At 46.9% G+C, this 72,089-nt stretch overlaps 1 protein-coding gene across 1 annotated transcript; it reads right to left on the reverse strand.

Annotated features, from left to right (window-relative positions):
* Nucleotides 1-30,895: 30,895 nt before the first annotated feature.
* On the reverse strand, nucleotides 30,896-47,469 carry LOC119452580 (uncharacterized). The gene is made up of 3 exons (XM_037714633.2): nucleotides 47,409-47,469; nucleotides 34,282-36,184; nucleotides 30,896-31,964 (listed from the first exon to the last, which is right to left on the reverse strand). The coding sequence occupies exons 2-3, from the start codon at nucleotides 36,177-36,179 to the stop codon at nucleotides 31,631-31,633; spliced, it is 2,232 nt and encodes a 743-aa protein (XP_037570561.2). The 5' UTR covers nucleotides 36,180-36,184; nucleotides 47,409-47,469; the 3' UTR covers nucleotides 30,896-31,630.
* Between the last annotated feature and the right edge of the window lie 24,620 nt (nucleotides 47,470-72,089).

Consider the following 72,089-nt stretch of genomic DNA (forward strand, 5'->3'; position numbering starts at 1 on the left):
TGCCTTGAACGCTAATTTATCCCAAATTTGTTGACATCGCTCGCCCTGTCACTGACCTTCATAAGAATTTCGACCGTATCTTTTGGTCGGAGCTTCTACGTCGTAACCGATCATCACGCCCTCTGCTGGCTCTCCTCTTTGAAGGAACCAACTGGACGACTCGCACGTTGGGCAATGCGTCTACAAGAATATACATTTTCTATTATGTAGAAGTCAGGGCGCCTGCATAAATACGCTGACTGCCTGTCCCGCAATCCAGTGGATCAACCGGACGATACCGATACCGACTCGGACATCAGTATGCTGTCCCTTTCCAGCTTTCTCCATATTGGCGACGAGCAACGCCAAGATCGTGTTCGTCGAACACTTATCGAACGCTTAAGCTCCTCGCCCAATGACCCGTCCCTACGGATGTTCACCTGGTGCGATGGAACTTTATACCGTCGTAGCGTTCGTCCTGATGGCCCGGAGCTCCTCTTTCCTCTTCGCTATGTAGGTGTTGAGGTCTTTGCTCTGCAGTTCCTGTATTAGGTCATCCTCCTCCCCAGGATAAGAATGAATGAGTTTCTGCATGTGCTTACTTGTGATTGATTTGGTTTGTTCGGGGTCTATAAGATGACTGAGTGGAAACCACGGAGCAAGAAACCTTTAGGAGTGGAAACTCCGCCAGCTGCGGCGACCAGGAAATGTCAAGCCCGCGCAGCCACTATCTTGCTGGCGGCACCTGGCGGCCGAGAAAGAAATTATTGGCGTCTTGGTTGCCAAGGCAACCGCTCACGTGTGTTACTCCCGTTCGCGGCCGCGCACGTTGCTCCCGTTCAGCCACGCGCCTCCACAAGTTCTACTGAGGGCACTCACGCGTCCCACCTGCGTCCCATCTTAGGCTAGCAAATTCCGAACAAGGGTACACTGCATGTATCAGCGCTGTAAGTATTACGGCCCTCGAACAGACACCGACAAGAACTGTTGCTGTTTCACTTAAAAAGCCCACAAAAACAACGTTAAGGCGTGCACGCTGAAGTGAACGCCCGCGTCGTCTGCTTTGAGCGGGAGACACGGACACCGCCGAAGAGAACGCGCCCGAGCAGCACCACCGGGCTGCTGCTCTTTTTTTTTTTCGCTGCTGCGTGCATGACCTGCCGCAAGGCGCCGCCGCTGCATGCGCTCCCTTCGGCGCATACTAATGTGACGTTATCTGGTCGCACGCGAGCGCCCGCGCTGACGGGAGTTTCACTCCTAAATAATCCTCCTCCGTGGTCGAAACCAAGAGTTCTTGTTAGCTAATTGACCATTGAGGCGGTCGCGCATTTGGTGCCAGTGTTCTCGGCTCAACGTTTGCGTGTATTTCTCGACTTCTTTGTCGATTTGAGCTATCCTACTCCGAATTCTCTCTTATCTGAAAGACCTCTGAGGACGTGGCCGTACGTTAGTCAGCATTGTATAAGCCTCACCAATTCTAAGCTCACTAAGGCCATTAATATCCAAGGCAATGCCTGATAATTTCTCAAATAGTCCTGCTAAGCTAGCCTCGCACGAGAGGGGGCGGGTGTTGAACGTTGCCAGGTTCAGTGCCCAGAATTGCCCTCACGAGTTCAAGTGTATCCGAGAGCTGGAAGAACGCCAAAGTTATACGAATCCATAGGAAGGGAGACATCAGAGAATTGAGGAATTGTAGGCCCATTAGCTTGCTTTCAGTATTGTATGAAATATTCACAAAGATTATTTCCAATAGAATCAGGGCAACACTTGACTTCATTCAACCAAGAGAACAGGCTGGCTTCAGGAAGGGATATTTTATGATGGATCTTATCTATGTCATCCATAAGGTAATCGAGAAATCTGCGGAGTACAATCAACATCTCTATATGGCTTTCATAGATTACGGAAAGGAATTTGTTTCAGTAGGGACACGAGCAGTTATAGAGAATTTGCGTAATGAGGGACCACAGTAGGCATACGTAAATATCTTGGCAAATATCTACAAAGATTCCACAGCAACCTTAGTTCTCCACAAGAAAACTATACAGTTGCCTATCAAGAACGGAGTCAGGCAAAGAGACAATCTCTCCAATGCTATTCACTGCCTGCTTAGAAGTACTCCTCTTACATTTGGAACGCTTAGGAGTGAAGATCAACGGCGAATATCTCAGCAACCTGCTGTTTGCAGATGACATTGTCCTATCAGCAACAACTGAGACGAATTACAACAAATGATTGAGGACCTTAACTGAGAGTTGAAGGTCAATATGGAGAAGACAAAGGTGATGTTCAATAGCCTCACAAGGGAACAAGAATTCAGGATCGCCAGTCAGCCTTTATATACTCAAAAGGAGTATGCTTATCTAGCTCAATTACTGACAGGGGATCCTGATTAGAGCACTGCACGGGCCGAATTTTTCAGCCCCGACCCGGCCCGGGCCCGTTTTTACGTTAGGGTGCCCGCCCGAGCCCGACCAAAAGTTTTATGACGAGACCCGGGCCCGGGCCCGGAAATAATCTACGTTACCTGCCCGGCCAGGCCCGCAACCCTTTACCTTAGGCCCGAGCCCGGCCCGATCCCGGCTCGAAACCGACCCGAACCCGGCCCGAGACCGAAAAAGATCATCGAGCGACATTAAGACACTAGAAAAAATAAAGAAGAGAATGAAAGGAATTTATTCTTGAGGCATAAATACATGTCATATGCAATTATGAACACCATTTGAGCGGTCTGAACACAAATACCAGCGCGCGAAGTAGTACGAATGATGGATACCTATACTGCTGAGCAGTATCGCCAGCAGTTTCCAACGGCGCGTCTTTGATGTGGCCCAATACACTTCTATCGCAGCGTCGCCACAGTATTTTTCCACGTCGGGCGCCTGACTGCAAAGCATGCGGCGCCCCAGTCGCTCGTCCCATTCAACCGTATTCTAGTACACTATATCCGAAGCGCAGCCATGAGCGGTCGTGAGCGCAGCGCATGGATTGAGTAAATGAAGTAGGAAAGCTTCTGGTTCCTCCATGGTGCAGCGTAATGCGCTGCTGCTAGGGTTGAGAGCATGCGTGTAATCATGGATGGACGCAGTGCCATATTTCAGCCGAGTGGCGAATTATCTTACCAGTCATCGTTTTAGCAATTCGCCTTTCAAGAATCATCAAGTCACGACCGCGCTAGCACCGCGCTGAAAGCATTAATTACCTTGATTTAGATAAGGTATACAATGGCATCCTTTCGTGTGAGGCAACTTCGATCTTTCTGGACTTTTATGTTCTGTTCAAACAACGCATTGAGGGCTAGTATGGTCCACCACAAAATTTACGTACACAACCCTTGTATGTTAAACATCGCATACTACAAGCTGACCAAGTCTATTATCTACGGCTGTTGCAATACATTCATCGAAACCGCTTGTACTCTGTAACTGACAGGATCATAAATTACAACTTTCGTAAGGTAAAATTACGAGTTCCGCGAACACGCACGAAATATGGTAGACAAAAGCTAAATTTTCAAGTACCCACAGCCCTCAACAAGTTTCCCTTTACTGATGATTTCTTTTTATCTGAAAATGTGTTTAAGAAAAACGCGAAACGACGTTTGATTGAAGGCCAAATTGAAATGTAAAAAAAAAATGTAATCCACCGTTTTCTTATATGTACGTTTTTTTTTCTATCTATCTTTGTTGCGGACAAGTAGTGCAGTCGCATATTTCTTGTCTTAATTCGCCAGTCATGTATGCATTGTGTTTGTACGTGTATGACTTTGTATGCTTGAGTATTACCTTGCACATGATTGTCTTTTTCCCTAATTAAGTTTCACTGTGCGCACTGTAGCATTGTTTTTGACATATTTGTGGCACCTTAGATGTAAATTTTCTTTTTTTTCTTTTTTTTTTTTTACTGCCAACTGTATGGGTACCAGGGCCTCGTCAGGCCTTACCGCCTTTTGTCCCGGTCCCCTCTTTTCTTAGAAAAGAAGAATAAACTTCACTTCACAAAATACGACGGAAGAAGAAATGGGAAGTACACAGGAGTAGCACTGTTAGCTTCCAGCTGAGCCAGGGCACTAGATTTTTCAGCGAGGATACCCCGCTGCACGTTACATGCACACCACCGAAAAGTCCGAGCCCGGCCCGGGCCCGCGTCAAATTACCCGAGCCCAGCCCGGGTCCGGGTCAAAAAGAACATGCCGTGCCCGAGCCCGGCCCAAGCCGGTGAAAAAACTGTCCTACCCGGCCCGGGCTTTCTGGTAAGCACGAGCCCGTGCAGTGCTCTAATCCTGATCATGAGACGCACATTTGCAGACGAATAAAATTGGGTTGGAGTGCATGCGGCCGGCATTTCGAAATCCTGACTGGGAGCTTGCCACTGTCGTTGAAAAGAAAAGTGCACAATCATTGCATTCTATCCGTGCTAATATATGGGGCCGAAACTTTGAGGATGACAAGGAAGTTCGAGAACAAGGTATGGACCACAGAAAGAGCGATGAAACGAGAAATGTTACGCCTATCATTAGGAGACAGGAAGAAAGCGGTGTGAATCAGAGAGCTAACGGGGATAGCTGATATTCTAGTTCACATTGGGAGGAAAAAATGGAGCTGGGCAGGCCATGTGATGCGTATGATGGATAACCGGTGAACCATTACAGTTACAGAATGGATACCAAGAGAAGGTAAGCGCAATGGAGGACGGCAGAAAACTATATGGGGTTTGATGAAGTTAGGAAATTTGCCGGCACAAGTTGGAATCAGCTAGCGCACGACAGGGGTAATTGGAGCACGCAGGGAGTGTCCTTCGTATGGCAGTGCACATAAGTAAATGCTGACGACGATAATCAAGATGATATTTTCTCTGCAATATATCTCGAAGTTTGTTAGCTCCAACCTGACTCCAGCTTCCTCAACGCGATTATCGCCTTGAATAGACTTGATTGACTTCAAGGAGAAAGAACACACTTCACTTGTGTTACCGGCGCCGAGATTGAGAAGTGTTCGGAATACAACAGCCCTACATCCTCGGCCCCTCTTTAGTTTTTATTTCCCGAAAACAATGTCTTTACTGAAACAGAAACGTCGACGAGGATAAGAAAGCATGAACGAATTTGGAAAGTTGGATGCATACGAACAGGTAGGACGAAGCTAGTGTGATATTCACAGGTCGCCGCTTGTGATGCAAGCACGGAACAATGGTTTGGATCACCTAACAGCCCACAGCAGCTTTGCGCCAAGATAGCTTCGAGAATAACCTAATTAGATCTTCCCGGGCTCCCTGTGTGCGCTTTTTCGAAATCAGATCCGAAAATGTTACATTGTCTCGACAAACATATCAACAAAAGGCAATGGTTTTCTAATTACTCAAACAACGTCCGGCGCTCACCATCGCATTTGCCGCCATTGCAACGTGTGCCTTAATTAAATTGTAAATGTTGGCTAATAAATGTGCCTAATTAGTGAGTGGACAACTGTTACCGTATCTTGAAGGTAATAGAACTGCACAAAGAATCGTACTTTTAATATTGAAGTGGTATGTGCCAGAACAACAAAGTGATTATGAGCCACGCGCTAGCGCGCGACCATGAAATAATTTACAACTTGGGGTTCACTATGACGTAGCTAAATTTAGGTACACGAGCGTATTTTCAATTCGCTTCCTTCAAGATTTGGCCGCCGCAGCTGGGATTTCGAGTTCGAGTTCAGAAACACAACACCATAACCGATTTGCTACCGCGTCGGGTACATGTACGAAGTGTACATTTATCAACTAAAATATTGGCCGAAATATTCGCATTAACGTACTGTACTCATTAATTAATGTAACACAAGGAAAAACATTCAGCTCGTTTGAGGGATTTGGGTTCTGTGAGTGCTTCATTCTTTTTTCTTTGTTTACTTCCCAGCGAATTCATAATATTGTTTATCTCTTACAGATCGCTGTCTTCGGGGAAAGTGCCTGTAATGACACTTTTACCAGCACTAGTCCCAACAACTACTTACTACTAGAATAAAAGCAAACTATGACGTGCACAATAAAATTACATGCTTAAATGATTCACGACTCTAGAATGACGCTTTGAAATGATCTTGAATGTGAGCAAGTGCCTTTTTCATAATGAAGTCAATGTTTTGCAATTTAACCAGTAAGCAGATTACATTCCAGTTTCCAAAGTACGTTTCACATTATCTAAAATACATACCGCATAAATACTTCAACATCACTCATGCGCAGTCCGAACGCGACACGCACGCGCACATGCGTAGTTCGATACTCATAAATGAAAGGAGTGTGCACACGAACCGCAATTGGTCAAATCATATAGGTGCTTGTTGATATAGAAAATTCCCATTTAGCCCCCCCACTTGTTGTAAAAAGTGATTCTGCGTTCACTGCATTCTTTACCGTAGTGCAGAAGCTTTTGCATCTTGCCTTTTAGCTTTTGGCCATCTTCACACTGAAAATAACCAGAGATCCGGCTTTCTTGACATGACTAGAATATGCACGATAAGCTTGTATTCTCATATAAAGAACAAGCCTAAGCACTGTGTGTAATAAAGCTTCCCGAAAACTAATACTGCGAAATGCAATTGAAAGTCAAGAGAAGGTACTGAAGTGCAATTCGTCGCCTTTGCTATTGCTTTCTATCTACAAACTTGGAGTTTTGGTGACAGATACTTGGCTGAACTGGCTGGCCGTTCTTTGGAAGGGAAGATTTGCTGTATCTGAAGTTCATTTGACGGAATATTTTATCGTAACGAATGAATTTCATTCCTGAGGAATCTCGTGTAGCAAGTTTTAAAATGGCTATCGGACCAAATATTACAATGCAGGCCTTGTTTGATAACAATAAAAACTATGGTCCTTGACACTGAAGAAGCTGGTGCTTAATTTCGTCAGGTGCTGCATCGAAGCGACGTGCATTTCAATAGGTTCCACATGCTTCAGGCAATGCATATTGCACGTATCCCTATTAATCATACGCAGGTATAACTAAATGTTTCTCCCCTACAGTTACGTTCCCGTTTGTGATATTTTCTCATTAGCCTAAGTTCATCTATCAGATTTCAATCACTTGATATGAGTAACTTTGATTCGTACTGGATAACATTGAAATATTTACACAGGTACTACTTAGCTTTAGGCGAATATTAGTACGAATATTTGGCTTCGAAAAAAAAAGATATGCACCGGTATCTTGCCTTTCACTGTATAATTGGTTTCACAGAATTTTGGAATCAATCGGTTTTAAATTACTCCTGTGATTCACATATACGCTACTTAGGTACAAGCAAGGTAGTTGAAGGAAATGTATTTGTGTGATTTAATTTTCACATATTTGTCTTATGCTATAAATGGTCAAGGTGTCAAAATGAAATAAAATAATTAACGTATCACACAACGCTTAATGCAGGAATGGACACTATTGAATCCGCATGGATGGTCCTCTAAGTTGCACTAAATGCATCAAGTTGAGTTCGACGTTGTTCTTTAATATATTTTTAATATGTAGTATTTTTAATGTGTTGTTGATAAGGTTTTCCGTAAGTGATCCAGAATACATGCGAATAATTCATATGTAGCGACAATGTATTTGTGTAATTAAATTTTCACATATTTGTCACATGCTATAAAAGGTGAAGATGTCAAAATGGAATAAAAAATGACGCAGTGTCGCCCGAACTGCGAAGCATCGATTGCGATAGCAAATTAGTAGAGAGCTATTCGGAGTAGGGATACTAGTTTTATCGGCTGCATAAACTTGGACACATTGGCTTACTAACGGAATTAACAATCGTGGTGTCAGCGCGCATAAGCAAACATGAATAGATCACACTGAATGACTGCAGACAACGACTGTCAAAACGCTGGCAGCAAACGCAGGTTCGCGCGGTCTATCGCTTCAGCGGAAACTGAGCGGCGAATGCACAGCGCATACAAAGGTAAGAGCCATGTGGAGATAAGAGACGGTGCGGGTGACCGGCACCGCCGGGCAAAGTGCAGAGGAGAAGTTGTTGGCAGAGGAGAAGCTGCCCCCCCTCCCTCCCGCGCTCCTTTCCCGCTTTCATGCTTAGGCGTGGAAGATTGAGTTGCCAGTTCCCCTTGCGCCCGATTGCAAGATAAGCAGTTGGTGAATCAGCACAGCGTCGCCCGCCTCCCTCCCTCCCTCCCATACCCCCACGGCCTTTCACACGACGGTCGCGTTTGCTTTCCGCCGTGCGTTCGCTCTCTGTGATAGCGCACCTCCCCCGCGCGCTTTCGCTCGCGCATACGGCGCGCGGCGACAATTTTATCGCCCTTGGAATCTACACGGAACCTCACGGCGACGGTGACGCCAACGGCAGAAATGCTGTTGAAGTGTCCATAGAATTGTATATCGCAATAATAATTAACGTATTACACAACGCTTAATACAGGAATGGACAGTATTGAACCCGCATGGATGGTCCTCCAAGTTGCACTAAATGCATCAAGTTGAGTGCAGACAGTGCATGAATGCACTGTCTACATCACCACGCCAAGTTGTCGTCTTGCTAAAAGATAAAAAATGTAAAACTGCAGAATTCAGCAAAATGCGTCAATTTCATGTTCAGCATAACTTAAGAACGAAGTGGTAGCATGTACATTAGGAATTTCGGAGACAGTTATTCCCCGTAACTTGCGCACTGGCTCTACAAGAAAACGATTACGCACCAAAAGACAACTTTAGAAGAGCTACGCCTCTAACCTTCTTTATTGCGGTTCGTTTCTCCCATTCAGTAGAGTCCTATCCAGTAGAGCGACGTTCTTGTTGACACGCCTTTAGTCTCCTCCCTGAGTGGTGGTAGGCTTCCTCCTTCTTTTCGTGCGCAATGATGCCCCTTAAAACGTGGAACTCTCGTAAGTCTGTATTCTCGTGATTATGTATTTACACATCCTTGGGTTCGCTAGTGTTTGTATTTCCTTTATATCTGTTAACACATGCCTCACTATGGTGACGATGGTGTTTGGAACTTATTTTTTGGAAGTATTTCTTATCCTGTCTACTTGCGCTTTGATACATCAAGGTTTTGTTGCCGTTGCGTGAAGGCTCAAAGAGCTTTATAGCCATAAAAATGTTCTTTCTCAAAATATGTACTCCTGTAAACACGGTACTACACCTGCGCCATGTATTATCGTTTCTAATGCCTTTCTTCTTTGTCTACAAATATTTGTAGGTGGGTACTTAGAAATCCATGTTGATAGATTGCTTCATAACGCAAGAGAACACAAGTAGATTCATGCACGCACTAACACACACCCAAGCACTCAATATGAACTGCTGCTTATTTGCCATATTGGTAAGCCAACAGAAATAAATAACCGCCGCGCAAACGCGATACATCGTCTAAACAACGTACATCAGTGTGATCTCTTTATAGCACTCTGATTACCATCTGGACTCTGAAAAGGTGACCTCGAAATATAAAAAGAGAATTGAATGCTAATGAGCGTCTGCCTTGATAGACTTGTGTCTTCTCATTCTACAATTTTTTTCCCAGCACAATGTTCAAAAGACTGGAAGGTACAACGAAATGAGGACATCTGGTTGGAGCAGTAAATACGGCAAATATGGTCAGCCGCTTGTGAGCTTAAACCCGTTGGATTATGATCGGGAGTTAACCATTTTGTTTGGTTCAGAAAAAGACGAAATGAGTTCTATCTCAATGGAAAGCGCAGAACAATCCAGACGTGGGATATAGCGGGCCGTTTGACGGAGCAGACAAACTTACTAATGATCACCCCAACTTCGCAATTAACGCACTGCATGTTTGTCGATCAAAAATTGTTTTGCGTATACCTCTGGGGTGCACTTGATGACGTAGCTTATGGCGCACGGCGAACGGTGTAGCATGGTGTCGGGGTGTGAAGGGCCAATGGCTAGAATTTTTATCCTAGCATGAAAGTCGAAAGCGAGATTGATGGCGTCGTCTGCTGTGCCTTTCAGTAAACATTTCGCCTTCTCTTCGTGAAATAACGTGCCCAGATTCTACGAAAACACTAGAAAGTCTTGAATATATAATTGGCATCTGAGCACGAGAACGAAGCTTTTTCAATGCTGCTCGCTGTGAAACAATTGGCTTGCCAGAGAGGTATTGGAGGTTTTGTTGTCTCGCTCCCGGCTTATCAGCTATTTTCCGTGTGTCTTTAACCAAACACTGCGGTTATTTTCGGGTACACCACTGTGTTTGTAACATAAGGGTGCAGTGCAACGGGGTATCTTTAGTGACGCGCTTGTGCATTTTCAGCCAACGCCTGTCGAGAAGGTGGTTGTGTCAAAACATGGGGTAGGCTGTATTTGGGACGCAGTCGCAGTGAGGTACGTATGCGCAATTGGGCGCGATCTGAGGGTGTAGGGGTACTAAGGTACAGAAACGACGTTAACAACATTCGTTCGCATTTATACACATTTGTTCACAGTAATATTTCCTGAAGAATTACAAATAATATAGGCTTCCCTTGTTATAGGATAGTGGGGGCCCAAATGCCTTATCTCGAAATCGGGCTCGCTCCTTAATCGCAGTAGGCTGGCCGATATGTCAACCATATTGTGCGTGGATTATCATCTCTCTGTCTTCCTGCCCGAGTCACTTTATGCCATTTCTGGACACTACGCGTCGAACGCGGGGGCACAATAGCCTAGCAACCGTCGAATTTCTGCAACAATTTTCATACTTGAAAACGTTATGGCTGGCGATAAACACAGGTTTGAGTTTAATGGAATATACCTACGATGGCAGAGTGAGTTCTCTCAAACGCTATCACTGCCGCTCGGAACAGCACACGTAGTGCCGAGCTAGGCCTCTCTGCGAGCCGAGTGAGAGGCTAAATTTAGCTTAGGTTTCGTCAAGTGTAAGACAGAAACGGTGCCATCTGTACACATAACCAAGTAATTATGTTTTGACTGTACACAATGACACCAAAATGGGTCGCGTGGCTATGGTTTTAGAGATATAACAAGTATCACAGTTAGGTGTTTTAGTTACATTTTGTTACATGCATGTAACGTTACATGCGGTTTTAGCAAGTGACCCTCTACGCTGATCTAAATCAAAGACGTTTTATGTGAAGGTGTCTTGGGGTCATGAGGCTGAGAAAGCGTGGCTGCCACCATCGTAGTTGCTGCCGTTGCAGTGTCTCCGTCTGCCGGGATGGTGGTTGCGGCTAGGCTACGTGCACTTTGCAGGTTCGTCTTGCGTGAAGTTTATATGGCATTTTTACCGAGATGTTCAATGACGAGAATGAAAACAAGGAAGTTATTTACAGCTGAAGCTAAGCGCAACAGTCAAATTAAATTAGAGGGTTAACTACATGCGATGCGATTTTAGTATGTTCATAATCTACTATGCTTTGCACTACGACTACGATTACATTGTACACCACAAACTATGGATATTGTGACGTCGGCTGTTCTCGATGCCGATCTGATAATTCTACGCAGTCAGCGATACCAGTTCAACCCTAAAGCTTCAAAATTCTATCCCCCATAAAAAGGAGAAATTGTAAGCTGACATTTTGTTCGCTTACTCTTAAAGACGTTTCATAGCAAATATGCTCATCTTAGATTTTTAACGTGCCTGTCTTTAATTGTGTAGGGCAAATAATCCGTGGTATATTATAATAGTTGTTGACTACGCTATGTTGTAAAACGCATCACAACACGAACGAAAAATTCGCATAGTGTCGGCTGAGACAACACACGAGTAATAGGAGGTCGCGAAGAGAGCTGCATGCGCTCTTGCCGAGTAAATGACACTGGCTGCCGGTGATGATGAATAGTTTTTTTATTACAGGCGAAGCTTAAATGTGTAGTGAAAAAAAAAACGCTTAACCTTGTACTCAGCCGCGAAACGCTTGAAACAGCGAAGCTGGGTGATCGTAGCCCAGCATTTTCCGGAAGTGCGCGCGAACTTTTGATCTTATTACTCATGATGGTGATAATTTCTTTTCGCGCGTCTCGGACATACGGCCGTCACTGCGCGTTGCCAAACACATTTTGCAACACCGACACCGCGTTCCAATGCCGACACCCCGTTCCAGGAAACCCACTCCGTGAATGCGTCTCTCTCTCTCTCTCTCGCTCTCATAGCGCACAACACCTCTTCACCTCGCAGACCACGAGCGTACGAACGAGCCAACTGTGGGCGAAGACGACTGCGCTCGAACGCAGCCATGCGGTTCGCATAAATGCGTGCTCTGCCGGCGTTGCTGTATAGCCCAGTGGTTACGACGCTCGCGTTGGGACCCGTGTGTACGCGGGTTCGGTTCCCGCCTCAGCAAGAAAGTTTATTTTCTTTCTTCGCCGTTTCTTTATACGCACCACGAAGCACAAATAACGGCTGGCCTAAACAGCTTCGCTGTTAAAAACTTTTGTCACCGCGATTTTTGGACTAACTGAAGGTTAGGCGCAGAAATTGCTTGACAGAACCTTGTTTTCAGGCAGACGCTAGCGGAACATAATGAATTTATTGCATTTTTCTCAATATACGGCGTCTAGCGGCCGCACCGTGAACTAGAGGAAGTGACGTTTCTGTGAGCGAAGTTTGGCGACGAAATGGAGTGTGGGGAGCTGTACATGTAATCAAGCCCACCCGCTTGCGCGGCAACTGCGTGAGCAGCTGCGTTGCCCCCATCCGTTCCGGTGTGCCCCGGTGTCCAGAGGATTTCAACATTTGTCCCATTGTCTTGTATTCTCTTTAGCTTTTTCCTGGTGTCGATGGCTAGAAGGAAGAGAAACAAGATTAACGACATGTATACAAAAATGCTAGAGTAAAATACATGTATAGCATACCTGATTAAATCAAGCTGTTTAGGTGAGTGTTTGTCACCGCCCCATTTCAATGTATATGCCAATAAATTATCATTATCAATCATCATCATTAGCATCGTAGCGTGCCGTTGTCATGCGATGTGAAATGCCCGCCGCGTAGAGCCTATACGTATGCACTTGACATTGCGGTTGAATATTATTACACCAGGTGGCATGCCATGTAGCAGTTCGATAGACGACTATAGACGAGAGTTGCATGGACGACGGTGTAGACGACTTACGCGAGGTGTCTCCTCGGGTGCATATTGTGGTATGCACTGTGCCGGAGGTACCTGTACGTGACCTTAACGTACAAAGAGCAGTTGCGGCCACTAATGAGGCGATTTGGAAAGTGAGCCGAGAGAAAGGTTTTGAGGTTGTGGAAGTCAACAGGGAAGTGAGAAGGTGTGGTGGATTTCAAAAAGACGGAATCCCCTTGGATCACAGGCTTGGACGTGAAGTGGGCTGGCGACTTGCTGGTCGTGCAAATGCTTTCTTTGGGGGCGGGGGGGCATGGATGCTCAGCAGGCCAGGGTAAGTAGTAATGAAGAAGGTCACTTAGGGGAACCACTGACTAGCAGCACCGGTAACAACAGAAAACGAGAAAGAAAAGAGCTCGCAGTGCAACAGGTTGCATCATTCATGCAGGGTGGTAGAGGAAAGGAAAAGTGGTTAGAGATTGAGGAGCGGCTAAATATAGAAGAAATAGATGTGTACGCAGTGACATAAACTCACCTTAGAGACATAGAAGAGTGACGAATGATTGATAATTATGTTTGGGAAGGGTGCAACCAAACCAATTTGGAAAGAAAGGGAGGGGGAGTCAGAATGTTCATACATCAGGGGGCCAAACGGGAACGAGTAAATTGAAAGTGTCAAGAGCACGTTTGGCTATCAGGCACAGTCAGTGGAAAGAAAACTTGGCTGGGCGTGACTTATTTATGGACAGGGAAAAATTGCAAACAAAAGAATCGAGAGTTAGTGGGATGCCTAATTGCGCATGCTTTCGGGAATGAGAGCCAAATTATCCTGTTGGGTGACACGAATGCCCACACACATGATCTAGGCGGTTATACCGAAAACAACGGGAGGTTAATGCTAGATCTCTGTGAGCAACGTACTCTCGTTGTCGTGAATATGGGGCCTAAATGTGATGGCCAAATCCCATCGGAAGGCGGAAATAGACAGTCGGCCATTGATTACTGTCTGATAACACAAGGCATTTATGACAAGTTGAAGGAAATGGTCATTGACGAGGAAGGATATAGCAGCATAGGGAGTGACCATAAACGCATCATTATGAAAATGGTATATGTACTTGGGAAAGAATGTAAGGAACGAAGTATGACCAGTCAAAATTTGAAAGCTGAACAAATAGCAAATACAGTCACAAGAGTCGAGAAAGAACTTGACAAATTGCCAAACGATGAGTGAGAATATAGTGAGCTTGTAATGTAATGGCGGGAGAAATGAGGAAAGAGAAGCAACATGCTTGTTGGAAAAGAAAAGGGCAGCCGAAAAGCTGGTGGAACAGGGAGATACCGGAGGCGATCGACGAACGAAAAAAACATCACGAGAACACAGGCAGGCAAAAAAATGCACAGTTAGCGCAGGATGAAATAGACAGAAAATGGGAAACATACCGGGAAAGAAAAGCATGATTCAAATATTAGTTCAAGCAACGATGAATGGTGAAAGTGAATGTTGGTTGTCAGAAATGCGTGAGAAGAAGGCCGCACCTAGAATATTTTGGAACCACATTAACTTATTAGGCAGGAAGTCGGGAACAGTATATCCTTGACGAAGATAGAAACAAAGTGGAAGGGGACGCGGCATTTAATTACGCTCGAAAAATAACAGCCGAAACACTTCACGGCCACGGCGAGGTGGTTTCTGAGGAGAAAAGAAAATGAACGAGAACCGAACGGAAAAGGAGTTGGTGCTGAGTAATTTCAACTGGAAGAAAGCTGAAGAGAAAATTTCTAAACGCACAGCCACAGGTTCAGACGAGGTTCGCGTCAGGCTGATTAATGAGCTAGGGCCCGAAAAGGAAGGAAGCTCCGTTGAAGGCAGTAGAAAAATGTTTACGAGATAGGCGAATACCAGACAGTTGGTGACAAAGTAGAATCAATTTAAGGTTTAAAGGTAACGTAGAAATCCGGTATAATTCACTCATATAGACCGTTGACCATTACATCGGCAATATACAGGTTAGCAAGGTCGGTGATTAAATTGAAGCTGCAAGCATGGGCAGAGAATGATGGCATTTTGGGAGAACTTCAGAGTGGTTTCAGAATCGGTAGTTGTCTGGATGACAACTTATTTGTCCTTACTCAGTGAATTGAAATATGTGGCTTTTTTACACATTACCGGAGCGTATGACAAAGTAGACAGCAACATTTTGTGGGATATTCTGGAAAAGGAAGGTATAGGTAACAACTGTATACAGCAATTGAGGGAGATTTCCAGAGAGAAAATACTATTTGCATTGAATAGGAAAGAATGAGGAGTCAGGATAAAGTTGATATCAACAAGGGACTGAGACAGGGATGTCCTTTATCCCCGCTGCTGTTTATGATGCACATGGTAAGGATAGAAAGGGCGCTGGAAGGAATCAATATCGGATTTAACCTCTGATACAAACAACCCTTACTTCCTTCTTCTTGTAGAAGAAGAAAGTAAGGGATATTCGAAATTCAAACGTGGGAAAGACTGAGGAAGCCGTAAAATATGGACGTAGCAATAAGACAAAAGCTTGGCATAGGACAAGGCAAGATGTGTGCACTGAAAGATAAGCATGGTAATATCATCAGCAATTTCGATGACATAGTGAAAACAGCGGAAGAATTCTATACTAACCTGTATAGTGCCCAAAACAGCCAGGCTACTTTCATTCTAAATAGTGATGAACCGGATACAGAGGCTCTTTCTATAACTAACGATGAAGTTAGAAGGGCCTTGAAAGCTATGACCAGGGGAAAAGCTGCTGGAGAAGATGGGATAACAGTAGACTTAATAAAAAATGGAGGAGACATCATGCTTGAAAAGCTTGCGGCCCAAAATACGCAATGCCTCACAACTTCAAGTGCACCAGAGAGCTGGCAGAGCACTAACATTATACTAATCCATAAGAAGGGAGACGTTAAAGAATTGAAGAATTATAGACCCATTAGCTTGCTTTCAGTATTGTATAAAATATTCACCAAGATAACTTCTAATAGAATCAGGGCAACACTTGACTTCAGCCAACCAAGAGAACAAGCTGGCTTCAGGAAGAGATATTCTGCGATGGATCATATCCATGTCATCAATAAGGTAATCGAGAAATCTGCGGAGTATAGTCAACCTCTGTATAAGGATTTCATAGAATATGAAAAGGCATTTCATTCAGTAGAGATAATAGCAGTCATAGAGGCATTGCGTAATCAAGGAGTACAGGAGGCATACGTCAATATCTTGGCAAACATGTACAAGGAATCCAAAGCTACCTTGGTCCTCCACAAGAAAAGTAGAAAGATACCTATCAAGAAAGGGCTCAGGCAAGGAGACACAATCTCTCCAATGCTATTCACTGCATGCTTAGAAGAAGTATTCAAGCTCTTAGACTGGGAAGGCTTAGGAGTGAGGATCAACGGCGAATATCTAAGCAACCTTCGGTTTGCAGATGACATTGTCCTATTCAGCAACAATGGAGACGAATTACAGCAAATGATTCAGGACCTTAATCGAGAAAGTGTAAGAATTGGGTTGAATATGAATATGCAGAAGACAAAGATAATGTTCAATAGTCTGGCAAAGGAACAAGAATTCAGGATCGCCAGTCAGCCTCTAGAGTCTGTAAAGGAGTACGTTTATCTAGGTCACTTAGTCACAGGGGACCCTGATCACGAGAAAGAAATTCACAGAAGAATAAAATTGGGTTGGAGTGCATACGGCAGGCATTGCCAAATCCTGACTGGAAGCTTACCACTGTCGTTGAAAAGAAAAGTGTACAATCATTGCATTCTAACGGTGCTATTATATGGGGCCGAAACTTGGAGGTTAACAAAGAAGCTCGAGAACAAGTTAAGGACGCACAAAGAGCGATGGAACGAAAAATCTTAGGACTAACGTTAAGAGACAGGAAGAGAGCGGTGTGGATCAGAGAACAAACGGGGATAGCCGATATTCTAGTTGACATTAAGCGAAGAAATGGAGCTGGGCAGGCCACGTAATGCGTAGGATGGATAACCGGTGGACCATTAGGGTTACAGAATGGATACCTAGAGAAGAAAGCGCAGTCGAGATTGGCAGAAAACCAGATGGGATGAAGAAGTTAGGAAATTTGCAGGCGCAAGTTGGAATCAGCTAGCACAAGACAGGGGTAAGTGGAGATCTCAGGGAGAGGCCTTCGTCCTGCAGTGGACATGAATAGGCTGATGATGATGATGATGATGATTATGATGACAAACGAGCCGGCACAATAGTTGAGCAGCAGTTTCGCGGTACATTTTATGTACACTACATTGTGTTGATTGCTAACAAGCAACGTGATATGCAACGTATGGCTGATTTCTGCGGACAAGAATGTGAGAATTTAGGATTAAAATTTAATTTTAAAATCAGGTTTTATCGTATTTAATGAAAACCATGAACAGACAATGCTGATACAGGGCCAGAAAATACCTCGGATGAATGAATACAAATACCTGGGTGTATGGATAAATGAAGGCGATAGATGTGTGGAGACAGGAAAAAACCAATGATAGCAAAAGGAAAGCGAAATGCGACCATAATGAAGCACAGAGCGCTATGGAGATACAATAGGTACGAGGTGCACCGGGGTGTTTGGAAAGGTGTAATGGTTCCAGGGCTTACATTTGGAAATGCGGTTGTTTGCTCAAAATCAGTATACAATCAGGACTCGATGGCAACCAAAGGTCAGTGGAACGTCTCGCATAGGGCGCTCACGGGAAGACTACTAATGAAGGAAGGAAGGAAAATAAGAGGCGAAAGGCAGAGAGGTTAACCAGGTTAAGTGTCCGGTTGGCTACTCTGCACGGGGGGATGGGGTAAGGGCAGAAAAAATTAGAAAACAAGAGAAGATTAAAAAGAAGGGAAAAACACACACACACACACACATCTGTCCGCACGATTCTATAGTTTTTCATGAAGTCCTGTTTCTTTTAAAAAGCGTACTAGCGCTTTTAAAGCAGTTCGTTCCGATGTCCGCTGGGACCAGGGACCAAGAATTCTGGCTTCCGTAAGAGGACGGCTATCTATCTTGTCGAGCGTTGTTCTGAGGACTTTCCTTTCTGCATTAAAACGATGACAATCACACAGAAGATGTGCTATAGTCTCTTTGCACCCGCAAGTTTCACAATCTGGACTTGTGGCCATTCCCAGCAGGTAGGAGTACGCGTTGGTGAAATCTACTCCAAGTCTTAGGCGACAAATGAGAGTTACCTCCCGTCGTGGTAAGCCGTGTGGAAAGCGGAGCTTCAGATTAGGATCCAGGAAACAGAGGCGCTGGTTTCTAAAGTCTGTTGAATTCCAGTAGGCTAACGTAAGCTCGCGATCAAGCGCGCGGAGGTTTCTTGCTGCGTCTGTTCTGCACATAGGGATAGCGACGCAATCGGTACTGGTATGTGAAGATCGAGCGGCTGCGTCCGCTTGCTCGTTTCCAAAGATACCACAGTCACTTGGCAGCCATTGAATGAAAATGTCATATCCTTTGTCAACTGCCTCATGGTAAATTTCGCGTGTGTCCGCGACAGGTCGTTCGTGGGGTCCACAGCGTAGTGCACAGAGCAAACTCTGGAGGGCGGCCTTAGAATCGCAGAAGATAGACCATTTCTGGGGCGGTTCCTGTTCGATAAATTTCATTGCTGCACACAGAGCTGTAAGTTCGACAGCCGTCGTCTATGTCAAGTGTGATGTTCGGAATTTGATTACTGTAGATTTTGCTGGGACAAATATTGCAGCTGCTGAACTGGAGTGCATGACCGACCCATCTGTGTAAACATGTAAGCGGTCACTGTGGACCTCATGTAGTAGCAATAATGCTGCCTGCTTCAATGCTGCTGACGGCATTTGTGCCTTCTTGTTTACGCCTGGAATGGTGAGAATATTCGAGGTGAATGCAGAGACCACAGTGGTAACGAATGCCATGCTGCAGGGACGTAATTCGATGGTAGCAATGCTGCGTGTAAAATCAGGAGACGGCTAAAACTCGTATGCAGCCTAGTTGTTGGCAGGCAAGCAAGATGGTGAAAGGGCGTCCTTGCGACATGTCGAATGTGCACTCTTAGAGCGTCGACTGCAAAGTACGTGGATACAGGGTGGTCACGTGCTATGGCGATTGTGGCCGCTGTGGATGCACACTTAGGGAGGCTGAGGCACGTCCGTAGAACTTGGGCTTGCGTACTCTGGAGTGTTCGAAGGTTCGTTTTACTGGTGCTTCCCAGCACGGGCAGGCTGTATCTTAGGAAGCCCATAAATATTGCATGGTAGAGCTGTAGCATCGATTGCACAGATGCACCCCAAGACTTTCCGCCGACAAATTTGAATACATGTGCTATTGCAGTCAACCTCTTTTTCATATATGAAATATGTGGCATCCAAGACAAATCACGATCGATGATGACTCCAAGGAAACGGTGTTTTGTTTCGTAAGCAATTCTTTGTCCATTTATGCGTATAACATATGGAGTCATTGTTTTGCGCGTAAATGCGACTAATCGGCACTTTTCGGAGGATAATTCTAGGCCTTTCATATGCAGATAGGACGACGTTTGTGTGACCGCCTTCTGTAGTCTCGCTCGTATCTGCGGACGAGTTACGCCGGCCGCCCAGATGCAGATATCATCTGCATAGATGGATATATGAACCGTCCTTGGCAATGATCCAACAAGGCCTAGCAGTGCTACATTGAAGAGCGTGGGGCTTAACACTCCACCTTGTGGCACACCTTTGCTGGTGACATGGTGGGATGTCATTCCATCTGCTGTAAGTACGAAGAAGCATCTATCCTCCAAATAGCTGTGAATCCAGCGCCGTGCACGGCCACCAATGCCCACATCGATCAAAGCATCGAGGATTGCTTGGTGCGCTACATTATCATATGCGCCTTTCACATCAAGAAACATTGCCACCGTTACACGTTTCATGCTCTTTTGGTGTTGAATAGATGTTACCAAATCAAGCACGTTATCGACCGATGACCGACCGCACCAGAAGCCCGCCATTGCATTCGGATATACCTCATTGTGTTCCAAATACCCCTCAAGACGCGTCAATGCCATCCTTTCCATTACTTTCCCAACGCAACTGCCAAGACCGATGGGACGGAGATTTAGAGCTTTTAGGTAAAGGTATTAGGCGGCTTTCCACTCACAAAGAATCAATCCTTCGCCCCAGGATTCGTTGTATCTCTCCAAGAGATACCAAGTCTCCAAGGTTTTCAGGCCAAGGTTTCCAAGTGCCTTGTATGTGACACCGTCGGGCCCAGGCAATGATGACTTCCTACAAGTCGCCAGCGCAGCTTCGAGCTCATCCATAGAGAACAAGAGATCCATGCGAGAGTCCTTGGATGCCGCAACATCACGTGCTAATGGTACAGGTCGTGATGACAAGCCAGCGATTCTTGCGCAGAAATCCTCAGCAACGTCGGTCTCACGTCGTCCTTGATGCAGGGCAAGAGACTTAAAAGGGTGGCACTGTTGTGGAGACGATTGTAGGCCACGCAGAGTTCTCCATATGTGGGACAGATGCTTTCGAGGAACTAAGGGCTCGCAAAAGGATTTCCACTTCCAAGATTGTTGCGTATCGATGCGGCGCTGGATTTTCTTTAGGATCCGCCTCGCCTCCCTCAGATCATGAATACATTTCGTGCACCAGTATCTTCTTTCCGCGCGTCGGCGAAACTACTACTGACGCTGTGCAGGGTGATATGGGCTGGAGAAATTTTGAATTAAGGGAGGCTCTGAGTAAAATCGATTTTGAAGAACGACTGAGAAATGTGGAAGAAAGTAAATGGGATACAAGAGGGGGGTGTTCAGGTATCTATGCCTGTCTTTGCGAGGAGACGCTAGAACATATTCTATGCGACTGTCCTGAATATAATGTTCCGAGACAGTCCCTGGCGTCCGTTCTAGCACACCTGGACAATCGACCACTGTCAATTGAAACCATTCTCGCGTGTCGTCGACAGAAGACATCGCAGCTGAAAGCAACGAAGGGACTGCTTAGGTTTTTAAAGGAAACGGGCTTGGACAAGCGGCTATGACAGTGATGTCACGCATCACGCAAGAGTGACGGACTGTGACTGACGATGTGTGTGCTGTGTACGTTATGTGCTCTCTCTCTCACTCTCCTCCCCATCTTTCATTCCCCCTCACCCCGCTCCCATGTGTAGGGTAGCAAACCGGTTGTCCTGAACTGGTTAACCTCCCTGCCTTTCCTTCTCCACTCTTTCCTTCCTTCCTTCCTTCCTATACGGGCAAAACATTGACTAACAGTGGGGGTAATAACTAGGAAGCTTACCAGCAAGTATGCGACCGGCACCCACTGTGGTTGCTTAGTGGGTATTGTGTTGGGCTGCTAAGCATGAGGTCGCGGGATCGAATCCCGGCCACGGCGGCAGCATTTCGATGGCGGCGAAATGCGAAAACACCTGTGTACTAAGATTTAGGTGCACGTTTAAGAATCTCAGGTGGTCCAAATTTTCTGGAGTCCTCCACTACGGCGTGCCTCATGATCAGATCGTAATTTGGCACGTAAAACCCCATAATTTAAGTATGCGACCAGTTTGGTCACCAACATGGCAACATAGAACGTCAAACGCAAAGTGAAAGAGGCTGCGACAATGTCATGGGTGGCGGCAATGGAATAGAAACCTGCTATGTTCTTCTTCTTTCTGGGTTTTGACGTGCCAAACCAGTTCTGATTATGAGGCACGCCGTAGTGGAGGGCTCCGGAATAATTTTGACCACCTGGCTTTCTTTAACGTGCACTACAACGCAAGCACACAGGCGTTTTTGCATTCCGCCTCTATCGAAATGCGGCCGCCGCGGCCAGGATTCGATCCCGCGATCTCGTGCTCAGCAGTGCAACGCCTTAACTGACTGAGCCACCGCGGCGAGTAGAACCTACTATGATCAGCTACGTCAAGGGAAAAAACGAAATCAGGAAATAAACAATTTATGATAACTCAAATGGAAGCTCCTTACTATGATTAACTACCTCAAGGGAAAAAAACGAAATCAGCAAATAAACAATTTATGATAACTCAAAGGGAAGTTCCTTACTTTTCGAAGCGAGATCAGGATGCCTTAGAACGCGTAGTTATAAAGCGAGTTACACCAAGGATGACGACACATGCACTTGCCGCGGTAAAGCTAGGGAAACGAAGGAACATGTTTTATTGTAATGCGAAGACATCTACCCAGCTGCCACTCTAGGCTCATCTGACCTCCTTGAAGCCCTTTGGTTCAGGGATAGCCGGGGGAAAGTAAACACGTCTGCTATAGAGATTAGTAAGAGGTGGTTGGAGGTTTGGTGACAGAAAAGTAAGGAGACAACAAACAACGGAGACGTACAGAAACAAAGATCCCAGTAATGGTTCAAGAAGGTTGATGCCTGGAATTCTTTGTATTTGTGTGTTTTCGCATAAATAAAGGTATGACATCAGGTAAAATAATAACAAGAGCTTGGTGGCGCAACCCACCGCCCCGTTTCAAAGGGGACGGTGATAGCATCCATCTATCTATCCATACGTAGCGGTACAAGGTAGACAAAGAAGTCTTGAGGAAGAAAAAGAATATGAAGATGATGTATACAAAAATTCTAGAATAAAAAACATGTATAGCATACCTGATTAAACCAAGCAGGCTAGGTGACTGTCACCACCCCGTTTCAAAGGTGATGCCAATAAATCATCATCATCATTAGCATGGTATCGTGCCATTTGTCACGCGATGTGACATGCGCGCCACGTAGCGTCAATACTTGCAACTTTGCATTGCAGTTGTATTGTATTCCACCAGGTGTCCCGACAGGTAGCAGTGCATGTTGCATGTCGCTGAACATGACCAACTCCGTTACCCGATTGGACATGACCGCCCCTTTTCAGAGGGGATGCCAATAAAGCGCATTTCCAAGCTTTTGTACATAACATTTTGTACATACGGTATTCAAGTGATGAGTTCGAGTAATACACAGAGGGCGGGGAAAAGCAGCCGAGATAGAGGGAACAAGTCACCGTCGACGGCGACGACACAGTCTCCCAAGGCGGTCACTGCCACAGATGGGCATGCCAAGCCGCCCGACGGCTTCATTCCCAAAGTCCAGCCAACTCCCGAGCAGATCCGGCTGGCACAGATCATCATCACCAACAACAGCTTCGTATCGTGCCACTTGTCAAGGGATGTGACATGTGTACCACGTAAATCTCGGTAACTGTGTTTACTCTTCCGTATAGTTATGGCGCCGCTTTGTAAGATGCTACCACTGCTAAAGAAGCGAATCGTAGTGCTTCACACGCGGCTCCAACCAGAGGTGCTATAGCGTAAAGCTATTCCCCCCCCCCCCCCCCCCTCCCCAAACTGTTTTTATTCCAATCTCCTGACGTCAAATTTACGTAACCACTGACGCAAGCATCGGGCGTAGACCCGCAGCGCTGAAAGAACAACCCAATCAAACACTCTCCTCGTTTATAGGAGGTCACCTTTGTTCGCTTTCAAAACGAATAACATTGCCTGCACTGATACGTGTTTGTTATGTAAATGGCTTACAAGAGGCAAGGAACACGCTCTAGTAGAGAGGGTTTCGATGGGGCCGAGCCAGCACAGTGAAAATAGATAACCGCATGAAGAGGGTGGTGCCGGCTTCTCCGATTGGTTCGCTTCGCCTTACTTAGCTTGCGGTGGCTGTTCGAAATCGTGGCGGTGTGCAACGGAAGGATAAGAATGCCGCTAAAACGGATCCTCAGCAAGGAAGAGTTGGCATAGCGATGCCCTATACGTGCCGAAAGGGCTCGATAACGTTTTACTGCCACGCAAAAAGGTTTATAATGCGCAAATAAATACATGATCACCGGCAGGTGCGAGTACCGAGGGCCCGAGCGATCGGCGGGCAGCCATCTTCTATTCCTTTCGGAAGGAGGCAGTCTGTGGCTATTCAGAAAAAAATTTCAGTTTTGTTCGGCATATTAATGCATTTTTTTTCACTTTGACGCGGTGAGTTATTTTCGCGGTTTTGTGAGGTCGCGTGACAGACATGCGAAGTGGGCGCAGCCCGAAAACATTGCACCAATCGCAGAGGGCTAATGGTGAAAAGGCGTAGCATCAGGAATAATTATTTTTCTTTTGTGCGGTTTATTCATGTATTATCGGAGTGCACAAGTTGTATCAGATGGGGAGCTATCGCTACTCACAGCGTTCTCTTCCCAATGTAAACCGTGTACCTATATAATCATAATGCAAAATATTGACATGAGAAATGAAAACGCGCGTGGAGCTGTGCTCAAACTTCGCATTAGACAGTGTCGTAATATTCGGTAAACTTTTTATACCAAGACACACTGACCAGATAAAATCACAATTGTTAGCCTCGTTCCGTCATTGCATTCAGCTTCTGAAAGTACAATAGGTGTTACTGCCGATATAGTGTGAGATGTTCTATTTCATATAGTGCAACACAAGTCGCAGTGGAGAGTTGCTCATGAAGGTCGAGAACAGTCAAGTATCGCACGTGTAGGAGTGGAGCAACGCCGCGAAAAAGTGTTTCCAACTTTCTTAGGGGCTCGCAACGCACAAACACTTCCTTTTTTTAGCATGTGGCTCGTTTGGAAGGCTTTCTTTCTTTCTTTAAATATACGTGATGCGGCTTGCTAGGCAGGCCGGACGTTTGCACGCACATCGCAGCTATTACCCCTGTTTAGTCGCTGAAAATCATGAGATTGGTCTAAATACGACGAACCGCAGCAGGGACCCTTTCGGTTGCCACGATACACCTCGATTCGACACCGAAAAAGAGAAACATAACCACAGCAGATAGCAAAAGAGCCGCGATCAACTTGGATGTCGTAGCCATTTTTGTTTACTTGGACAGTGTTGCTAGCACAAGTAGTGGATTCTGGAGTTGCCAGTCTCTTCTCTCCCCAGATCAATGCAGCAGTGAATCTCGGAATGCTCAGGTCACTCAAAACGACCACATAAACTTTTCTGATAAAGACAGACGCTTCTCCACCACCAGCGGATGGTATGAAGAGTGCCCTCTCGAAGTCCGGTCACTTCCCTCCTACACATCGCGTTTTAGAGCGCAGCTTTTTGGCGCCCGTTCCTGCGTTGAGCGTCGGCGTCACTCGGCATAACCGACCGAACAAGCACAGCGAAGGATGAAAGAGCGAACGCGGAACGCAGCGGGGAATGAAAGACAGCGATAGCGAAGAGAGTGCGAGAAGGTTACAGCGGAACGAACCACTATTTAATGGACGAAGTTAACACAACAGATCGAGCGGCGACGCTTTAGGAAATTAATAAAAGTACTCGACCAACATAGTTCGCGCTACCGTTGCTACTTTATGATCGCCTATCAACCTTGGCCCCGGTGGGGTGCACCATAGAATTCCCTACAATTACTAGAGGGAACTCTGGCGCTGCGATGGTTCAACCACCATGGGAATGATGTGACTAGTCTTAGCTTCGTGCTTGGGGCTTCAGACGTTCTTGAGGCTTCGCTTATTAGGTTTCATCTGGGGCTAAATTAGACTAACCTTGAATGCAATCTATACTTTTTAAATGCAGAAGATAATAAGGGTCTGCAAGCACGCAAAATCGCTGCTAATTACAGTGGTTCCGCTTGTCCATGCCTCCGTGGCGTAGTGGCTTCATTATCAGGCTGTTCTCCTAGAGGTTCGGTGTTCGAAACTAGAGCACTGCACGGGCTCGGGCTTACCCGAAAGCACGGGCCGTGGGCCGGGCCAGGCCGGGTAGAGCAGTTTTTTCGCGGGCTCGGGCCGGGCTCGGGCACGCGGCGTGTGCTTTTTGACCCGGGCCCGGGCCGGGCTCAGGGTTTTTGACGCCTGCCCGGCCGGGCTCGGGCTTTCTCGTGGTGTGCATGTAACGTGCAGCGAGTTATACTCGGGCGTCTCAACTCTGAAAAACATGGATTTTTTGGTCTCGGGCCGGGTTCAGGCCACTTTCGAGCCGGACCGGGCGGGTAACGTAGATTATTTCCGGGCCCGGGCAAGGCCCGAGTTTCACCATAAAATTTTAATCAGGCTCGGGCGGGCAGCCCAAAGTAAAAGCGGGCACGGGCCGGACCCGGGCTGAAAAAATCGGCCCGTGCAGTGCTCTATTCGAAACCTGCCATCGGACAATTTTAAGCGAAGCTTTATAGGCTCACAAGTGTCGGCGGTGGTGGTGGTGTCACGCTGAAAAGTGGGCCGTTCCTGGCGATTGTGCAGAAAGGGTCCAAGTTCAATGGCACATACCCCAGTCGTGTGGGCCGATCCAGATGATAGTGCAGAAAGGGTCCAAACTCAATGGCACATACCAGGGACAAGAAAGAGAAAGAAAGAAAGGAAGGAATGCAGAAAGAAATAGAGAAAGAAAAGAAAGAAATCACGTGCGGTGCACACCCGCATTAAATTATGCTACACACGTGATCACGTGACACGCGGATCACGCCACACGGGCGCGACCAATCAGGTTCGTTTGGAGTGTCGCGAGACCCTAGGGACATAGAAGGAAAGCAGGTTGGCGCGCGCTCCTCTGGGCTTCCCTCGCCTCAGATTAGTTTCGGCGAACAGATGGCAAGGTCACCCGTGGTGCGTTCTGCAAAGGAGCAAACTGCGTTTGATGAACGCTGGCTTGAACTCGCTCGGGAAAGGGCTCGTCATCGACGTACCGATGCTACCGTGAGGGCTTCCCTAGCCGAGGCTCGTCGTCAGCGTAGAGCCGACAATCCCGAGGCGAGCGTTTCCGAAGCCGAGGCCCGCCGTCAGCGACGATCAAAGAATCCCAAGGCGAGGGCTTCCGAACGTTACCCTGACGAACGTCAGATACACTCACGACCCGCTCCGCTGACCCCCATTTTGTCGACAGGGAAGGGCTGGTGATTTTTATTAATATTTATTAAATTTTTATAAAACAGTACTTTCTTAAAAATTGATCACTTTGATCAAGAAGCCGTTTATAGCCAGAAGGACGAAGTTTAGACAAAACTATGTATTATCAATCATTTCCATGCCGGTTGAACTGCCTTGCATGCAGCTGCCGTAGACCCTAGCACCACAGTTCCCTCTAGTAATTGTATCAAGCTCTATGGGTCGCCCGCCTCAAGCATGCGCGCTAGTCGCAATGGCCCGAAGCCGTCTTCCCGTGATCCTTCTTGGCGATGGCTTATGAAGCCTTGAGCACTATTGCTCCATCAGGCATAGAACGCCATGTTCCCTATTTGCCACCGTCGTCATCGCATCATCGTCACGTGGTGGCGGGTATGGCTTCATCCTTCCAATTTAGAATCGGTTGCATTATGGCGATCCGGACAGTTGCCATTTAGCACTTTGTTTCAATTTATTACAGATTTCAAGAATATTTAGAGCAATAATTTTCATGGGCAAGTTGCCGTAGTGGTATATGCTCGAAGTTTAGTTTTAGCAGGAATGAGACTATAAGCTATTGACCCTTTTCGCGGCGATCCCGTGGGCGCTGCCATGTTTGATCACGTGGTGACGCGTCCATTGCTTGCCTCAACTGCCGCCGTTGCCTCCTTGTTTACAGTGGAAGTGTATGACGCCGGCGCGGCTTAGATAGCCTCTCTTTTGGGAGATATCGTAGACCGTAGCTGGGTGGACGACACGAAGCTTTGATCACAGCTTCAGAGAATATGTAAAAGCGCTTTCGAAGCTCATTAAGGTTTGTCCTAACCGCGCGAGCAGCGTATAAGGTGCTTGTTCTTAAAGCGGGGTTAAATATGTATTCCAATCTATCCAAACATTCCGCTCATGAATTGAATCAGGATTACTGTGTTTTGCTCTTTGTTCTTTATTTGGCCAATATTGTGAAGCAGCGGCTTGTCAGTTTCTGACTCAGTGAAGTTCTTCGTTACACCCACTATCTGATTACTTTCTGCCTAATCGTTCGCGGGTGTGCTGAGTTCCGATAGATTTGTTCTTGCTGCGCGCAAGGCTTTTAACTTAGCTGTTTTGTATCTTGTAATACCTTGTAGCAAATATATATTACCGCTAGTAACTCGCTTACTCTTGTGAACCGTCACGAAACATTCAGCTTCGACCATTCGTGCACCATCGGTGTAGTCCGTCATTTATTGTGCGTATGTAGTGCGCATATATTCAAGTGTGCGCCCATTCACTTATTCTTGATACATCGGCGATAGAGTAGGCGTAAGTGTTCCTGCCATTTGGGATAGATGCGTATAAATAACGTGCGCGAAGCTTACTATGACAGGAAGCGGAGCTACTCCCTTCGTCACTGTTTAACTAGTGGTACTCACTCTTGCCGATGTAATGTTGCTGAAGTCCTTTCTTTGAAGGTTAGCGATACAAGGCTGGCGGATGAGAAAATTTCTGTATCCTCGAGTAAAGCCGTACATCTCGAAGTGCCGGTAACACGTTCGGACAGTTGCAGCAGCGGTCCGCCAACTTGGCCACACAGATTCGTTCCATTCCTGAACATGCCACTCACTATTTTTGTAGCCAACTACTCCACACGTCTTCAATTAACATGATTCAGTCTAGCATGATTAGAGCACAGTGCGTTAGCGAAAACTCAGTTGCATTTCCGACAGCTGATCGCACAGAAGCAGGGTAATTTAAAAGCGGTAATGGCTTCGTATTCGTGCGCGGTCGCTGAGGAGACGTATGGCGCGCCGCCGTAAGCGCCATCTCCTTTCTCTAAAAGAAACTGCTCCGCGAAAAGGGTCAATAGACCCTCACTTACAGATATTTGTCCGCAATTCTATTCCGAAAGGCTATGGTGTTCCTGACTGTCGGTCCTGTTACCTGCCTAAAGGGATGATTTTCTGCGAAACTATTCTAAGGGGAATCATGTGCTTTCGTCAGGCTGTGAAAATTACATAGCTTATTGCCTATGATCCTAATCATAGGCAATAAGCTATGTAATTTTCACAGCCTCACGTGGTACTCGGCACACGAAGGCATGGAGGGAAATACGAGGGTGGACCAAATAGCTCGAGTACTAAATATCCGAGCGCCGGACCAGCCACTTAGGAAATTTCCAACGACTGCGAGATATATATTAGAACAACAAAGAGAGGAAAGACGGGAGTTCGGCAGGCCCCATCCAAAATTGCCAGACGGCAAGCGAAGGACTAGTTCCGACTCCAAATAAACACTTATCCTAATCTACACAAGCTAAGACAAATACATGGCGAAGCGCACGCAGACAAATGTCCGTGGTGTGGCAAAAAGCCTACATTGGCACACATCACACTCATTTGCGCCAGATGACCTCCACAAGCGAACACACACAAATCTACTTTTAAAAAAAAACCACTTTCTAAGGCAGTGGGAGGCATCGCTTGCGGACGAGGAACAGGACAGTCAGCTGGCTCTCCTGGACCAAGCCCAGCGAGCCGCTCAAGCCAGTGGGGCCATTTGCCTTCTGTTTCTTTAGCCTTTTCCCAATAAAGTTTACTTTCTCTATCCCCTGTGCTTTTAAGACGAAAGCGTTATTAGTCCCGTGTCGCAAAAATCCGGCGCCGGCGTCAGCGTCCGCAGCCGAGAAAATCATCCCCATCCACGCACGCCCTTCGAATATAATTAGGTATATGTATATGCCACGCATTCGTGTATGAAGTGTGGTATATGCGGGTTATATTGACCCACCATTCTACCACCAATGTTGCTGATACGTTGTCTTACATTCATGACAAAGCTATTCCTCAGAATTTTGAGAATAACAATCCACAATCAAATGTCATGAAACAAACCACCAACAGCGCATGCCTTTTGCATTAAATTATCTCAGACTGAAATAATCAAAGTGCAGAACAAAAACGGAAACCTGAAAATGATGTTATTCTTTTGGCACGGTTGTGAACAATCTCCGGGATCGGCCCACGCAAGTGGCCGCGTTTCAACCAGAAAGCTCGCGTTCGTGCATAGCCTTCGCCGCCAGCGTTTCACGGTAACCATTTCGGTTGCATAAGCTGCAGTTGTCGGGAAGCGTGAGAAGCAGTCAGGGATCTTTGAATGCTATCGCATTCCACTCTTAAAAGCGAAGCTTAAGCGTCCTCAAAATTTTCGCTGCGATTTTTCGTACACGCATCTCGGTTGCTACTTAGCGGATACGCCTTCAAATGTCACTGCTGAGGGGTGTCCCCTTGTAATCGTAACAGGTTCACTGAACTTCTGTAATTAGCTCATTGGCAATTACTTCCTAACGAAACGTGTAAGTCATGCTTAATTTTATGATAAAGGCAAGTTGTGTTACAAAGAGGTAGCAAAACACTTTGCTGCGTGTTGAACTAGATGCAGTTTACAGCGGTACTTGAACATGTAGCTTTTTTTTTTCATGCAACATTAACGTTCAGGGCTGGGATAGCTGGTCAGTACTTTATTGCTATAATTTAGGTGACAACGCCCAATGACAAAGAGACAGAAGTGAATCTCTGGTTCCCGCATGTAGTCGTTTGTGAGTGTGATTTCGAGTTGAAAGAAAGCAAGAGAAAATCGAGGCTTTGAGCTGGTCGCGTGTTCATTTGGCATCTGCGTGAAAGCACCTGTATTTCGGGACTTCTCCGAAATATGGGAGCTGCTTGCGAAACTTAAAGCGGACAAGAACGCACAGCTGATGGCGTTTCAAAGAAGAGTTTTAGGTTGCTGATTTATTTCTTTTTAATGTGACAACTCTAAACTGCCCTCCATGCAAAAGTCCCTTCTCATCATTACGCCGCTGTCCTCGTGTCGACGTTATCAGATCAACTCGCCATTCTCACATTCACCCTTCTCACAGGCGAAGAAATATGAAACTTTGCCTACACCCATCACTTGCGTCGAGGTCATACGGCTGCGGCAACAGACAGTCAGTTCCCGGGCGTTAACCCAGTTGAATATATTATGCAAGAACCACGTACGGTAACTTGGGCGGAGCTTTTGTCCGTCGTGTACCTTACGTGAACGCAGGCGGCTGGGCACCTATCACGGACGCAACAGCATGCAATATTCCAAAGAAGGAACGTGACGTTATGCACATGGCAGTGTTCTGGAGAAGAACGTAGCGTTTTCCGCTGGTAGAACCTACTGCTGTGGCCATAAATGGGTTCAAGGCCGCAAAGACTGCTATACGACGCCTTTTTTTCTTAATTCTTGCTTATACCTGTCTTGGAGCGTGTATGCCTTTTGAATGTAAAAGACTATCTGTTTGTGCGGCACTTTGTGTTTTAGAGTGCTCTGTTTCTCGTAATATTGAACCGTATAATGTCCTTAATGGCGCGTTATGTTCGAAGAGTAAAGTATAAGGAAGCACAACGTTCGCACTTTTTGGTAATTAATTATTCATTGATTATTTCTTCGACCTTACGAATATTTGCCGTCAAAAATTGTAAGTATATCTTTAATTCCTTGGCTTAAGTATTTGGAGACAGTGTCGCTGAAGCAACCCACATATACACGAGCACATGGTTACGTACGTAAATATATACGTAGACTAAAATACGGATTTGATTAGCTGGAAACATTTTATCTGTTGGCTCGCTGGTGGCAGAAATTGAGAGACAGCTGGCTTCCGTCTTTCAATCGGCTACATGTACTGGTGGTACCTTTAGCACTGAGCGTGCAAGTTGCACCTGGTTCCACGCAGCTCAAGCTGCCGTCGTCATGGGCGATAGCCGGTCTTTTGATAGTGCCGTTGCCACGGGGTCCCTTACATCACCAACTTTAAGGAGACGTCTCACTACACTCCAGCAGTCTTCGTTGAGATCGTCCAACTGCACCTGACCGTCTTTGTGCCGATGGCAAGAGACGCGCTCTTTCACGACCCCGGTCACCCGCATGAACCCGTCCACGCACCGGATGCTGTTCAGCCCAGCTCGCACTAACGCTTTCGCCTCAGCGTCGCTGACTGAAAGCAGCTGCGTGAGCTCTTCAAGCAGTGTTGGATACTCGACGATCCGCTCCAGGGCTTCGGCGCCGTACCTGCGCAGTTGTTGGGCGCCACGTTCTTATGCAATTGCAATGCACTATTGCATTTGCAGTGCAACAGTGTTTCGATGATAAATGCCTCGAATTAGGTGCGCCTTTCCAGATAAAGAAAAAAAAGAAATTATGGGGAGATAAAATGTCATTATCTTCAAGTTCACCATTTAAATGGACGCTAAAGAGAAAAATAAGTTTTTTCTGCATCAGTAGATTACCTTTCCACATTACCAAAAACACCACTGTTATCGCGAGAAGGCGCTTGGTAAGCTAGAAAAGAACGAAAAACACAAGGAGGGTGGCGACGCCACCTTGAAGTTCTCGCACAAGCTCACCGTGACGTCATGGATTTTTTGACAGCGCCTTCTAGGTCTCAGTTAATTCTTTAGCGGTAAAGGTTGACTACATTGTGTTGTAAAGGGGCCCAAGAATGAATGTGAAAAGTTTTGCGAGCTTTTATTGAGCCAACTTGGCCCAAATACGAAAAATTACTTCAGAACTCGCCACGTCACACTGAAGTGCTGACATTGGGCTTAGAGCGCGAAATTCCAAAAGTTTAACTTTGAGCTTTATTTTCTCTTCTAATAATTGACCTATTGCAGTGTAATTAACGACAGCAGAATTTTCGAAGCATACTTTATCAGTCTAAGTTGATTTGTTGTTTTGATTTAGTGTCCCTATAAATAACAGCCCTTGAGGAACTAACTAAAGAGGTTTTTAATAAATTTTTATAATTAGTCTTCTGAAGCTCACGTTATTAGAGAAAAAATCTCTCCTCTTGGCGTAGGAACTCGTCTGCATAAAAGCCAGGTTCGCGGCGCTTATAGCCATTTTATACAAAATCTGTATTGTAAAGAAAAAAAACTGTATATGCACATGCACTTGTGCATGTTCACAAGCTGCCGCCTCTAATGTGACAAAACATTTCTTGCTCCTAACTAATCTCACAAATACGCAAAAATGTACGGGGAAAATTGACTCCGTAGATTACAAAGCCGAATGGGAAGTAAGACAATACTGTATGCTTCGTCTGCATATATGTCGGGTCAATGAAACACCATAATGCGTTATTGTGAATACATGACGCGAGCGTATGCGCCACGCAAGAGGATGAAGGAGAACACGACGAAATGACGACTGACTTTTCGTACTTTGGCAACGAAATGTTAACCTCTTGGGGCTCGGGCCGATCCCGAAGGTGGTGCATACTAACAGTATCTCGAAGCGCTTGCAGCCGGGAGGGAAGATAGGAAGAAACTGGCACGATTTCGCTTTCATAAGCAATTTCTTGATATGCGACCTGACACATGTGAAAGACAGAAAGAGTTGCGTTACATTCCCGTGCCGGTGCTCTAAGGAAACGTGGCGCGTAAGCACGCGTTCTCGCACGTACTCTGCGGCGTGCCACATGCACGACTTCTGCAAAATAAAACTCGCGTTCGCAAGAGAGAACTTAGCGTGCGAACGTGGGCTCATGGGTCGAACACGGGGCCATTAGAAGGGGGACCTCTGTTCAATGCTACAGTCAGACACTTGAAACATTTTTTTACTGAAGAGGCCCAAATGGATGTGCAACAGGAATGTACCTATACCGCACTGTGACTAGGATGAGCCAAATAAGACTCTGCATTCTTAAATAAAATGTCTGCGTAGGCAGCGAGCTGCCTGCATAAAGGAAGCAAAGTTCGTGCCCTAATGGCTGCGAAAAGCTTTGGAATGATCCAAAGCACCCAAAATTACCATTCGTGTGCTCAACCCATATAAATTGACAGATATTAGGAATACACGATTCTTACACATCAGCAGTATTCCATTAGCATAATAGACAGTGTCGGAAAACGGGAAGGAGTAATGAATGCCGTTAAGAAGATTCACCGGGTATTGAAAGCGGTTAAAAAAAACTCTACAAAGAGAGTGGTACACGTTATACAACTAGGACCCACCGCATGTTCTCCCTAGCCGTACTGAGTGTGCAGACTATTTTTTTTTCTAAGGGGGGGGGGGGGGGAGGAGTTAGATAGCTGCCGCGGTGGCTTTGCGGCTACGTTGCCCCGCTGCTAAGCACGAGGTCGCGATATCAAATGCCGGCCGCGGCGGCCACATCTCGCTGGGGGCGACATGCAAAAACGCCCGCGTACCGTGCATCAGGGACAGGTTAAAGATCCCCTGCAGGTGGTCAAAATGAATCCGGAGTACCCACACTACGGCGTTCCTCATAATCAAAGCGTGTTTTTCGCATGTAAAGCCCCATAATTGAACACTTATAGCAGAATGACTTCAGTATGTGTTCTCCGTGTCATGAGCTATGCACACTTACCTGTCGACTAGTGTCCCGCTGACAAATTGTGCTGCTCGAGCGACTAGGTCAGAGTTGCGCCGCGTTGCGTCGCAGACCTCGAACCACACTGTTTCCACTCTGGATCGACTGAGCACGCACCCGTCTACAGTCAAACTGAGAAGGTTGTGGTTACGCTCGATCCCAGCGTGGAGTCGGCGAATGAAGACGGCCGCTACTTCGGGCTCGCCGATTCTCACGTGCGCCCTACGGATGCTGCGGTTGGAATTGAGTGCATCTGCCAAAAGCTGTATTTCCGGTCCATTCATGAATCTGGCGACGACACGCAGCTCATTCACGCTGGTGTTCCGGCGCAGCGATTCTAATATGACCGCCCAACCGATCTTGGCCGCTTCTGGAAATAAGTGGCGGAGCCATATCGTCAGGTGCAGCTCCTTCAGCGTAGCCGTTGATGCGATGTAGTGAGCGATGTCTGAGCTAAGCGCCTCGTCCACGTCAGGTATCCATATTTCGAGATGGGCCGAAATCACGTGGGCGAAAGTGGAGAGCCGGCGAAATATTCGAGACACTTCTCCATGATTGTCTTGATAAGGGAAGGAGTGGAATTTTGAAAACCCTTTGCATTCTAGCATTTCGTGCTTGTCCAAAATGTACAGAGTTGTATCGAAAGAAACGTGCTCCTCGACGCCGCTCCTTCTGAGTGCACAGCACAGCTTTTCCCACAAGTGACGTTCGCTGCAGTGCCCCTTGATGGCCAACTTCAAGCGCCTTTCTCTCGATGACAGGAGATCGAACAGGTCTGCCCATTGCTCGGGTTCCCAGATTCGCAGGGGCAACGTAACAGCTTCCAGTGTCTTGTTTTCAGCGACTGCGAAAAGCCAGGAACCAAAATCTGTTTGACACGACGTTGTTGAACCTCCTACACGGCTCATCCAGGCGTCATAGGTCAAAATTGAGATGTTCAATGTGCGCAAAGTGCGATTGTGTGCTAGAACTTTGGTCATGATATCAGCGCTGTCTGCGTCTACGATGAAGTCTTCGAGGGTCACGTGAGTGAGTGCGGTGTTCCTCAGCAGACCCTCAAGTACCCATTTCAGAGACTGCTGTCTTACTTCATTGTAGGCTGCTATGGTCAACTTTGTCAGCGTTTTGTCGTCACTTAGGAACTTCGCAAACACGTCACGCTGTTCAGGACGAGCTTCGCTGATTGCGGAACTATGAAAGGAGAGTTCCTTAAGTGTGGAGTTTTCCACTAGCGCCGGCAAAAAAATTATTGCCCCAGTGCCATTTATGTGCAACTTGGGAATTCTCAGAGCCGTCAGCTTTGTTGTCGTTCGTAGAAGCTTCGCCAGCGCGCTGCAAAACTGCACCGGACACTCGCACGCCGTCATGCATTCGACTTCTTTTAAGTTCACGAGCGTGGATATCACCGAACAGATGTCCTTATGTACACTGAACGTGCTGAAGTTTATCTTCAAGAAACTGATGGACTGATTTCCTTGTAATGCATCGCACAGGCGCGCTTCGGATCCCTTGAAGCTATCCGTGTCGATGTCAAGCGCAGTCAGGCAACGGTGCGTCGTAAGCAGCTTGTGGACGAGTGCGGCAGGCAGAATGACTTGCTCCTTGCTGCATGGAAGAAAGGGTTGTGCGAAGCTCATCAGAGATAACCCTCCGCTCGCGGTTTGTCGCAATTCCAGTCGAGCGCCTGAAAGAAGTTTGTTCCACATGGATACATGCTTTGGTGTACAGCAGGTCCTGTTCTCGCATTCTGCGCATGGAGAGCTTTGGTGATTGGCTGCGCCAGTGTCCCGGGCCTCGACGCCCTCTAGGTCGGCCAAGCAACTTCTCTTCGAATTCGCCAGCTCCGACCCACTAGGTGCTAGCACGTCGTTGACCGGGCATCCGGGTTCCCACATTTTGCCTACATCAGCAAAAAAAAAAAGAATTTGGAATTTTATTCAGATGAGTAAAATGTAGAATAAAAGTGGTCGCTTTCCTTAATAAACACTATACTAGACATATTTAGATCGCAGGTCTGTTTGATTGGGTTCACAAGGGTAGCGGAATAGAGGGCGATGCATGACGCTTTAGAAGTTTGTGCCAACAATACCTATTTGATCATTCATCCGTCTCCAGCATATACTGGAAGCTCGGTAATATAACGTGGCGTGGCCCCTTGTTTGTGCGTGTAACAGTGGGCCAAGACATTTTACAAGCTGCTGAAACCTGGCCGAAGCAGGCCATGTGACCTTTGTGCCCACAACAAAATAAGCGAGTGTAAATGAAAGTATGAATGACACCAGTAGCCTACGAATTTCCGGGCTAACACTGCAAAAGTTATTCAGTTCAAGCAACAACTACCGCATTTATTCTTGTAAGGACCGCCCTCGTGTAGGGCTCGCGCCACCGCATTAGAGAGTGGATGTCTCAAAAAAAAAAAAAAACTTTCATTAGGTATCACGCGAATACCCACATGCTGGGTAATTTCCGCAAGCTTCTACAAGATGTCACTAGTTGTCCAGCCAGCGATGGCATTAAGATACTGGTAATCATCGTATCCCGCCCCCTCATTCGACACCAAACCAGAGCTTTAGTCACCAACTGTGACGAAGCGCTGTGAGTGGCGCTGGTTAAGCTTAGCCGATAAGTACGGTGGGCCGTACGCCATTGCGGGAGGTTAGTTCTTAAAATGTTTGCATCAGTCGATCATATCGGAGATCGGCCCTGAAGTCACATGCATTGTGTTCTGGAAGCGTTAAGCGGAGTTTTGGTCCTATGACCATGAGCCGCCACGCTTTTGCGAACGGCTCCCAACATCCTGTGTGGGCTTATCGCAGGAACAGCGCACGCTCTTGTGCAGGCATAAAGGCAATACATCTCCAAACTAAATTTGCACAGCACCGACTAATCTCACCGTGTTACGGAATATCGATCACGTAATGCGGTATCTAAAAGGCGCCCCGCCCGCGACGCACGTGGGGCGGCAGCCCGACGTACGTAGCGGGTGGTTGCATATGCGTGATGGGGAACACGAAATACATGTGTGCGAGGGAAAGCGCGCGACGCATGGGGAGGAGGTCACAGAGAGGGGGGGGGGGGGAGGGAGGGTGCCTTCTGCTCCTGCGGCTGTTGCTGACGGAGCTGCTGTGCGGGCGCCCATCCTGAAAGCGATCTGCGATGTGGGCGATGTGTGCGCCCGCGGGGGCCTCATCTACAACTCGAGCTGGGATAGGGACATAAAGATTGTGTTGGGCAATAAAAATTAGTAAAAATAATATAATTAAAATATTAAACTAAGGGACAATGTACGGTAGCTTCCTATGCCCTGTGATTTCGACGTTTAGTTCGCGTTCAAGCGAGAGACAGCGCGAAGATCAATTTGCTCGCCGCCACTGGCGCGCTTTCACACTCCAGCGTTTCGTAGAGTTTCCGCGGTCACCCTGCGAATTGTGTTCATGTTTACCTGTGCGCGCGTGACACCGTGCTTGTTTATTTAGTTAGTAAGCGAATGTTTACAACATTATACAGCCGATAAAACTACTATCCTTCCTCCGTATAGCAGTCTACTAATTTGTTATCGCAATCGATGCTTCGCTTGTCGGGCGAAACTGCGACTTTTTCTCGTTGGGTAACCGTTTACATGTGAGCGTTGCTTGTTTTTCTCCTTGTACATAACCTGTATGCAAAGTCAATATTGGACCGGCTACTAGCTATTAAGCTATCGGTCCAAACAGTGTGTTGCGGATTCATTTCGGGTCTTTAATAAAGTGTTTCCTCCTAAAAAAATGGTTACGCTTTAAAAAAGATTCCTCGACCCTGTGAGTGATCGAACGAGAAGGTTGACCCTCAATTCTTCTTGTCATCATACATGTTACTCGTTATCGCTCCTCCACCTCACCTCGCCCCCAGTGCTTCATAGTAGGGTATAACCCCCAGAACGGCTTTTAAATAAACATAAAGCAATGTTTCTAGCGACTCACTTCAAGGCCAACTGCAACGAAATTGTGGGTCATGTAAAAAGCCCTGTTCCAGTTAATTTAGAGATGTAGGCTTTGTGGAAAACGTTACGGTTGAAATGCGATGAGGGTCTCACAAGACACTCGCAAAAATCAATGTTTTTTCCAACCGAAACTCAAAAAAAAAGTCCCAGGCCTACGCGGCACACGCAGCATAGTCACAGCATAAGCTGGTGGAGCGTCTCAACTGTAGCTCCAATTTCGGCACCGGGCGCAACAGGGTCTTCGCGGCAATGTCTGTTCGCCTCGTTTTGACGAGAACGATCTGCACTGCCCGCCAAACGTTGACGGCGAGCTGCGGCTTGTAATGCTCTCTGCACAGCAGTCTGCTGAGCCCGATGATGCCTGGTTGTAGCCGCGCACGTAGCTCTACGATTCGCCTCTTCAGCGGCAGTTCGTACCTTGCGAGGAGACGCCATATCGTATACCGAAGAGGTACCGAGAATACGTGGTGCAGATTCCACATCGGGATCGCGTTAATTGCGCGCCTTGTCTGAATCGCATCTCGTCGTCTGCGCCTGCACACAATGCGTTTGCAGGCACCTTAACTATATGGCGCCGCCATACTGGTGAAGGCTTGGGTTGTCTGCGCATTCGCGCCTCCCTAGGGCACGTTTATAGGGCATTTTTCCGCTGCCTGATCGCAAGCGCATGCGTGGCTGAGTGGTAATGTATCCGACTCTCGCGCAGCGGGCCTGGGTTCTATCCCGGCGGGGTTCGGGTACTTTTTTCGCATTTCCGGCGATAGCGGTTACATTCCCCGGCGGCGGTGGATACCATCGCGAACCGAAACAGCTATTGGAATGAGCCCATAACAGCTTACGCTGTAAAAAAAAAAGAAAAAAAAAAACGCTGCCACTACCATTCACCGGTAGTGACGTACTATTTAGACGAGACTGTAGAGAACTAACGCCCGGGTCATCTGATTCCCTTGCTCGAAGAGGTCCCGCACGTATTCAAGCAACAGAGTTAGTGGGCGTCTTTGATAATGCAGTTCCAGACTGTCCTCAAACTGTTAGCGGCTTCTGGTCTGACTAGCCCTGACCGAAGAGCACGTCCCAGTCACATCATGCAACTGTCGAGGACTGTCCGAGGTTTCGTTTGAAAGCACCGTTACCAGAAATCACTCTCCTGGCAGCCGTCGTCTGTTCTTAGGTACAAGTAGATAGCCCCGTAGCCAGTAAATTCATTAGCCAGGCATCTCAAGGGGTGCAGTCTGAGAGGCAACGACGCCGACATTACCATAAAGCTTGCATAGTGGAATCGCACCCTGCGCGCAAAGAATGTGTTCCCAAAGCGCAGTTAACGTCGCTCCCGCTCTTCGTGCCAATTAAACGCTGTATTTAAGTTGGCTCATTGCGTGCGAAATGTATGCTATGGCTGCATACAAGCTAGCCTGGCTGGCGCGGGAGTAGAACATGACCTATCTAACGGCAGAACCACTGGATTAGAGTGCATAGCGCACTAGCTTGGCTGACCTGCGGCATGCTAATCTGTGTGTACAGTACCGGTTGACTGATGCGCGCGTGTTGAAAATTTTCGCCTTCGACAAATAACAAAGCGCTCGTTCGCCGCGCACTTATGCCTTTGGGCTGCCGCAACAATTGACCGCCGCGTTGCTGCGGACCACATTTAATGCGCAGGGTAAAACTTTAGCGACCTTAGCGCCTCCGGCTTCGCGTATCTGGATTTACCGGGCGCTGCCCGGTACCCTGGAAACGCCGGACCCATCGACCAATCAGACAACTACCGCCATCTGTGGAAAAGCATGAGAAGTAGGTGAGGCTCGGCATGGCCTCCGAGTATAAAACCCCCGAAAAAAAAAAGTTTTTTTTTCAAGCGAAGCTCGCATTGGCTCGTAAGTTCTGGTGGCGTTGTAGTCGTGCAAAAACTCACGTGTGGCGCATACCCGCACCGGATATGCGTGTATGAGCCAGGGACCAAAAAGAAAAGCCGGCAGATCCCACGCCCTGTGGGAGTCGTTGTTAAGTGAAGCAGTGTGCGGGGAGCCTACCAAGTTAACGAAACGACCATGAGAGCACCAAATCGTAGGCGGCTGTTTCATGACCAAGATGAAACGCATGTCTTGACATTAATGTCATGAGTCCTCAGGAGTCCCTTTAGCTACACCTAAGAGACCTTAAGGCAAAAGCCTTAGCTGTGCTCATGACTATGACTTCGACCATCAACCTTTAGTCTTTTCACTCACTTTGTACCACATCCGAACCCATTCCATTTGTTTTCGTGGGTTAATCTTTTTTTACTTTATCATTGCCATTTTTACTGTCATGGTCATGACTATGACGTCTACCACCATTATTGTGTGTTTCCTTGACTTTGTACTCACGTCCGAGCCCATTTCAGTGGTCTTTGAGTGTTTATCTTTTGTCACTGAGTGATTGCCATTTTAGGCGTCTGTTTCATGACCTACATGACACGCATGTCATGACCCGTCACTTATGTTCGTCATAGACTGTTGTCATACTGTGCCAATTTCGGTACCTACGAAGTTAACGAAACAACCATGAAAGCACCAAGACGTAGGCAGCTAGATAGATACTGTCAAAGTGGCAATTCTTCGCCAAGAAATGCTCCGCATTTAAAATAAGGAAGGAAATAAAGACAGAAAGGAAGGATGGAAGAAAGAAGGAATGCAGGTGCGGGGAAAGCAGTGCCGGTGCCTAATCACGTGACGCGCACCACCAATCAGGGTCGTTTGGTGTGTCGCGGGGAGGGAAAGGGAAGGAAAGGGGGTTGGCGCGCACTCCGCCGGGCTTCGCTTGCCTCGGGTGAGTTTCGGCGTCCGGATGGGAGGGCTACATGGTGCGTTCCGCCGAGGAGCAGGATGCGTTTGAGCAACGGCGCCGCGAACTCGCTTGGGAAAGGACTTGTCGTTGACATACCGATTCTAGGGTGAGGGCTTCTGAAGCGCAGGTGAAACATCAGCGTCGTCTTGCCCTCCAGGAACTCGACATCGTTGGTGCATGCCTCGGCAAGGCGAGCGCCAACTTCCCCGGTGTGACGGCCAGGTTTCAACGCGAGTTTCTCAATTGGAACTTTGGAGCCAGCTGCAGTGCGTGTGACCGGTTGTAGTTTGGGCACAACGTGGTACTTGTCAGTACAATTCGTTCCGAGGAACACCGAAGAAGTACACGACAAGTTTCCCTTATCCCCCTTTCCTCGACAAGGGGAGGAGCTGTTGATTTTTTTTCCAGGGGCCTTATTGGCTTTATTCGAGTATAGCTTGCCGCCCCATCTACACCATGGCCACCACGTTGCGTTCTCCTTCGTGACAACTGCAGCATGAGGTTCCTGCTGACAGCTTTTCTGGCCCTGTGTCAGGCTTTCGCTCGTCTACCTCGACGCGTTCAATGTAGGGACGCGCGAAATGTCTCGAAAATGATGCACTACTGTAAATGACCGATCGTACGCCTCCGCGGCCTATAGTACCTAAAGTAATCCAGAGAAAGCATTTGGGAAGGAGATTTTGAACGCGTAAGTGACTGTGCTCGCGAAATGCAGCTTCTGCAGCTTTGTCATGCTTTGTGTGCGTTGGCTAGTCCGCGTCGCGCTTGCCTAACGAGGCGCGGTGCATGTTTGCGCTCTGAAAGCTGGGACAGGAATGATGTGTTCAGCCTTCCTGTACGCAGTGTTGTGTACTGCACAACCATTGCTCGTGTTCGAATACGTTTTCGAGCACCGACAGTTTTCGAGCACCGCTCACGCAGTCTTGCAACAGCTAAAATCACGTGCAAAAAGGGAAAGCACGCCAAAGAGATATCAATCAACTTCGAAATGTCTAGCGAGCGACGCGCCCAAGCGCCTGCGCGTGACTGAGAGATCAACAGTCGTGCACGGTTTAGAAACTTTCGCCATATCCACAACACCACCACTCACCGCCAGGCGCATGCGCGCTTCAAAGGCTGCTAATAAGAAAATTAGACAATCACCAGCCCTGTGGCAAAATTACACTGATAGTATATGCTAATCATTTGTAGGATATTTAGCCCAAGACATGTTGGCATTTAATCTACTGACTTACCTACCGAATACAAGCGACGCAAACCTGCGCACAACCGTAGTTTACAAGTGCCGTATATGCACGATTGTAACACGCACCTTTTTTGGATACAGGGTACGTTCAAATTTGCATGCGCGTTATTTGACTCAAAATCAAAAACGAAACCGAGTCTTCCGGAAAAAAAAAAGCGCTGCAGTTTCGCCTGAAAGGCGCAGCATTGATTGTGATAGCAAATTAGTAGACAGCTATACGAACTTAGGACAGTAGTTTTAGCGGCCGCGTAAACTTCGAAATATTCGCTTACTAACAAGATTAACCAGTATGGTGTCAGCGCGACAGCGCAAACATGAACACATCATCTTCGATGACCGCGGACACTCGTTGTCAAAACGCTGGTGTGAGGAAGCGCGTCGGCTACAGCGAGCAAGGTGGCCTTCGTGCTGTTTATTGCTTCAATGCAAATTGAGCGGAGAAAACATCACACGCTGAAAGGTATGAGCCGCCTGCGGAACACTTTCAAGATGTGGCACGCGTCACCGTGCGCGGCTGCGCAACGTATGCAGTTGATGCCGGATAGAACGCCGAACCACCTCCCTCCCGCGCTCTCTCCCTCCCTGCGCGCGCGCGATTGAGCCGCGATCGTTGACTGCCCTCGCGCGCACGGTGTAAGAATAAGGAGAGGTGCTGACACTCTCCCTCCAACGCGCGCGAAAGCGCCGCTCGCTCGCGTCCAGCGGCTTGGTTGCAGCTGGTTCGGCGCCGTCGTAGAGGGCGCTGCGGTATGCGTTCCCGCCTCGGCGACAAGGCGCGTGCTGCCGCTGCTTCGTCTTCCTGCTTGCATGTGCGGTTGCGCTGTTTTGAAGGCACAATTTTTGTTCGCGTTCGTTTCATGAGCTTGTGCTTGGTTATTGTCGCCACGGGCCCTCGACGAAGATGGCAGCGGCCTTCTGAGGGGCATTTGAAATGGCTAGAAAGTGCTTCGTTCCGAACTGCAATTCTGGATACCTGACTTGTGCGGAGCGTGTGCCTTTATTCAAAGCGCCGTCCGACAGCGGTCGTCTAGAGCAGTGGCGCTGTGCAAATCTGAGGGCAGACCGAACTCTAACACCTACCGACCATGTCTGCACCAGCCATTTTTCAGAGCATACGATATCGATGGCATATTGTCACGACGTCGAAAGCTCGAGGGACAAACGAACCGCACTTGTCGGCAGAGGCAGTAACAAGAACGGACGCTTTTAAAATATCGCGCGCTAGTCACTGCTTCTTCTTCTTCTTGCTATGTTTTTCATAAGTGCCGATGTGTCTTATGTCGTCGTCATCGCCGCGGTAGACACGTGGCAATATTACGCGGAGCGCTCGATAAAAGCATTCCCACATTATTTCCAAACTTTCCTAAGAACCTCACACGGTCAAATAAACCTCGAAAGCCGCTGCGGAAGAGAGAACCTCCTGTGTGCCGCAGTAGTTTGTGCAAATTTTGCTGCATGTACAAGATATATATTGGGTGGTTTACTATCATGCACCAAGATTTGAAAATATGTAAATGTCACGTAGCTGGACAGAACCAAGGTAATGTTGTCTGCCGTCGCTTGGAGATACTCAGATTATTTTTTTATTACGTTTAATTACATAATTATTTTCATAATTGATTAATCAACTTTTTAAATGCTATAATTGGATAAAAAGTGTGAACGAGAGAATTGTACAGCAGCATGGAAAACGCCCAATATAACTTTCTGTTGCTCAATACGTGATACATAAAAGTGTTTTCCGAGCGTGGACGAAACCCGTGAATACAGCAATATTGCCGCGCGACTGACCACTCGAGGCACTTTGCGTGTATTCGTGAGCTTCTTTCATGCTGGGAAAAACACTTCTACGTAGCGCGTATTGAGCAATAGAAAGCTGTATCGGGAGTCTTTCATGTTGCTCTACAATTTTGTCATTGACACTTTTAATCTAATTATAATAATTGAGAAGTTGATCAATGAATAAGACTATCTAATTAGGCGGAATGTAAAAAATAACTGAGTATCTCGAAGGGACGGCAACAACGTTACTATGGTTCTGTCCAGCTACGTGAAATTTGCATATTTTGAAATATTTGAGCACCCTGTACAATACTGCTGTTTTCTGTGCAGATGTGTGCCTGATTTTGAAATTTGTTCCATCCTGGCTACTGAATTTTTTTTTACAATGCGCGTGCGGTGTATATTACACGCTTGCATGTTTTTATACAACATTTTTCCATTGTGGGAGTGTATGAGACCGCAAGCTTCTGGGATGGTTATCACCTATTAAAATTATCGAGCTGCTTCATGCACAAGTTTTTTCGTATTGTGTCAATGCAAAAAAAAAAAGGTCTATAGGATTATTGTGTGGTCGGTGTAAGTGTATTTGTGGACATGCTGTAGCATGCATTGTCAAGCACGCTTACATTGGCACATTCTCATATGCAATTTAAGAAAAAAGAAAGTCACCTCTTTTTTTAGATCTTGCAAGAGCAACTCAGTCCTCAATGGACGAAAGCCCGATGAATAATATACAGGGTCTATGTTAAGTGGAATTGGAATAAAAAAAAGACATTTGCTCAGGGTTTTCATCAGTAAATTGTGGTAGTGATGCTCTAATTCAAAGTAGACGCCTGCCTTCGTCCCGCCTAATAAATTCCCATATGAAAGAGTAGCTGATGTGCATTCTCATCTTAAGCTCTAGTCGTGAACAGCCACTTTGTTCTAGTGCATTGCGTATCCTAAGCTTGAGCCTTTTCATTTCTGAATTTATATCGCGGCCACATTGAATTCGCGCAACGATGATTTAACGGTTTTCTGAGTGTGAATGGACGCAGGGATAAGCATGAAATACATTTTCTGGTGCAGTCAATATTTTCTTCTGATCGAGGGGTAGCACTGGACGGCTATGCTTGGATGAACGGCTAGACCGGACGAAACAAATTGTGCGCGCGAGTGTAACTTCAGTGGGCTTTGAGTGCTGCCCGATTGATCCGTGTTCACGTCATCCACGCCCTGCACAAGGAACCTTCATGTTAGCACTTTAATGTGAAATAACGATTTTCTTTCGCGTTTTGAGATTTACTCACTCCACTATGAACGAAAATTTTGCGGAGGCAGAGGAATGCCAAGCCGCCGGCGCCGCTAAGCTGGGACCGCTGGCCGCGGCGCCATCTATCTGCTCGCAGCAGAGCTACTCGGTGCGCCCGCGCGCGGCTGAACATAATCTGGACGCTCGCTCGCGCGCAGTGTCAACACCTAAATATTCTTCCACCGTGCTCGCGCGCTATGACTTACACATACAATATACGGCACGCAGTGACGGTGTTAACGCCGTTGGACCTTTCATAGAACACCACGGCAACGGCGACAACGACGGCAGAAATGCGTTTGAGGTGTCCATATAATTGCTATCGCAATAAAAAGTTCAGTGCGAGATAGCTAGATTCACTGCTATCGAACGGGTTGTCTGAAGAAAGCAACACTCGAAGACATCGCAAGGTAGGTCCATGGTACATGGAATACCCTCCCGCAGGCGCTGGTTGCGTTACACTTCAAAAAGTGTGGCATTGTTAACGCAATAAATAGAACTGAATATGGCTTACTGTGGTGGGTAGAGAGCGAAACGTAGGTGTGGTCAGACTCCAATAGCAACTAACCGCCATGATTCAGATGTGTACGTCTGTTTCTGTGTGTATGTCCCACAAAGGTATTTCAACGAGGTCCGCGTCGACTCGGGTTTCGTTACTTGATGTGCGCGGTAGAATCGGCACCAAGGTATATTTTTTTAATATGTGGGCGGTAATATAATGGCGCTTTACAATCGGCGGAGCGGAAGAATCGTGCGAATACAGTATCCGCATTTATCAAAAGTCAGTTAGCATGGATAAACTCAAGTGTAGCCATCGCCTACTAAACAAATTATGGTATGAGTATGCTCCAACGCAGTGCTTGTGCCATAGCAAAATTCGGACGTCGACTAAGCCATGAGAACGAGTCGCTTTATGGTAAATCTCAGTGAGCGTAACTGTTGGTCGAGTTTTAGCAGTGCAAGGTTACCAATCTCATTGGCCTTAATGAACTATTCCCTCAAGCAACACTTATATTCTCACATAAACGCGTACCATGATTATCTGCTCAAGTATTTTGTGAATACCTCTGATACGTGTTTATTTCAGGCGGTGCTGCACTGCAATAAAGATGAAAGCAATGGTCCATAACGCTCGTAAGCTGAAGACGGCACCAATAAGCGCAGTTCTAATAAAGCGTCACTGTATCACCCAGGAGCCAACGTAAATGCAGCTATGTATCATATTTAGCACATTGTTGCAAAAAAATAATATCAGAGAGTCAGTTCATCCTCGCGAGCACTGATGTAAGTTGGTACGTTACCGTCTGGCTAAGTAAAATTCAGCTAACACTATTTCTGTTAATATGGTTTTCGTTACCTAACGACGTCGCGTTCACATAGCACATTATTACATTTTTTTAAGCTAGCATTTCTAACGGTTCTTTTCAATAAACCTCGCAGCATTTTTACTTGCATACATTTACGTAAATGCGCCCCAAGAACTGGTTTTATCCAATTTATGTTGGGCACATATAAGAAGCACATTTGAGAAAATATTCCGCTTTAAGCCATCCTGATGAAGCGGGAGGGGATTTCCGGCCATAAGAGAATTCTTAACAGCATAAGACCATCTATTTGCAAAACAGTAAACACGCCCGCGCGGTTTGTATGGAAGATCGCCGGCAAGCCGATGTAGAGAACATTACCGCTGCGGCAGCGCAATGTCTATGAGGTTGGGCTGCTGATCTGGATGTCGCGAATTAGATTCTGGCCGCGACGGCCGCATTCCAATGGGGCAGAATGCAAAGACGCTCGTTTACGTTGAGTTAGGTACGCGTTTAACAATACACCTCGTCGGCGTGCTTCATAATGATATCGTGGGTTGGTATGAATTTGGTAGGGAACGTAACGTTAGCTAGAAGGCTGAACCAATGATTGAAGTTCTTAAGCAGAGAATGCTTTTACAGGCACACGTTTATTTTCGCGAGGCGTGGCGGTAGCTGCTTTGAGCACGCTAAACTCACCAGTAGCAGCAGGGGTCTCGCTTGCCCGCAGCTCTGCTCACTTCGTCATTGTCAGTAACCTGAGAAGTCATGATGGTGATACTTGTGCCACTCAAAAAACTACACGACAACATTGACGGAAAGGCTCGATTGTAGTGTGAAGCAGAACACCAAACTTGACCCCCATTGCGGAAATTTATTTCAATACATCGTAAGTTGACAGTGACTAAGTGAGCTAAGAAATTATAAAGAAGAGCAAGTTGATGAGATGAGCCATTCTCACTCTCATTTTCTTCTCTTTGATGCAGGTTGTCTAATCTGCCAAATTACTCCCTGTTATTTTCTGTGAGTGTCCCCCAGGGTCGTCAGATGCCTCTGAAAGTTAGTGAGTTAGTGAACATGCGACCGATTCACATTATTTTAGGCTACATCTCGTGGATTCAACCTGAAGTACTGCTAGGAACCCTAGCGCCCTATCATCCCTGTCATGGCATCACGCATGTATCTATACAGCATGCCAGAATTGTTCAGTAAAGCCAGTCGCCTCGAATAATGTAGAGAAGATTACGCAGCACTTTCTTGTTGACACCTTAAGGCTGAACGATGCAGATATATTCAACAGACTCCACAAATTCGCATGTTGCACAATATGGGCGAAATATCTACTGGCTGTGTTGGTTTAGTGGCTAAGGCGTTGCGCTGCTATATATAATCACGAGGTCGTGGGATCACATCCCGGCCACGTCGGCCGCATTCCGATGTGGGCGAAATCCAACAACGCCTGTGTACGTGTATAGTGTAATAGGTGTACGTTGAAGAACTCAACGGAGCCAAAATGGTTCCTCAGTTCCCCGCTAAGGCGTGCCTCTTAATGAAATCATGGTTCTGGCTCATAAAGCAATTTATTGTGCCGATGCAGTGCTGAGCCGATGCAGTGCTGAGCCGATGCAGTGCTCAGAATTGGTATTCCTTTGAGCGCTACCCTGTGCTGCATTGCGTCATTTCTCACGGCGTCTTCGCTGCAAGCGGCCAAGAATAGTGATTTTTAGGGTCATCGTGACATGTTGCAATTCGAAATTGTTGAATGCATCAAATGCATCGGAGGAACAATCACTGCAATGACCTCCGCAATTCAAAACACAGCAGAGATGGCGATGAGGCCGGCTCTTCATCTGACAATTTTGGCTTGAACAGAAGCATGAACTTTGTGTATGCTTCAGCTACGTGAGAGCGGACTGGGCGAAGATCGAGCCACCCTTTAGCGTGGCTTCCTGAATCCCTCAGGCCAAGGAATTGGCTTTTGTTATGATGTACTGGAATAGTGTAGTGTTCAGTGTACGGGAATGTGATGTGAATATTAGGTGCGAGGCACCTTAAGTGACCGGGCTGTTGGCGTCTCCTGTCGTAGTCACGGTACAAGCGGCTCGGGTTCGCGCTTTGCACGCGCTCGTGCCACTGCTCCCACGTTCGTCGTCGTCTTCCACAACTGGCTGCGTTGCCGCTCATCTTTCCAGCGTAGAATTTCACTTCTCTTCTGTCGTCGTAATGGGGAGGGCGCGTTTATGTGGGTATGAACCATTGCTTGAGGGGGTCATTACCCGGAATTTGGGACATCGCCGAACAGCGCCTCTAGCGGCCGCCTCCAAAAACATGCGCGTTTTCTATGGGAGAGCGTTATTTTTTCCCAAATAACTAATCATAGAAGCCATCTTTCAAAATATTCCCGTGGAAATAGGCTCTAGGCGCTCAGCCCGACATCTCGTGGAAGCGGTACCATTACTTACGGCAGAAAACCCGTTCCAAATTGCGATCAAAGATTGAAGTATAGGATTCTATGGAAAAAACCTAATTTTGGAGGCTGTTTTGGCCAGTAAAAGGCAATTTGCGATGAACCTATTGCATCGATTGACGTATTTCCGGGGACTTATCAACTTCAATGACTCAGCTTTCAGGAAGTTGCAGCAGCAACTCTAGAAAGGGAAAAAATCATTCCAATATTGCAGTTTTCATTTTAAATCCTAAGTCGCGGAATTTATTGTGGTACATATATCAACCTAATTTTTGCCTTCAGCGGCGCGTCGAAGCGATAACCGAGCGTTCTGGGCGACCCGGCATCAAAATCACTGATACAACGATCGTGAGTTCGCGGCTTCGAAGCCAGCTGCGCCGCGCTTTTTTTTTATCACTTGGTCGTTGCTTTGTTTGGCGGTTTTCCGCCAGATGGCATATTCTGAAACGCAGGTCATTTAGTTACGATTCTTGTTTCGTTTCTTTCTACTGTACCAACATCTTCCTAAAAAAATAGCTGGCTGGTTTCGTGAACATGCGAGCGTACTTCCACACTTCTTTTGCACTTTAGGTTTAATGTATTTTAGACAATAAACCCCGATAACGTGTTTTGAAAGTTTATTTCTTTCCTGAGGCGAATATTACTGAAGACATTACTAAGAAATATTTTTACCTCTGCAGCTATGTCATGGGAAAGGCCTGTTTGTGGGACCCTCGTGCAGCTTGAAACGTTCCACAAAAATAAATAGTGTCCAGTGTGTGCAATTAAAACGCAAAGAAGTAGAAAAGTTGACTGCAGCCCCAGACGTAGTATTATTAAAAAAGAATACTGTTGAAGCTATTTGACTTTGTATATTTGCATTATATCAAAGAAGGAATTTTGCATACCTGATCATCAGTGCAAATGAAGGCTCTCAGAATTATTACAAAAGCTTGTTTGCTTAGTACAAACCAGTACCTCGAAACATAAACATTCTATCCGAAACAAAGCATTCCCATATACCTTCACGAAATTCCAGAAATACTAAAGGCCTTCATATCCTTTTACCACGACGCACGCAGAGGAGTATTAGAAATTATGCGAAAAGACACCGGGACGTGTTAATGTAGCCTGTCGTGTAAAAATATAGAACTATTCCAGTTACAGACCACACCCTTTTTGAGTTATGCCCGCAAAGTTGTGCAAGAAGACATTGTTTTCGGCTACATTCACCAAAGTTGCTATAGCAGTCTGCTGTTCTGTTCTTGACAAACTCTACTGCTGAATCAGGTCGCAGCACCATGATATAATTACTGGTGCAATTCTTCGGTAATTTTGTGACAATATTCTCGTTCTTCTTATTTCTGGGGTTTTACATGCCAAAACCATGCAGTTCTAATTACGAGGCACACTGTAGTGGAGGGCTCCGTATTATTTTTACCCCCTAGGTTTCTTTAACGCGCACTACAACGCAATCACACGGAAGTTTTTGCATTTCGCCTCCATCGAAATGTGGCCGCCGCGGCCGGGATTTGATCCCGTGATCTCGTGCTTTGTAGCGCAACTAGAAGAGAATATTCTCCTACCATAACTTTAAGGTGTTTCAACAATTGAAGAAACATGATAAAGGACCGTGAGGGTTTGCAGAAATGTTTCCTTATTGGAATCCTTTATGACCCATATTGGTACGGTGGTTTTGTCATGATGACGCCAGCGTCCACTGACAGCATTTATCACTTTGTCTACTGCTTGTAAATAAAATACATAAGTGTTGTTACTTGTGCGTGAGTAGCACAATGGCAGCTGAACCTTTCATATGGTCCCACTAGTCGCCGCGGTGGCTCAGTCAGCTAAGGCGTTGCGCTGCTGAGCACGAGATCGCGGGATTGAATCCCGGCCGTGGTGACCGCCTTTCGATGGAGGCGAAATGCAGAAACGCCCGTGTGCTTGCGTTGTCGTGCACGTTAAAGAACCCCTGGTGGTCAAATTAATCCTGAGGCCTCCACTACGGCATGCTTCATAATCAAAATTGGTTTTGGCACGTAAAACCCCAGAAAGCACATGGTCCCACTAAGCAACACCTTCCCTTTTCTGCCATGGTGCCACAGGACATGTCAATTGCACCCTCGAATTTCACCCTTTCAGTTTCCTAGAAAGCATAGGGGCGTACACAAGACGAACAGGCGAAGTTTTGAAATAGTCCTGAGATTTTAGTGAAATTTCATAGGCAATGTTATTATCCTTTATTTGTTTGCATATGCATTACGCCTCACTGGTGAAAATAATGACGTAATGCATAATAGTTCAGTTCTTATACCCAATACATCATGTCTGAGATGGCTGTCCTGAAAATTAACCAGGTGTAAGCACGGCATGACGTTGGCTAGAAGGCCATTCATTAAAGAAAATTGTGTGCACAATAAAGAAAATATAGGTGTTCAATGGCACAGTCGCCGTCACAAGTTTACGCGGTCGAGGTTCTGCAAATAAGTTCATTTTAAACGCAGCTACGCCCACAACCAGTAAAACTGTGCAAAACTTTAGTTTACTCTAGACCAGTATACGCTGTAAATCTGAATACTACGATGCGTGCCTAAGGCGTAGAAATATAAATATTTTTTCAGCTTCCGGCGTCCGAAAGCTTTTGACGCTGACTATACGTACTGAAGGCGAGGCTACTTTTTAGCTTATACGTGATGACAAGCGCCGAGCTCTTGATGATGGAATATTGGAGCGTAGAATTGTACAACTTGTGCAAGGTCAGGCGACTTCACGACCCAAACGTGCGATAGAAGCTCAGCATGCTTTTTGTTTATTAACACTGATGATAAATGAATAGTCAGATTAAGTGAATGTTACGGTCTGATTCTGGACAGACTCGAGTGTAATGCATACGTTCTATATCAGTGAAGGTTCCACACTAATTCCATACTGCCCATTCCTATTCGAATTTTGGCCTGTCTTACGCCTACCGAGTCTTTAGCAATGAGAAGAGGTAAGCAATTGCTTCTTGGGATATAGCCGAGGCCATGGTAGATGCGATTAGTAATGCGGTATATGCGAGTAGGCTGACTGGGATTATTAAATGAAGTATGCCAACGTACCTACGTTAAGTCACGGTGGAAATTACAGAGCCCTTTATTGTAGATATATTAAACTCATCTGAGAGTGTCTCTGCTAAAAAGTTATGTTTAATAATAACAGGATTGATTATTTATTTATTTATTTATTTATTTGTTTATTTATTGACATCATACTGCAGGCCGTGTGGCCTAAGCGGGGGGGGGGGGGGGCAAACTAACGCAAGAAGTACTCGTACAAAAGGCAGAATGGCAACATATAAAACTTAGGAAAGGAAATAAAATAGTACAAAACAGCAATTATACTGACGAAATACTAATAATATGAGTTTGAATTGATTCAGGGGAGATCAGATGATGGAAAGGGATGAGGTTCCATTCTTCGATAGTTCGTGGAAAGAAAGGAAATTTAAAGAGGTTGTCCTGGAAACGTAAAGGAAGAGAGCGGGGGGGGGGGGTGAAATTAGCCTTCCGTTAATTGAGCTGTTGGGAAAAATACCGTGTACGAAGTTCTATTGTGGTTTAAATTGCAACGTTATCCGCGCTTCCAAAAGAAAGTGACTGTACAAGTGCATCTTTCTCGGGCGTTCATTTCACCTTGGTACCACCCGCCGTGGTTGCTCAGTGGCTATGGTGTTGGACTGCTGAGCACGAGGTCGCGGGATCGAACCTCGGCCGCGGCGGCCGCATTTCGATGGGGGCGAAATGCGCAAACACCCGTGTACTCAGATTTAGGCACACGTTAAAGAACCCCAGGTGGTCCGAATTTCCGGAGTCCCCCACTACGGCGTGCCTCATAATCAGATCGTGGTTTTGGCACGTAAAACCCCATAATTTAATTTAATCACCTTGGTGCCATCGCCTGACTCATGCGCATTATATTTTTAAATTTGCCCCGATGACGTAGGTTACCTTCCGGAACAAAAATAAGTACCCTTTCTTAAGAATAAACCATCATAGCTTGTCGAGAAAACGCGGTACGTTGGCGCAAACCGTCATTTGTGATAACGATAAGAGCCACAGCCAGTCGTGAAAAATGGCTTGTCACTCCCCGGTTTTTATTTTTTTGTCAAGGACGCGACTTACCCGTAGAAGGGGAATCCCGACCTTGGCATGATGCTTGCGAACTTTCTGGTTCCGGACGAGCGCGTTCTTTGGGTATAGACCGTTTCCCTGTTTACAAACATAGGCCCTGCACGGCTTCCGGTTTTGCCCACTGACGTAGCTGCTTAATGTAACTGGCAAAGAAGCAACCATGCGTTTTCAAGCATAAGCCTGATAAGGCACGTGACCGGAAGTTTCTTGGGGGCGGCACACTCGCTGCTGTTATCGCGAGCATGAAACCGTCTATATCCCAGGCGCTTGACATCGAAAGGCCTAAACCTTTAAAAAGCGAAAGGCTTTCATAGTCACTTCGGTAGCTGCACGGAAAGCGCGGGCATTCAGTCCACTTTCAGCACACGTGCTCTGAACCCAGACACATATTTGCGAGAAAGGACCCATAGCGAGAAATGTATCCACAAATTACACCTCATTATCCCGATGTGTTTATGAGCCGCACTCTACTGCCTGTATCCCGCAAACAATATAGTTTCTGCAGTCTCAGTATCCTAAACGTAAAACAGAAAATTGAAGTCATCACATAAACTGTCATATATCATAAATTGCAAGAAAGAAAACTGAAACTGTACTTCATAATACTCGCAATGCAAACTTTGATGCATGTGATTCATTTGATTTTCCTGTCTGTTCAAGGGTATAAATATATTGTTCAGATGGTAATCACAGCTTATTTAGCAAAATTTTATAATAACTTTGTCCTCCAACATGCGTTCCTATTAGTCATGCAGATTTCTCTCTATCATATATATAGTCGAAACACCACTAAATTGAATTGTGAATCACTTGAAAGTTAAACTGGCTTCTCCACATGTTGGAGAAATGCCGTAGGCATTTGAGAATGTAATAATACACAACCATTTGTTTGCATAAACATCCTGACTATAGGCATGTAATGAAAAGCTCAAACGTATTGCACGGCTTTGTCTTTCCGCAGCAATTTCATCCACTGCATGATGTTCCACGATATGGATGAGGTTCACTTTTTTTACAATGCACTTTTTTATCGCGTGAGTCGAAAAATACATAGCAACTTGTTTAACATAGCGATATAAGTTTCAAGAGCTCGATTTTTAGGTTGTTATTTGAGCAAAGACGAGATAATTTCATGCACAGAAAAAGTAAGCCGCTAAGAGCGACAACTGATTAGTGATTTCAGAAGGAAAAACTGAGTGTAGCTATGCAGTGTTAAACTAAGTAGCTTTAAAAAATGCACATATTTTAGTGATTGCCGGAGAGTCTTTGGAGATAGCTGGGAGAGGTCTTCGTCCTGCCATGGACATAAAAATAGGCTGAGAATAATGATGATTATGAAACATTGCAAGAGGTGACCGACCCTCATCCAAGAAAAAGTTTTTACAGTTTAATAATTTATTTATTTGCGCCGTCAGCGCTCGAATGCATTACGGAATGGAGTGGGTTGAGCAGTATAAGCGAATAATTCAATAATTAACAAGTAACATTCTAATCATACAATTTTAGCTGGTGGTAAGTGGAAAAAACTTCAGTGCGCACCAGGAAGGCAGAGAGAGAGAGAGAAAAAAAAAAGGCAAAGGAAAGACAGGTAGGTTAAGCAGAGGTTATTTCCGGTTGGCTACCCTGATCCGTGGGAGGGGTAAAGGGATGCGATTGGAGTGAGTGAAAAAAAATAAGTAAAAACAAAAAATAAAGAAAAATAAGGAAACAAAAGAAAATCACACACACACACACACACACACACACAAAACAGAACTGTTTCTGTGGGCACTGTCACGCTGTCTGCGAAGGCGTTCTCGTGTTGCATACCGTCAACGTTCCATCCTACGTCACACAGTAAAGAGTCACAATTTGTCACTGAGTCCGGTGTGTTTGAAGTAACGCAGCAGTGCCTTCAGGCCGGGTCGCACCGTTATTTGCGTAGGCCAGTTTCCAAGGATGTTCTTTTCTGTTATTGGGCGCTTGTCCAGTTGATCTATCTTCGTTGAGAGTGCTGCTCTTTGCGGGTTGAAACGAGGGCACTCACAAAGAAAGCGTGCGATTGTTTCGTTGCACCAGCAGAATTCACAAAGTGGGCTATTGGCCATTCCGATAAGAAAGGAGTACGCATTTGGAAATGCTACTCCAAGCCATAGACGGACTAGAAGTGTGCAGTCCCGTCGTGGAAGGACGAACGGAATACTGAGCTGCAAATTAGGGTCCTGGGCATGAAGGCGTGTACTTGTGAAATCAGATGAATTGCACTGCATCAATGTTAGCTGACGTGCAAGCGCGGAAAGTTTTTTTTTTTCGATGCGTCGGCTCTCGAAAGAGGAGTGGCAGCGCAGTTCACACCGCCATGGGCAGATTGGGCCGCTGCGTCCGCTCGATCATTGCTATGTATGCCACAGTGACTAGGCAACCACTGATATATCATATCGTGCCCTTCATCAACTATGCACCAAGGCAGCTTTACAATTATACCATATCACCTGATATTAGAAAGAATTAAAACAGAACATAGTAAGTAATTAACAAATTCAGACTACACAACCTATACGCTAGTTGATGTTGCATGAAACTTGCGTTTATTAGTACTCTTCAGGATTTCCTTGGGGAGGCGATTCCATTCAAGGGCTGTGTGAGGCCCGACAGACCTTAAGCAAGTTAATGTGACTAATTAAATCTCATACGCATTTTGTACAGATGATGAATACGATGCGATATATGTTGTGACAGGGATACAGCTGGACCCGGATATATCAAACCAACATATAACGAATTGTTCTGTATATCCAAAAGCTGTAAAATCCCCTTGAAAATCCCAAGCAAATGTATCGGGCTGGTGCACGCGTATATAAAACGCCCGTTCACCAGCACCTTCGATATATCGAACGCGGCGCCACGTAGAAGACCTCATAGCGCACTTCTCTGTGCACTTTGGTGTAGTCTGGCACCTGGGAGAAGAGAATGTGTAGTCAGTTGAGCCCCGTCGAGCTGTTCGGCTAGCACGCATGCTACCTCGAACGTCAACATTCCTTCTATCCGATTTTCGAGGCGTCGTCGTGTGGGTTGAGTGCCTGTTCATGAGTTTATTTTCCGCAAGCGATGGCCACTGAAAGTGTAAAGAAAAGAGCCAGCTTGGACTTTGCAATGAAGGTTAAAGTGATCCCGCATTTTTTTGCGAGTAAATAAAGTGCACTTGCTTTGTTTCCCCGAGTTGCGTGCAGTAACTTAGGGGCTCTCGGACGCACCAATCGGTAAGCCACCGTTTGCCTCAGGACCTATTATTTTATATATCGAATTACCTGTATATCGAATTTCTTTTGTGATTCCTTTCAGATTCGATACATCTGGGTTCGACTGTATCAGTTTAGGGTTTACAAACTCAAGTTAAGTTTTATTTGAGGTTAGTGTAACTAGTCGATCATAAGTTGAACATATAAAACGAGTGGAGTAATCTTGAGTTCTAATGCGGTAATAAATATAATGGAATTTAACACAATGGATGCATACACAAATTTTTTTCCTGTTAGTGTTTTATAGAGTATAAACTTGAGAGAGGATGGTGGCACCCAACGTTCGATCCGTCTTGCTACTAATGTCGATATACCAGGTGAGATTAGTGGTAATAGGTTGACCAGGTAAGATTAGCGGTATTATAAACACCTAAATACTTTTGTGGATATACAGGCTCTAACTCCGTATTGTTAAGTAAGTACGTCGAAGAGCTGTTTTGAATGGGAGCTGCTCAGATGATGTTGGTGCTGCGTCTGGTGTGACGCAAGGCACCATGTTGGGGCAAATTCTATTTCTTTTTTTTTTAATGCGAAAACATTATGTGCCCCATTACGCGAAAATCCGACGCTGTAGTCGGCGGCGTGACCAAATGACGCTACCAAAAATGACCAATGGCAAAGAGTGAAAAAACACCTCGAAAATGCTTGAATTTAAGGCATATTTAGCAGGAAGGTTCCTGTAAACAAAGGAACCTAATCCCTTTGAAAAGAGAAATACGTAAATTTTCATCTGGGTAGGAAATGAACCCGGGCCTCCGTGGCGGGTGTCGAGCGTGCTCCCCCGACGCCAATGCGGCTCTCTTTTTTTTTATTGCCTGGCTTTGACACATAACATTTCACAAAAGGAACAGTGCAATATACAATTACAATATACAATAGGGGAAGGCCTATTCAACCACCATCCTGCTGGCTGCGCCTAATTAGAATTCGCACAGAACCACAAGCGGCTGTACTCCGTTAATGCCTTATTGATTTCAACCAACCAGTGCATACTCTCACGAAAATAAATTTGTGCAGGCCGTGCATCCTTATCAACGTAATATCCTGCCATTTTGGACCGCCAAATACAGTGGAGGCTCATAAGCATAATTAAATCAAAAGACACCCCATCCTCTTTATCTACGCTTAAGTACCAAATGTCATACGGGTCAAGTGGAAATTCCTTCCGTACTGTTCTCTGTAAAACATCCCAAATATAAACGCCTTCCCAACAGTGTAAAAAAACATGATCGATTGTCTCTGGCTACTTGCAAATTAAACAGTGTGATCCCCACGGTAAGAACAATTCCTTTCCCTCCAAAAACGTTTTAACTGGTAATGTTCCGGTGTGTTTTTAAAAAAGAAATTTTCGTTCCTGCCGGCACCTGCATTTTTTAAACTCTCTTTAACACATCACTGCCTGGGCCTCCAGTGTACACGGACCTGCACAAGGGCACTGGGAAAACAATGTCACACAAAGCACAATACAGTTTTTTCCAGTTCACGCTGAACAGGTAATCGTTCGAAAACCGCGCTGTTAGGAATCTTATACTCGACACCATTTCTTTGTAGAAACCACGAATCCCTCCCGAAAACTCTTCGGTTGAAACAACATACTTGGACAACCGTCGGCTTAGCTCTATTTGGCACACAGTTCGCAGAAACGGCTCTGTTGCGTCCCGAAAAAAGAAGAAGCGGTCACCCAAGGCACGTTGGCGAAGAGGTCTGGCTTCTCCGGCCACGCTCCATGCTAGAGCCCAAGACACTTGAACCAGTTAAGTCCACTACCGGTGACATGGCTGAATTTACGGACACATTTGACAGCCTTGATTAAACTACCCTGATCATCCGCGAAAACTGCATCATCAGCATATGCCAGTAGTTTCACTTCGGCTCCTTGTAACTTAGATCCTCTAATGCTGTTTCTTTACGATATCTTTATGCACAGGGTTTCAATGTATATACGAAATAAGAGCGGGCTGAGAGGGCAGCACTGGCGCACCGAACGGTGCACGCTTATGGGGGCCCCCAGAGTCTTATTCAGAATGAATCTCGCCGTGCAGTTTCGGTACGCCAGGGCCACTCCCTCGCAGATAACAGAATTACATTAGCGTGGTTTAAGACGGAAAACAGAATTTCATGAGCCGCGCAATCGAAAACCTTTTCGAGGTCGATCTGTGGAGTGGCTACCCGACCACTAGTATCATCACAGCGTTCAAGTACACTGCGCGCTTTGTGAATATTTGTAACGATGGAGCGCCCCTTTATCCTACATGTCTGGTGAGGTCCGACAATGTCCTCTATCACCGTCTGCAATCTTCGTGCGAATATCTTCATAAAGATTTTATACCAGACATTAGTGAGTGCTATAGGACGGTATGCTGTAACCAGTCCCTATTTCTCTACATCATCAGTTTTAGGAATGAGGACCATGTGGGACAACCCATAAGAAGGAGGCAACGTGTTTAATTTGTAGGCCTCGTTATAGATTACAGTCAAGACAGGGCTAATTTCGTGCTTGAACTCTTTTGTAAAATGCGGCGCTAAAGCCATCTAGTCCAGGCGATTTTCCGGGGTATAAGTTATCTATTTCGTGCTCAACTTCGGTTTCCGTTATCACTAGTTCCAATCTCTTTTCATTCGTCGTCCAGTCGAGGTAAAACACTCAGAAACTCATTCTTAAATGTGGTGACATGTACTATATGAAACGCGAAGAGCGCCTGATAGTGCTCATTAACAGCGGCTTTGATGTCGTCTATGTCTGTCGATAAGGTCCCGCGCCATTCTATTCCGCCAATGTGGTTCCTTTCAGCTCGCGATTTTTCTAATCCAGCGCTCGTTTCGATGGCGCTTCACCAGCAGCTGTGTCCTCTGCCTTTGCCCTTACCAGCGCTCCCCGATAACGTTGTTCATCAATTTCCTCCATCTGTTGTTTAACTTGTGTAATGTCTTCCATCCATTTCCCCGGGGCTCGGCTTTCCTGCTTGAGCAGCTCATGAAGTAGTGCCTCTAAGTCAGTCTCACTTTATTTTTTCTCGTAACGAATACACGTAGCCCTGTCTATTGCTTTTATTTTTAAAGTTTCTTTAGCTAGTTCCCACTGTTTCCATACCTGAATGTTTTTACTGGGGTCTATTTTGCTTATTTCTTCTTTTACTGCTCGATTGTAAAATTCGTCCCGAAGAAGCACGTTATTTAATTTCCACGTTTCCCATGAGAAAGCATTGCCTCTCTTTACAATTCCTATGAGTGAGTGAGTAAAAACTTTATTGAAAATAAATAAATAAATAAAAGAAGGCACGCTGGTTGGGGCCCCTATTCCAGGGCTCCACTGGCACTATGCAGCACTGAACTAAACTATGGTCGGAAAACGACTCTGACACTACCTCATAGCTGTTACCTTTTGGAAGGACATCAAGTGATGCATAAATGCGGTCAAGCCGCGCGTGACTTGAGCCTTCGAACCGTGTATACTTCACCGCACGCGCTCCTTCGACACACTCGGCCACATCTTCAAGGTCCCAGTTCTCAACCATTCGCGACAACGCTTCAGTGCTTTTATCTCTAAACCCACGAACGCTTGTTTTATCTATCGCACTGAGGACACAGTTGAAATCGCCCATTACTATGAGCTGTCTTCCCGTGCAAAGGCGCTCTTGGATGTCATGGAAAAAAGGGCCCTGTCATACCCCTTACTGGGCGCGTACAAACACACAATTCGCCACTCAATGTTGTTCAACGAAAAGTCAAGTACACCACACCGGCCCGACGCACACGAATAATGTGCATGCACCTCAAGCCTCGGCAACATTACAAAAAGTACGCACCCAGCCGATGTGCCCGCAGCATGAGTAACCACGGCAAAAAACCTAGACGTGAAACACCGCCCCATGCTGCCAGTCTCGTCTTCACCGTCGACTTTGGTCTCCTGCACGGCCAGCACATCTATGTCGCGCTCCGTTATAAGCCAGTACTGCTGGCCTTGTTTTCTCTTCCCTGCCAGTCCTCTAACATTTAAGGTAGCGACTTTCAACGGACTGGCAAGAGCCATTTTAAATGCAAGCATTTCTTTAACTCACATGTAGCGTGCGCCGTCCGTCCGGAACAGCTCGAGCACGGGTGCGCCCTCTCCCCCACTCCTCCTCTCCCGCATCATGCTTGCAGCACATGTGCAGCGCGCGAAGCGTCGTAGTTGAGTCGCGCTCCGGCGCTGCAAGCACCGTAGCAACAGCAGGTGCTGGCGTGATAGCGCGCCCTCTCTCCACCCCCTCTCCCTCTAACGCACGCGCTAGGAATATAAAGCGGGTTGGCGCGGGCTCCACTCGTCAACTCCTGCGCTCTCTTGCGTTCGTCGGCGGACGCAGTTGATAAGCGATGGAAGCAAGACCTTCAACTAGTACCTCGACGCAATCCAACATCAGCGCCGAAGCACCAGTTCAAGACATCGTACCATCGTCTTCGTACACGGCGGCAGAAGACAAGGCGGCGCGCTGCCGACGCCGAACTTCGTCAACGAGAAACCGCGGCCAGGCGTCAACGTCGACAAGCGGATCCCGAGCAGCGTGCACGAGAAGCCGCGGGCAGGCGTCAGCGTCGGGCCGCGGACCCTTCGAGTCGAGAACGACACGCGGCTGCGACACGTTAGCGTCGGGCCGCGGACCCCGGCGTACGGGAACGAGAGGCGGCGGCGAGCAAGCGTCGTCGTCTGGAGGCCGCCGCCGCGGAGCCCAGGAGGGCGCTGGCGCGGAAGCCATCGGGCAACGTCAACGGGACTTTGGGGCTGCCGACGCGCGCTTCAAACGCGAGTTCCTGGACCGGAGCTTCGGGCACAGTGATGCCAATAAAATAATAACAACTTTACGTTACCTACTTACGATTCTCTCTTCTCTCTCAACCCAGACCACCACCACCACACCATCACCACCACCACCACACCAACAACACCAACACCACGGAACCCCACTATGCTCTGCATTTACACGTGTCCCTCGCGCGGGGGCATGCGACGGAGCTTTTTTTACACAATGAGAAGAGATCGACAGCATGGCGCTTACCTCCCTCGTCTAGCGCGTGGCTAGACGCCGCCGTCATCGTCCGGCGCAAGCACCTGAACTTGATCCAGGTGCTCGTTAGTGCCAGAACGTTTGTCCGCCGAAACGTTAATGGGCTCGATATGCGGCAAAGCGGACGTGACGTCGACGCGCGCGCGCGCTGGGCACAGCGACGCTACGCTTGCAAAACGCGAGCACTCTATGACGCGAGGCGCGACCGACGCGACCAGCGTCCGTTGGCGCAGCCCGGCGGCAGCCGGCGCGATATGCAGCACGCTGTAGCAGCATGTTTCAGCATGACGTTAACCAGACTGCACCGCGTCCGCGTTCCCGCGAGCGGGCGGCGCGGCGCTCTGCTCTACTGAGCATGTGCTGCTATGGCTGCGGCCGCTGCGTCGGGCCCAAGGAGGATAAAAAAAGTTGTCGCAGTTTCACCCGAAAGGCGAAGCATCAATTGCGATAGCAAATTTGTAGAGAGCTAGCTATACGGAATAAGGATAGTAGTTTTATCAACAGTGCAAACTTGGACATGCAGCAGCACCGGCAACACACAGAACTGTTGTCGACGCCGTCGGCGTATTGCCCGCGTTCGCACAAAACGCGCGCGACGTTGGTGACTGTTGCAGGAGCCTCTGGGGGCGGCTCGGAGGTTTTCGACGAGATCAGAACGGGACACTCGTCGAGCACCGTCGGAAGTCTTTACCACCTTCTCGCCTCGCAACTTTTTATTGCGATAGCAATTATATGGACACTCAAAAGCAGATTTCTGCCGTCGGCGTCGCCGTCGCCGTCGCCGTCGCCGTCGCCGTGAGGTTCCGTATGACGTCATTTGGAGATGAAATCGTCGCCGCGCGCCGCCGAACGCTGTATGTGCGAGTGAAAGGGCGCGAGGGACGCGCGCTTTCACAGGGAGGGAACGCACGGCGGAGAACAAACGCGCGTTCTGCGCCATGCTCGCTTAAGGGCTGCAGAAGTAGGCGTCTCTTTTCTCCTTTACAATGACCATATATGTAGAGCAAACGCGCCTTCTTCAGACGCGCGAGAGTCCGTGGGGGAGGGGGAGGGAAGGGAGCCGACGTTTAGCTGCGGCACCAAGTGCCTATTTATATCAGAGGCTCCAGCAACAGTCACCAACGCCGCACGCATTTTGAGCTAACGCGTGCAAAACGCCGATGGCGTCGACAACAGTTCTGCGTGTTGTTGCTACCAGAGCCGCTCACCTTACTTCGTATGACATTGCTCTGTTGCTATCGCATTCATTGCTTCGCCCTTAGGGCGAAACTGTGACATTTTTTTATATAGATAGGCATTTTGTGCCGCAGCTAAACGTCGCCTCCCCCCCCCCCCACGGCCTTCCGCGTGTCTGAAGAAGTCGCGTTTGCTCTACATATATGGTGATTGTAAAGGAGGAAAGAGACGCTTAATTCTGCAGCCTTTAAGGGAGCATGGCGCAGAACGCGCGTTTGTTCTCCGCCTTGCGTTCACTCCCCGTGAAAGCGCGCGTCCCTCGCGCCCTTTCACTCACACATACAGCGTTCGGCGGCGCGCGGCGACGATTTCATCTCCATTGACGTCATACGGAAACTCACGGCGACGGCGACGCCGACGGCAGAAATCTGCTTTGGAGTGTCCATATAATTGCTATCGCAATAAAAAAAAAAGAACACCGCATATCCACGGGGTGAATGATGATGAGTGGGCGAAGCTCCGGAGGGAATCATCGGTAAACCGTGAATCTTCCGTGTAATTCGCCCAGTCTCGCCGCACTAAATCGAACGATTGACTTCCACCAATGACACGCGCCATATGTGACGTCATTCCTATTTTATAACGGTGCCCTTCATTATAATTGCACCATCTCTCGCTTAAGGGGACGCTAGCACAAACGCGTTAGAAACGTGCAGTACTGTCTAGTAAGGGGGAGAGGCCACAGCGTCTTACGCAGCTGTTTACACATGCCGGAACGTGCACCGCGTTTGCCGACGCCATCACATGACTGCTGAGAGAGTATAAAGGCCCAACCACAGGCACGCTTCGCCACGCGCCGGCACGCGCAAATGCGTCAAATGCGTCAAAAGCGTCAGTCGCGAACGGGGAGACGCGTGCCGGCGCGCGGAGATTTTGCCAGCTGCCGATGCTAGAAAACCAGCGGCGCGAGCCGACGCGACGCCGGCGTCCACCAATCAGAGCATGCAAACCGTCGCCGGCGTCCACCAATCAGAGTCCGCGAAGCCTCTGGCTGCTACGCCTGATGATGGCCGCCGATGCGAAGGCGCCGACACCAACGATCGTCCGAGTGCTTCGGACGCACGACGCGCGCGACAGTGTTGTGATACTAGGCCGACACGAACCACGACCGTGGGTGGTGGAAGTGCGACGAGAACTTGTGCCGCGTTCGAACGACGCCGCCGAACCCAACCTGCCGGCCCGCTGGATTCCGCCGATCTCAGTGCGATCGTCTGCTAAAACATCCAACCTAATCACGATTGCAGACGATTGCGGCAACGCCTGTGCTTGTTGTATGTATATTTTCTTGTGCTCGAAACGAATGGGAACTTGCTTTCGAAGTGCGAAGTCTGGATAATCAGCATTCGTCTACCGCCGATGTTGTTTACATTACGCGTAGGCCTAGCGCGTCCGTCGAGTTCGACCGGCGGTGAACGAGCCCAGCTGAGAAACTCTGCCGAAGGAAATGAAATTTCAGTTACGTTTTGCGCTGCTGTGATTTGAAATATGTCTCTCCTGACTTCGTGCTGTGTGTGGTGTGGTGTAAATGAACCGTGTGGAACTTCAGGTGGTGAACCGCGGCGTGTTTCGTGTGTGAATTATGTGGTCTCGGGACTCTGGTTTAACGGGCGAGCTCTGCGCTGTTTCCAGCGGCAAAGATAACTTGCGAAAGCGAAAGACACTAGTAGCCGAGCAATGGGAAATACGCGTACATCTTCAGCCATGCCATTCGTTTAGTTGAAAGTGCACTCTTCGATTCGGCGTGTGAAATCTAGTTCACTACAAGTTCACAGTACTCCTTCACTCACTTCTTTCAAGTGCAGGTGTCTTATGGGCTAGTTGGCGATAAATCGCTCGTGCTGCGCTCAAGAATGCTGACACACTGTAGGAAACGTGATACAACACTGTCATGTGTTCTTGTAGTTGAGCACTTGGAAAAAAAAATGGTTGATCCCTCTTATATAGGAATTGGTATAGAACACGAAAGTGAAACGTGTCTTCACAGAAGTAGTGTAATGTTTATTGCACATTGATATATAATGTCTATTGGTGTTTTGTGGCTAAAGCGCCCTTAGGCGTTGATGCACCCACGCTGACGCCTGGTGGCACGTCTCCTCCATCACGACTACCAACGTCGATGACCATGAGCAACCGTCGTGCATATGGAAGCTGCACTACGCTGCACACGCTAGCACAACGCGAAAGACGAAGCACGTAACTGGCACACTAATACAACGCGCAAGACAAAGCACGTAACTGAATCGTCACCGAGTCAAATCAGCGCGTACAGCGCGTCGTAATTGCAGCCTCCGCAATCAACTTCAGAAACATTTTCAGAGCTAATTGCGGAGGCCACGCTCCGCTGTGCTGAGTACGGTGAACGCCACCTAGGTGGCGTTGGTAGTGCTTCTTGATGCCAGCGTCCCTTCGAATGCTGGCATCGAGGCGTCGTAGTGCTGAGACCACCGAAGCGTTCACTGTCGGTGCGCGTTAGTGTCATAATGCAGTACTTCTCTTTTCTGCTCGTAGGCGGCGGCACCGCCTCGAGCAAGAGCGCGGGTACACGGAGGAGTGTTAGATATATAAGGCGCGTCTGTGTAGCTCTCTGCAAATGCGTTTGTGGCGCAATGGGTTAAACGCTCGGCGATCTATCGTCGCGGACCGAGAGGTCGTGGGTTCGATTCCCAAATTTTGCATGTTTGTGGAACTTTTTCTTCTGGTTTCTTTCTTTGTATTATGTTCGTGTACATTGTAAGAACGTCACATCCGTGACGGAAATACGTCAGTGAAGTCTTGGTGGACCCCGGCATAAAACACTTTCGTGTTAAAAAAATCTGTTTGCACTATGTGCACCGTGTGCAATGCATAGGAGGACCTGCGTCATAAGGAGGACCTTATGCATGCTGCTGCGTATACCAGGATTGCTTCGATGCCTGCTTGACAAGCAGCACGTACTGAGTCAGTGAAACTGCAATTGGCTTTTGATATATCTTTGTTTTGTTTATGAAAAGAGCAGGTGGTGTGAGTGCATGCATTGTAGGGAAGGGGTAAAGGTGTCATCAGTGCATTTCGCAGTCTGTATGCTTAAGCTGCCCAAATCTCTTCAGCTTGCACTAAAATGCATCTCGCTGTGATACTATAAACTGTAGTCGGGAAAAAGATTAACTCAAAACCAAGTTCCTAATGCATCTTCGCAGAATGTGTTTAATTCACTAGTTAACACTTGCACTGCAACATTATGCCAATACGCAGTGCAGCATATGCGCTTGAAATAAATACATTTTGTAAAGGGTGGACGACTGGGCCTACAATAACAAACTGTGTTAGCACTGAAATAAGTACTGCCATGCATATCAGCCACACCACAACCTCTGTGCACCCAACCTACTTCCTCAGTGGCACCCCCATGAAGACCGTTCGGACCCTTCCCACCCTGGGTCTAATATTCAGCCCTTCTCTCGACTTTTCCGCACAAGTCACTAGGCTCATCGCATTCTGGGATTTGTGACCTGTCTCTCCCTTCCCTGGGGACCTGAGGTTTTCAGAGCACTCTACACTTCTCTCGTACCACCACAGCTTGAGTACTGCTCATCAGTTTAGTCCCCTTACCAAACTCATCTCGCTGACAAACTTGAGCTTGTTCAGCGCCGGGCAATGCACACCCTCTACTCCCATCTTTTCGATCGTCGCAAGCTCATGCCAGCCTACAAGGATCACCTCAAAGCCCTTAAGTGGCGCACCCTGCAATACCAGCGCAAAATTGCACTTGTCCGTCTATTCTGCAGGGCGCTGTGTGGCTCTCTGGAAACACTTATATTTCTTGTTCTGTGCGTCTGTCCGTCTGAACAAGCCATCAGGACAGCCTGAGCCCCATCACACCTGTACAGTCCAACGCCGCAACTACATTCTTATACAGAGCTTTCTCTCCATTAGGATTCCCGTTCCTTGCGACCGTAGTGAAACGGCACTCCTGTGCATTGTGCACCGCGTCGACTTCCCAGTTATTGGCTTGTATGTGCGTGTGATGTGTTCTGCAAGTGAGCAAGCGTGTTTGTTTGTGTGTGTGTGTGTGTGTGTGTGTGTGTGTGTGTGTGTGTGTGTGTGTGTGAGCGAGCGCGTCATCTAGAGCAAATTCCTGCTCTAGATGGCTGACTATCACGCTCTAGCGTGCAGGCATGAGCCTTACTTTTGCGAGCTGTCTAGAGTGCCATGGTACTGCTAAGGTTATTATTATTATTATTATTATTATTGTTGTTGTTATTATTATAGTTATAATGATCCCTACAACCACATTGGTGGTGTTGAAGCCAGCATGACACATAATTCAACATATTTTTGGAGCTTCGTGCGCTGTCATTCTTCTAAAGAGAGCACCAAAGAGGTGTCTTCTTGATGAAAATGGTGATGATGTCTTGAACACTGGTGATGCCTTTGCAGAACATTTCTGTTGTGTCTATTGTGTAAAGGATGCTTCAAGTAACCTTCCTTCTCAGCCTGGCACAGTGTTTATGCTATCAGTCAATGAAGACCTTGTTTTCAAGTGTATGAAGTGCCTCAAACCTTCCCTTTCTTGTGGTGTTGATGGTATTCCTCCCGCATTGCTTAAGACGTATAGAAGCGTCCCTGTTGTCGCAAGCATCTTCCATAGTTCCCTGAAGTCTAGCACATTTTTTAGCACTTGGGTAGGTAGCATGGATATTGCCCGTGCACAAATCGGGTGCTGCGAGTGCAGTTACTAACTACCAGCCTATATCTATCTGCTGCATTGAGTCAAAAGTGTTTGAATCAGTATTGCATTCCCTGCTTTCTGTTAGTGCTAAGAACACGGACAGCATGGCTTTGTATGCGGACGACTTAAGGATATTTAAGACTGTCAACAGTGTTCACGACTGCATTGACCTCCAAAAAGACATTTTCTCACTCTCAAGCTGGTGCAGAAACAATAATGGTATGTACTCTTAAATGCTTCCAAAACTATGGCATTAAGTTACACGTGCAAAACATACCATGTACAATTTTCATACACCCTTCGGGATGCTCCACTGTCCAGTGTCGATGAAATCAAAGATCTTGGTGTGTACTTCGACAAAACACTAAGCTTCTGTTCACACATTAAATATGCACAAAGTGCCCTTCACTCTCTTGGAATTGTATGCCGTATATTGCATGATGACCACTCACCTGTTCTGTTTCTGAAATCATATGCTGCTGTGTGCCTTCCACTACTAGAGTATGTCTCTGTAGATTGAGGTACAACATGCAAATCTAATTCTGACATCACTGCATGCATCCAGAATAAATTGATATCTGTCTTCCAACACCACTTTTGCCATTCTGGCAACCATAGTCCAGCACTCTCAAATGTACCTCAACTCACACCTCTAGACTCCCTTACACCTCACCCCTTCGATTAATGAAGTTGTTAGTCACTCATCCAAGACTTATTAAATCATGCCTTTTCGTTCCTGTATAAGGTGGTCCGTGGCATTATACTTTCTGAAAGCTGCGCAATTTGTCGTGCTGCAACAGTATACCAGGTAACATTCTGCATTCTCTGCCTGGCCTTGTTCCAATAAAGACTGTCGTATATATGGCTCGACTGCAAAAAACATGATAGGAATTGTGCCTGCATTGACATATTTCAGAGTTCATTTCCTATGTATTGTATATATGTAGATAATCATGTTGTATGATTAACTGCAGTTTATGCTTCCTTGTTTTCTTTTCCCTTATATGTTTCTCTATCTCGCATTGTTTTGTCTTCCACATTTGTGTTCTCTGTACATTTTGTCTCGCATATTGCTTTTTAAGTGCACCAGTCAGAGGCCCTCTAGCTGTTTCAGGGCCCTATAATAAACATTTGATTGATTGGTTATTGTTACTGTAATATGAAATTGATCTTTAAATATGTATTAGTATATTAGTTTAGTTCAGTAGCTTTTGTGCAATATTATTATAGTGTGACAGTTTTTTAAAGCATCCATTAAGTGTAATAAAACGCTGTTTGCTTGATCATATGCATTGTGCCATTAATTTCTTCTGGGGTTTAATAATGGTTGGCTGCCATGTCCAGTATTGTGCAATATATGGCACAGCAATTGTTACATGCCTCACATAACAAATTGAATATCTCTCATTCGAAACATCATTGTAGGCTGAAAACAATAAACAAACTGGTATTTCTTTCCGTTTTTTTTGTGGGGACTTGAAGTGTATAAATTTTAAAAATAACCTGTTTACATATATTTTTTTTCATATTATGCAAATGAGCTGCCCATACATTTGAATAAGTGCTTCAAGAGTACGAATAAGTGCTGCAAGGCCTCCCGATGCGGTGTTGATGCTTCAAAACAACCTAGAAAAATTAAAGGTTCCATGGGAAAGATCAGACAAACAAGAATCAGGGGACAAGCTACGAAACTGGTAAATTTTGGCTGTTTGAAATGTCTCTTTGTGAGCGCCACAAGTGTTTCAATTATTTATTTATTTATTTATTTTTTGCTAATTTTCTCAGAACCCACTTACGCGTTTCATTCATGCACAAACAAGCATAATTATATTTATAACACAGATTTTTCACTGATACTTTGCGTAGTTCCTACGTAGTTCTTAGGTAATTCTTACATAGTTGGCTGTGCAATGAACTACAAAAAAAAAAGAGAGAGATCGTACGAGAGCTATTGATGTGACATGCCATGCTCGTGCATGTGTTTGCAAAGTGATCTTGCAGACGACAACGCGAACGCAATCGCTGATGTCGATAGCTTGTGCAGTTATGTTCAAGGAAACCGTTGCGGCCGGCGTACATTCATTAATCAAACGTGTTTTTTTATATCTAAAATAGCATACAGATCACTGACTTATTGTTTCAAGCTCAGTTTACAGAAGGCTGTTTTAGGCCGCACTTGGACGGTTGAAGACAAAATGGTCAAGCAACAGTGCACCGCAGCCGAGAAGCGAGCGCCGGCACGCGTCAGAGCTAGTATCCTGTGGTTGCGCGCCCTTTTCCTCCAGCCGACGCGAAGCGGCGCGCTCGCTTGTCGGCGCGCGCGGAAGCGTGCCGACGCATGCCTGTGGTTGGGGCTTAACCCCTGTATTCATAAACGCTCCTCGACTTGAACTTGACTTGCCAACGCCTTCAACGCGTTTCGAACGCGCTGCCCAAGGCGGTGGCAAGTCAAGTTCAATTCGAGGAGCGTTTATGAATACGGGGGTAAGGCGGAGAGGCCAGAGCGTCTTATGGCACGTACACACTAGCGGCAAAACGCGCGCGGCGCTCCGCCGGCGGCAACACGCAGCAGCGGCAGGGCGGCCACACCAACCGGCGGCGCGCCGCTGCGGCAATCACGTGACAGACTAGACTCCTCTCCCCTTCTTGAACTATCCGGGAGCTCACGCGTGCAGATGATAGTGCGAAACGAGAAACAAGCGGTCGAGCGGGTCCGCATGGCACCTGTTTCCCGCGCGCACGTCACGAAAGCGGGCCGCTCTCATTTGTCTCCTTCATCCGCGGCACGCGGCAAACCGCAAAAAATCGGTCCAGCAGCGATCCCTGCCGCGGCAACAAAAACCCGTTTCGCGATGTTTAGCTGCGGCACCAAGTGCCTATTTATATCAGAGGCTCCGGCAACAGTCACCAACGCCGCACGCATTTTGAGCGAACGCGGGCAAAACGCCGACGGCGTCGACAACAGTTCTGCGTGTTGCCGGTGCTGCTGCATGTCCAAGTTTATACAGCTGATAAAGCTAATATCATTACTCCGTGTAGCTCTCTACAAATTTGCTATCACAATAGATGCTTCGCCTTTCAGGTGAAACTGCGACAACTTTTTACAGCATTGCTCCCATTCAGAAATCTCTGGAGATCTCCTCTAGCGCTCGTCATGGCAATGTACCTGTTGGTCAAGGACCAAGGACCTTTATCAGACACAAGGGCATGCGGTCCAATGCCATTAGATCACGTACCGAATGGCATTTGCAAGCGAAGCTTGTATTGGCTCACAAGTTTCCGTGCCGTTGTCGTCACGCAAAAAAAAAAAAAAAAACGCCTGCTCCCAGAGTAAAGTAGCTGTTCCAGCTGCGCCGGCGCCGGATCACGGGACGCGCGCGGCCAGTCAGGGTCGCTTGGTGTGTCGCGGGGAGGGAAAGGGAAAGGGGTTAGCGCGTGCTCCGAATCATCCCTATCATTGTTTCCGACGGAATTTTCCTGTCTTGATGCAAGGCTCTAAAGTGCGTTAATTGCTTGTTTTATTGCGATAGCAATTATATGGACACTTCAACTGGATTTTTGCCGTCGCCGTCGCCGTGAGGTTCCCTATAGATAAAATCTTCGCCGCGCGCCGTATGCCCGAGCGGAAGCGTGCGGGGACGCGTGCTATCACGGAGAGCGCACGCACTCAATCTCCCACGCGCAAGCAAGAAAGGTGGAAGCAAGCGCCGGAGGGAGCGGGGGGGGGGCACTTCTACTCTGCCAACAACCGCGCTCGTCGCTCGCTCGCACCGTCGCTTATCTCCACACGGCTCTGACCTTTATGCGCCGTGCATTCGCCGCTCAGTTTCCGTTGAAGCGATAGACCGCACGTACCTTCGCCCGTTGCTGCGGCGTATGCGCTTGCTGCCAGCGTTTTGACAGTCGTTGTCTGCAGTCATTCAGTGTGATCTATTCATGTTTGTTTGTGCGCGCTCACACCACACTTGTTCAATCAGTTAGTAATAGTCGGGCCACATTTTCCAACGCACGCTACACATGCAATACTGCCCGGGTCGGCAGTGCAGCGCTACAGGTGTGTCCCTTCGCACGGGCTGCCCACGGGAAGCGCTTCTCATCAACACCACCGTTTCACACGCGCCTTTTCGTGGTCATCGAGTCTCTCTGCATGTCGGTCTACTTACGGCGCAGCAAACCTGCTTACTTAATCAGCTCATGTTTACTACAATTCATATTGCTACCAAAGCCGCTCACCTTACTTCGTATGGCATTGCTGTGTTGCTATCGCATTCATTGCTTCGCCTTAGGGCGAAACTGTGACATTTTTTTAATAAAAGTAGACGTGGCTACCTACTACTACGACGACGACGACTACTACTACTACAGAGGAGGGACAGACCCACACCCTAAGAAGCTTCGCCCCTAAAAAAAAAGTTGTCGCAGTTTCACCCGAAAGGTGAAGCATCAATTGCGATAGCAACTTAGTAGAGAGCTATATGGAGTAAGGATAGTAGTT

This window comes from Dermacentor silvarum, chromosome 5 (genome assembly GCF_013339745.2).
Source record: "Dermacentor silvarum isolate Dsil-2018 chromosome 5, BIME_Dsil_1.4, whole genome shotgun sequence".
NCBI classification, from domain to species: Eukaryota; Metazoa; Arthropoda; class Arachnida; order Ixodida; family Ixodidae; genus Dermacentor; species Dermacentor silvarum.

Coding starts and splice junctions, on each gene's coding strand:
- LOC119452580 (XM_037714633.2), bottom strand. CDS start 36,179: ATGTGGGAACCCGGATGCCCGGTCAACGACGTGCTAGCACCTAGTGGG. Junction 31,965..34,281: donor AGCGGGACACTAGTCGACAG/GTAAGTGTGCAT, acceptor ACAACTGCGCAG/GTACGGCGCCGAAGCCCTGG.